The sequence below is a fragment of the Archocentrus centrarchus genome, chromosome 9, assembly GCF_007364275.1.
Source record: "Archocentrus centrarchus isolate MPI-CPG fArcCen1 chromosome 9, fArcCen1, whole genome shotgun sequence".
Classification (NCBI taxonomy): Eukaryota; Metazoa; Chordata; class Actinopteri; order Cichliformes; family Cichlidae; genus Archocentrus; species Archocentrus centrarchus.
In genome coordinates this window covers 5,875,212-5,944,246 of record NC_044354.1, presented here as the reverse complement: position 1 = coordinate 5,944,246, position 69,035 = coordinate 5,875,212, and the positions used below count along the sequence as shown (strand labels likewise).

Here is a 69,035-nt window from a genome sequence, read left to right as displayed (position 1 = left end):
GTCCTCACACATGGCAGAGGCAGAAAGAAAGGAGCCTATTATTCCGGCCCAAGCCTGTTCTCCTCATTTATCGTTTAAAGAGGGGGAAGAGAGGGGGAATATTCTGATGGAAAGCAGGGCCTCTGTGGCAGCCTAGCAGTTGTGTGCCAGCTGAAAAGACTCCGCGGGCTGAAGCTGCGGCGGTGCCCACCACCTGCCGAGTTCTTTCTCCTTCATCTCTCCCTGGCTCTCTGCTGTCTTTCTCTGCCTTTCACCGTCAAGCGCTTGGTGACTCAGCAGTCCAGGTTCAATTCAGGCAGAGGCTTCACAAGAGAAGAAAAAAAAAAAGAAGGGTACAAAAAGAGAGAGAGAAGATTAATTTCTTGAGTGGGAGAATGAAAGCGAGAGAAAAGAGGTAGGCAGATACATAGGTACTGTTTTTCTTTAATGCATTAAAAGGGAGACAAGCTGCACCTGGCTCAGGATTTTTTAAGTGATTTTTACAGCTGTTAGAAGTGGATATGGTTTATCTAACTATGCTGTAAAAATCTACACTTTCAACACTGTACTAACTCAACATGCTACTTTAAGTTAGACTATCTCATACAGTTCATTTCTTTTGCCCCTGTTTTGGCCTTGTGCTCCTGCCACAGCTACAACACAGGCCTTGGATATACTCCCAATGCTCCATAAACAGACCCACTGAATTTAAGATCAGGTATTGATGCTCAGAGTGTGCTCAGCTCCCATCAATACTGATGGGTTATTGATGAGGGAGTTAGTGAATCCTTGCACCACAACATCATGAGATCTGGACTGCCAGGGAGACATCTGTGTGTGTGTGTGTGTGTGTGTGTGTGTGTGTGTGTGTGTGTGTGTGTGTGTGTGTGTGTGTGTGTGTGTGTGTGTGTGTGTGTGTGTGATGAAATAATGAGACAGAGCTACAGCAAGGTGTTGTCATAAATACATGTGCAACCTTATGAAGCAAAAATCAATGAAATCCCACACAAATGGAGATATAGTATACATTGCCGGCAGCCTTGCACTTTTGTGCCAAGACCCCTGTCTTCCCAGAGGGACAGGATCCTCTACCCTCTTCTCTGAGGAAGAAGGAGGGCATAGTTAACTGCAAGGATAGAGGGAACAGCCCCACAGGCACAGGCTGGGAGATGAAAAGATGCAACTATGAAAAAGAGAAGAAGCAGTGCAAGCAGGGAATAAACAGGACAGGGCTTTGTATCAGAAAGGAAAGCAGTAGTGGATCACCATTTCCCCGGACCCCCCCCCCCCCCCCCCCCCCCCCCCCCCAAGCTCTACCAGAAGCATCTTATGAGGGCTCTTCAAACAACCTGGGGCTCTGAAGCATTAATTCAACATATTGTTAATATTTGATGTACATCAAAACATTGAAGACATATGCACACGTGATCAGAATTAAGCAATTCTACTTGGGGCTGATTCACTCTCTGTCAAGGGTGGGTTTTATTGGTCTAGTTTGTACATAGCTGGTGTATTTATTCATTCATTACAGCAACTTTATAGAAAACTCTTTGCATTCAGTTTCATAATTCTTAGTGCAAACACCAACTTTGCTTTTGCTTCAGATTATACTGCAGAAGTTCACAACACTGCATGTATCTCGAATCGTAAATGTTTTTCTTTTTAAAAAATTCTCTTTTTTTCAAGCATTTCTTCAACCCACAAAAGACTAAAATTCATTTCAGTACAATTATAGAGCTTTAATCAAATTCTGCAACAAGGCGATAACATTCGAAAGAGTGGACATCTCTTAGATAAATACTGAGCTAAAATCAGCAGCCTGTAGTTAGTCAGGCACAGAGATGCAGCAGTTCAGCCCGGTACGATTGATGCAATCATGTTAAAAACAATGATAAGTGTGTTGTCAGTACACAGTCAAGATATGATCTCACTTCCTGTGTACAGGATTCAAACTGTTTGCACTCAAAATCTATTTGATGACTTTTGTGAAACTTTGTCTGAAGATCATCTGTACCAATTTTGTTAAAATTTGGAAGAATTGTGACCTATGAAAAATGTTTGAACCTGAAATACAATGAGTGGAAATTGGTGTCATGGAAGACTGACTTCAGTTTGACCCCCCCAAAAAATATCGAACTTCACCGCAAGAAAAATGGAAACAAAAAGAGGCACATTTGAAGATATATGCATGAAGATATATGCAAGAAAGCACCTAAAACCACTGGCAAGAGAGTGGTGAAGGTGCAGACATGAAAGTTGATGAGAAGAATAGGGGGTGTGTGAAATTTCAAAATCTTTTACTACTAGGTTTTAGGGATTCCCAGTCGGCGAGAATGAAGATGATGATGGAGGACTTAGAGAAATGTTTTTACTGCTTTTCCCCCCAATAGCAAGTCTGGTTCTCTAAAGGTAACGCTGGGTGGAGGGAGTAGCAACACCTACAATACACCTCTTTTGATGTTCCATAAAGAAATTAAGAGCAAAAACAACAGCTCTGTGGGGGTTATAGCTTGACTTTTTCTAAGCTAACAGGCTTCTCACTGTTACCTTATACTAACTCGGCAGACATGTTGGTGATAAAAGTGTTTTCCAAGTAACATCCTCTGGGCCTGAAAAAAGCCGACAAGGAAAAAAGTGCCAAAAACAAACAAACAAACAAACAAAAAAAAAACCACCCTGCAGTTCCTGACTTGTTGAGGCTGGCTCCAAATGTGAATCAACTGCACAGACTACTATGCCAACTTGCCCAATATTAGCTATGAAAACAAAACATATATAATCTGGTAGAAGAAAAATGAAGTTTTGGTCTCAGTAGCAAAATTTGCAAATTACCTGGTTCATAAAATCTGCAAGGGAGGGTTGGGGGATTTTCTTTTTTTTAAATATGTGGTTGTATGAGGTACAGGCACTCTAAGATGTCTGCTTTGGTGAGTCAAAGTTTTTAGTCTGTTACTTAGCACTAGTTAGCAAGTTTTGCCTATCTATGTGTCACACCCACACAGTTTATGGATGCAGCTTGCTAACCAAGCTCACCAGCCTTAGCTGATAACTGAGGACTACACCCTCTCATCTAGTTATGGCCACTTCTGGCTCCAGAAAACAAACCTGGCAGCAGGCAAAATGCTAACCTTGAGGTAACGTAACAGTGGCTATGTCCTTTATATACAGATGGTGTTCTCATATGACTCTCAGCAAGAACACCGATATATGTTCAAATAAGTTCTTAAAAATGCTAATCTATTCTGGACATTGAGGTGATCGAGACAGGATTATAGTCCATCCATCTGCTTAGTATCAGCATTCAGACCAGAAGGTCATCTGGCAGTGGAGATAGAGGTAGGCGTGGGTTTTGTGTGTGTGCACGCTTGTGTGTGTGTGTGTTAGCGTGTATACAATTTATAACAGACATTGTCCATCTCCCTCGCCCAACATGGGCAAGCCAGGCAACTCTCATCCACATTCCTCAGATTATAGAAAGCCATCCCAGACGAGCAGAGGCAAGTCTGGACCTACCTGGGCAGACCCTGGTAAATTCCACTCATGTTCACAGACCCACTCGGATAAGAAAAGAAGTGGGGGGGCTTTTTTTTTTTTGGAATGTCTCTTTCTTCAGTGTTCCCCAGATTAAACTAAAAGAAAGATAATCAAAAAAGTGTTTTAATCAGCAGAGCTCCCAAACTGTAAGAAGCCAAAACTGCACTTGGAGTAAATGACCCCTGGCTAGCAGACAAGCCCTCCATCCAATCTTTGCTATGGGTAAGGTCCACTCTGTACCCATAAAACCCCCTCTGATCTCACTATCTTACTATTGTGTAGGCTTAGCGTTGATGTTAGTGGTGAGAGGGGCTCGGGTGGGGGAGGACTGGGTAGGGCTATCGACACCAGAGCCATTGTTTCTCAGCGACCCCCATTCAGGGTCATTTAGCATGTGACACCTCGAGGGGCACAGTGCAATACTAATGGCACAGAGGATAAATAAATGTGCCAGCTTCCTACACTCTGGCCTGAGCCCAAATCATGAGAAACACTAACGGGAGGGAAAGGGAAAGTGAGATTTTGGACTTACTATTTGGAACAGAGGAAACATAATACAAGGAAGTCAGCAGGAGAAAGCACATATACAAGACAATTTAAGGGGCTCATCTGCATACCTGAAGAGGGTGGGTCAGTGAGTATGTGTGAGCTATCACAGATTCAGTGTAAGTGATTGGCAGGTCAGTAGACCTTTGATGCCCTGGCAGGAATGTCCATGGCATCAAAGTAATATGAGACAGAGACATCGTTAAAGTTCCTGGAAACAGGCTGAACAGGCTCAGTGTTTATCATGGCTGGGTGTGGCCTAAATGCAGGAGTTGGACATGATAGTAAAGCACCCCCAAAAGAATGATGGGGCGGGGTGCCTACAGGGTGATGGTCACAATGAGGTCATGGCAAGAAATAGTCTGGCATAAAACCTCAACTCCTCAAAGCCTAATTTTCATATTTTTGTGTTTATTGATATTAATATTGTATCGACATCACTGTCAGCAGTCTCACATTAAGTACTGGCAAGAAAGCAAATGCTGAACTATTGCTTTAGTGGGTACATGTTAAGTCTGCACTGTTGTTAACAGCCGTCTTCGAGTTGGTGATCAGGAGAGTCTGCTTGTGACCACATGCTGAAACTAGAGTCTTCCTGTGGTTGGCATTTCTCCTCAAGAGACATTTCCTGTTACCACATAACACTCTTTCATCAGTGCTTGACCAGAAACAACTGAGGTGACGCAAAACTGCAAAGGCAGGTAGCAATATATCAGCCATAACAAAGGAGTGATAATCACCGTCAGGCAACTTGGTTTATAGAGGGAAGAAAAGTAGTGTGTGAGAACTGCTTGTGCATCAGTAGCAAAATATAGAAGTGTGTGAGAATCATGTAAAATTTAGGAAAACAGAATTCACAAGAGTAAATTAAAACGTCCAATACTAAATGTTGATAATTATGTTTTTTCACTCCCATATTCTTCAGACTTCATTGGTCTGAATTGCTGGGCTTCTAACTAGTTTGTGAGGGAGGCTGCCAACGAGTTTTCATTTCACAGGAATAAGTTAGACCTCACATATTATTCAGTGACTTAGGCATGTCTGCAGAATGTACATAATTTATCTAAGGTAAACCGAACAGGGTAGGAATACCTGAAAGGAGATGTAACCCCCTTGAGATATCATCTATGAGCAGGATCACTTACACCAACGCAACAGGAACTTCTCAAGAGAGGAAGAAAGAATTAAGAACAGTTCAACACGGTCTTGGTTTTGAATCAAGCTTTTAATGAAAAGATCATAAAATAACAGTTTATTTTTTTTCCTCACTGCTGTACATTAAGACTGCAAGGTTGTGAGTGCTGAGGTCAGCTGTATTACACTTTATGACACTTTGAGTTTGCGAGCCACACCGCTGCACACGGTGGTGGCTCTGACCTGAATACAAGCTCTCTGACGAGTGGAGATAAAGACAGAGAGAGAGAGAGAGAGAGAGAGCCCAGCCTGGGTGCTGCCAAAAGCCACAAAACGGTCAGAATCTCACCTTAAATACTGGTGTGCACGCGTGGTAGGTGCTGTTAGAAGTCTAGATCTGTGTTTGCACTGGTGAAGGTTTACACACATGCCAACTAAAGCGTACTCGGGCGTACACACTTTTGCATGTGAAGTGTGTTTGCCAAGGGGGGAGGCCTTCTTGGACTTTAATTATTCATCAGCAAAGTCCCTACATGTCTATTCCAGAGCCTCTCAGGCCATAGATCCTGATACATTATTGAGAGGCTGTTCCTGAAGAAAACCAGAGAAAAGGTCATTATGCCCACTTCATGGGCAACTCCACTAATCAACTCTTCAAGTACTATTTTTTTTTTTTTTTTTTTTTTTTTTTAGCAGCTAATCATGTCTTTCCATTAATGTAGTGCACATCAAGGTGACAACGTGCCTTTATAAATTCAAAAACATAAATGAACAGTCATGGATGAAAATACGTTAGAAACTTTAATTCCAAAATTTAAAAAAAAAAAAAAAAAAAAAAAAGGATATTCTTGTTACAGGACGGCAGAAAAAAAAATGTATAAAAGGTAATGGCAAGATAGCACATTTCTGTAAACACTGAAATTTTGAGGTAATTTGGTGCGGTCTATTTATTAGTCTGTCACAGAAGGTACAGTAAACACTGAAGAATTCAGCAAAGCGAGAGATAAAGTCAACTGTGCTGTAACCAAAATTACACGGGGTCAACAGGCTAAAGCTGGGGTCTGGTGTGCGTGTGAGATAAAGCAAGGACAATAAAGCTAAAAAACAGGGTTTAATGGCACCGGAGGCCATTTTAAAACTGGCTTTGGTTTAGTCTGTCGAGGTAAGGAGGAGTATCTCCATAATAACAAGACAGACCAGCCCCTCTACTAGAAATGCCTGGAGAGGATGGTAGACGTAAACAACGAGAAATGCGATGGAAACTTGAATGTTTAAAGCCAAGTACAGTCTCTCAGGTGAGCTTCCTGCTTTGTATATGTAATTTTAAAGCTTTTTTAACACTGCATAATGATATGGTATTTCAACAAACGCAGCAACATAGATGAGGTAAGAAGAGAAAGACAAAGAATAAACCGTCAGTTAAATCGGAACTGATATGAGAGCGTCTGGGTTTTCCCAGAGGCCTTGAAAAACATACAAAGTGCACTTAGTAAAGCTATCTCATCCAACGTTTCTAAAATCCTCCGATGTGGAACTTACAGATACTACAAACATTATGTAAAATAAGAAGAAAGGGAAAAAAAAAAAAAAAAAAGGGAGTAGTGACAAGTGGTTTAATATAAGAAATAACAGTTGAGAGGAAAACAGCAGTTCAGAAGAGAGAAGTGTGCGTTACATGCATGTTTCTGTTGTGTAATCGTTTAGTTTTTTTCTTCTTTTTTAAATATATATAATGTCAGCAGCATGGCAACACCCAGGGTGAGCAAGCGTGAAAAGATACAGTAGCCTCCGCGCTGCACAGGCAGGGACGGTGGCCTGTCTGTGCCCACAGAAACACACACTCACACACGAGGGGTTCACCTCCCCTGGTGTGCAGTCATTCAGTGAGACCTCAAGAACGCATGGGAAAAAAAAGAAAAAAAAAAAAAAATATAAACCCATAGTGACTTACATGAAATAAAATCCCTACAGACTGTCAGGTATTACTGAGAAGATAATTAATGCCATAGACCATTTTTCTTTTGAGTTGAAAAAATAAAATAAAATTAGTTCTCCCCAAAATAAAGTCAACTTCACAGATTGTGGTTAATGGCTGTCTTGTGTCTTAGTTTCGATTCTCAGCTTGAAATCCTCAAAACAAAAACAAAAAACAAAAAAAAAAAAAGGGGGGTCCTGCCTCCACCCCAGTCTCACACACTGAGCAAATTCTTTGAAAAAGGTGAGGGCAGGCCCAGAAATAAATACATTCATCAATGACAATAGACATTTGATAAAAAAAAGAACACTGTCAATAAGTGTTTGCACCAACTTTGTTTGAGGCTCAGCCAGCCAGAGTTTTGTGCTGCTTTTATCCACAGAACACAGGCAGCTAAAAAAAAAAAAAAAAAAAAGTTTCAAAACATCATAAAAAGCAGAAAACGGACAATAACATTCACAGTTAAGACTACCAGATAGGCCTGTTTACATGCAGCAAATAAATCAAAGCTACATTCTCCAGATAGGTTTCAAGAACCACCAGCATAAGAGATGCACCATGTTGGACTACGAAAACAACCCAAACCATTCAAGCGTCACCCACCCACTCCTACATATCAAGAGACCCAAGCAGCAGAGGCAGTCCTCAAGTGCATTTGGGTAAACAGAGACAAACATTGAGCTAAAGACCCTGACTAACAATGCCTTTTGATTAATACGTCAAGGATGTACAGCCCACCCCCCCGTTTCTGTGGTCCCATCTGATGACAGGCCAGAGGGCAGGAGGACTGGGGCGCAGGGTCACCCCAAAGCCAGCTGGCAGGGAGGGGTGGGGAATGCCCCTAAACCACACACCCTCCCCTTAATTGAATATGCAGTAGTTCAGTCCATGTTTAACGCTATGCTTTTGTTTTGGCAGCAACCTCCGTGGAAAAGAATCTTTATATAAAAGAAAAGAAAAAAAGAAAATGCACACAAAATCATCTCCCTAACTGGCCGAGCCTCGACTGAGGTCTGTAAAACTGTAAAAGTTTATGTAAACAATGAGATAAATACATATGTTTCTTTTTTAGAGCCACACATGGTTCCATAATCATTCAAATGTGCTTTGGTTTAAAAAATAGTTTGTGAATTTGGGTATGAGCTTTTTTTATCTTCTTCTTCTTCGTCTTCTTCTTAGTTCTTTGTACAACTTTGCAACTATTTCTGAACATAGTGTGTTACTAACTAAAATGTAGACTTGTTTTGAGCTGCCTGGCCTTCGTCAAGGCTTTTTGTGTTAGTTGAAAAAAGTAGCCCCCTGTTCGTCTTAAATATGAAACTAGTGTTTTGCTTTTCCCATGATTAAAATACAGAGAAATTGATACAATGCTATATCTTACAAATGCAGCTGAGAGTCTGCATTCACAGATGCAGAACAATCCCTGAAGTATTTGAATAGTAGTAGTAATAGTAGTACTAATAGTAGTAGTATGGTCACAGTTTGGAGTTCGTAGTTTTTTTTTTGTTTTTTTTCTCTTTTCTTCGTTACGTCAAACAAGCAAGCATTCAAATGCAGCTGGAAAAACTTTTGCAGAGATGGCTAGAGATCTTGTACAAAACACCTTTTACATTACAGACATTACGCTGCACTGCAAAGTGCCGACAAGTACGACAACGTTTGAAGGCAATGCATTGTGGACTCCCTCTTAGGCTAGAAGAGGTCACAAGCAACAATGTATCAGGTGATAAACGTGTTCGTGGATTTGGGGGTGGGGGTGGGGGTGAGGAGTGTGAAAAAAAATTCAGATGTACCATGCAATCACTAAACAGCAACTGCCTAACAACAAGACACTGACATCCAACATAACCAAGTAACAACTCTGGGAGTCCAGGACGCAGGTACCTTAAAACGGTAGTGATGTTTGTGTAACTGTAGCTGCATCCTTATAATATCAAACATTTCACAGACCATAACATGAGGACGAAAAGAAATGAAAAAAAATAAAAATAACAATAATAATCAAGAGGACAGGTAAACCAACATAACAGAGGAATGCCTATTTAAAAACTTGTAGTGAAGGTTCATGCGCCATAGTGTAACTGTTCAAAGGAGATACACTGGACAAGGCTTCAGTGAAACCAGCAGACAAAAAGAGGGGCCACTCTCAACTTGTCATCGTTTATGATGAGGTAAAGCTTAAAGTAGTTTAAAAATAATTTAAAACAAATTGCGTGATAATAATGGGATACAATCAGGAACAAAAGGATGCTGCAAGAGACCGACGAGTTGTTCAGCTGTCCAGTGCATCTCTGCTTCTCCCTTCTTATTACAAGTTTTCACAAATCTGGCTCAAAAAAACAAAACAAAACAAAAACCTAACAAGCAAGTTGAACTTCACATTAAAATTCTGATTATAATTTCTATCTTCTTTTTTTTTTTTTGTCCTTTTTCTTTTTTGGTCTGAACAGAACACAAAACGTCATCAAGTCCTGTTTTTAAAGTCAGAGAATATAAAGTGATAAGGACTCTGGATACAAATGAAAAGAAACAGAATACATGTCCAGGTAACATGTTTGTTTTTTTTGTTTTTTTTTAAACTTTACCAGTTTTGTTAGGCAGTAAAGTTTACATCACACCAGCCCACCAATCAGCACAAGCTTTCCTTGCAAACCACAAGAACCTTTGTCAGTCTCAGAGTCATTGGCCAAAACTCCATGAAAAGAGTGGATTTCTTTGTCTGGACTGGAATATAATTCATAATTTGTTTTATACAGCAAAAAGAAATCAAAAGTGAAATAATTTAGTATGCTATATATCTTAAGTACATCTTTTTTTTAAAAAAACTTTGGTTATGAACTTGTCTAGCAAAGTTTGTTAGTTAGCTCTGTTCTCCTCAACATTCATAAGATCTTTGGAACACTATACATCTAAACTAACCAACTAACTACTATTTGCTCCAGGCAGAAAGCTACAGTACACTTTGAAGTGGGGCCACAGTGAGCAGGGCCCCCAAAAGCTATATTTGACAAGTACAAACAATAGCTAAAAACAATATTAAATGTGTAAAACCTATGAGCATTAAAAACCTGTGTTGAGAGATGGGCAGGTTAAAGCATTAGATAAAAACTTACCATAATCTACACACTTTTTACAATTAATTACATAGGAACTTTCAACTAATCAACATAGAGTTTGTAAGAGTAATCAGAGGTAGAGAGGTCACAAGCCTACATAAATAGACTTCTTTTTTTCTGAGGGGAGGAAAGCTATACAGACAGAAAAATAAACGTACCCACTGAACATAACGCTCAGTCTAAACACCCTCTTCACCTTATCCCCATAAAACCACCCGTCCCACCCCGACCCAGATCCCTTCCCTCCACAAGAACCCCCCGCTCCCCCTCCCCCTCCCAAAGACCTTCCAGTTTAAACATTCACTGAAACATGACAAGTTCTTTAAGCAAAACGAGTACCTCAAGGGTTCATCTGTCCAACCAGGATTCGTTCCTGGGAGCACTAGCAGGCAAAACTGAAAATAATGAAAATCTTCTCTGTATTAATGCAAACAGCTGTAGAGAAGACTGAGCATTTGTCGTCTGTTAAACAAAAACTTAATTCAGTGTCCTCCAACACGAACCTTCTTTCAAGAACTTTCAGTTAAAGCATGGAGATGGTCCCAAACCCAGTTACCCCTCCTCTTAAGCCCCTTTCAGACATGCATTCTGTTCTATTGATCTGATGGCATCTTAACACATGTGCCTGAATGGTTCATTTTCTGTAAAAGAAGTGACGGAATTCTTATAGGTAGCATTTACATGAAGCTTTCAACACAGCAGAAGTCTGAACGCATGTAGTTCACCTTAACAAATAGGCACGCACAAGATTGTGACTCCACACGTGCATCGTGCATTTTATCCCACCAACTCTGCTTCTTTGTAGCAGTAAGATCTGTGGTACATTTGGCTATTCCAGGTTCTGAGGACAGAAAGTGGTGGTGCACAGCCAACTCAGCAGCACCATTTAGCAGACACACAAACAGAAAGCCTACTCTTAGTGACAGTGTCAAAGAGAACTAAATAAACTTTTCCTCATGATCATGAAAACTAAATTATCAAAGTAAAGCAACTGCTTTTTTTGCATTCTCTTCAGCTACCAAGCTCTCATGTTATGTTATAAACCAAGAGCACCTCCTTTTTAATCATATTTTATTTTTTTAATTTCAATTATAGTTGAAGTTCAATGAAATCCTCTGGAAAAACTCCTCTGTAGCCTTGATTTATGTAAAAACATAAACTGAGGCTACAATATTGGCCAAAATAATTATGATTGGGATTTTTTCCATAATCAGTCACTGTCACATTTACGACTGTATAACTGTGAGGAACGTTAATGTAGAAGCCACCTATGTCAAATGCCAGAATGCCGTCGCTTTAACAGATTGGGGTAGCCAGCAATGTTACGTATCCCATGTCTGAAAAGGGCTTTACATACAGATACCCATCACCAACCAACATAACGAAGCATATAAAGCTGTCAGGGTTAAAATAATCTTTTTGCTGAATTATTGCCAGTATTGTTTGCACGTTTTCTTTTTTCTTTTTGGTCAAAGTAGCACTGGAGTACACAGGGGACTCTTGAGTCATTTGAAAAACTCAAAGGCTGAAGAGAGAGAAAGCTGCTGAAGGGTATGCAGTGAGAGGCTTGACATTTTATCAGTACCCACATTCACATTTAACAGACCAGACGTTATGCAACTCCACCATTGCTTTGTGACTTTGGAGAGAGACAGGAGTTAACTGTCCCTCTAGAACTCCTGAGAGGTGAGCAGACATTGTTTGATATAAACGACGACTTGATCCTTGCATCAACAAGATCCCACCATCACCAAGAGCGCATTGTGGCAAACCGCTACATCATTCACTTAGCCAGGGCATCATAAACTGGAATTAATATGTTAAACAATGTGTATGTGTGCATTTCTTTGCTTTTGAGATGGAGAAAAAGTAGAGAAAAGGTTCTTTTTTTTTCTATTCCCAGAGTTCTTTGGCTTGATGCATTTCTAAGAGGGTGAGGTGTGCATTCTCAGGTGACTGATGAGGTTGCGCTGCTGGGTAAACTTCCCCCCACATAGCTGGCATTCATACGGCTTCTCTCCAGAGTGGACACGCATGTGCTCTGTCAGACGGTACTGGCGTGTAAAGCGCATGCCACACTCTTCACATGCAAATGGCTTCAGGCCGAGGTGGCTGCGCATGTGGCGTGTCATGGTTCCCCTCTGGGTGAACATTTTCCCACAGATGTTGCAGGGGAAGGGCCTGGTCAGCCAGTGGCTCTTTTCGTGTTGTCTCAGGGTTGCCGGGTCTTTGTAGCTCTTACTGCACACTGTACACTTGAATGGGCGCGTTTCAGAACCAAAAGTAGAGGGACCTACAGTGGCAGAAAGATCCTCTGCCTCCTCTTCATCTTCCTCTTTCACAAAGGTTCCTCCCTCCTCTTTGATGTAGAGCTCATCCTCAGTATGTGTCTCAACATGAGCATTGAGCTGTTCAGAACTGGGGAAACCCTTACCACAGGGAATACAGACATAGAGGTTGTCTCCAAATGCTGGCTCAAAACCTTCCTGCCTGTACACGTAGTTGGCGCTGTGGTGCCCCCCTGCTGTTCCTCCTCCACCTCCTGCACTCTCTCCATCGCTTTGACCACTTTCATCACTGTGGTCCTGGCCATTCTCTCCTCCTTCTTCCTCATCCTTGCACTGGAAGGATTGGTCAGATGCAAAGCTGTTACCAATCCCAGATGAGCGGCTATCTTTAGGACCAACGATTACCCCATTAGCCAGGGGCCTGTCATGATCTTCAGACTTCAACCCTGACGCCTCTCTCTTAGGCCATTCATTCTTGCGAGCACCCTGTCTGGATTTTTTCTGTGGCGGAGGACCCTCTGGCTGGTTTTGGATCTCCTCTGAGGTTTTAGAGGAGGAGTTGAGGTCCATGGTCTCTGAGATGCAGGTGTCTGCACCTGGTAGCGTGGTAGACGAGTCATCCAGTGAGGCACTGTTGGTTGTGGATACTGAGGCAGATTGAGGGGATCCTTGGGAGTTGCTATTAGGGCTAAGGGCATCAGTGGCTGTGCCCGCAGAGGGTGGACTCTTTTTGGAGAGGTCTAGTCCAAGGTCTGGTTCCCCAGCACTTCCTCCACTGCTGAGGTTACCATTACTGCTTCCATTCCCCCCATTCCCATTCTTCCCAGAGGTGCCGACAAACATCTCATCATCTGAGAGCTTGTCCCGAAGGCCTTCATCTGGCTGTGGCTGGTCGGCATCGGAAGGGGTCGGAGGATAGTGGTTGTTGTGGCCAGTAGGGGTAGAAGAGGAAAGGCGCTGGTTGTTGAGGCGTAAGCGGCTAAGGGGGCCTGGAGTGGAGGGTTTACCTGGCAGGGGTTTCCCACCATTGCGCTTAAGCTTCTTTCTGCACAGAGCAGCAAGGTCGTGGAGCTGGAGGTAGCTGGCTGCAGTTAAGAGGGCACTGAAGTTCTGCTCACTGCTCTGCTCTGATGAGGACAGTAGCTTTCCAGTGTAGATGAAATCAAGAACCTGTCTGAATACAGAGGGGTTAACCATCTCTGTGTCGAGGTTAATGAGGTTGTCGTGGAGGACCAAAGATTTGAAATAGATGCTGCTTGCTGCCAGGATGTTCTTGTGGGCACGGAAGAGTGCATTCTCCACCACGATGATGACATCACACAGGAAGCCCTTGGCTCTCTGCTGGTTGAGTTGCAGCAGCAGTTGTTTGGCATGATTTGGCAGTTCCATTTCCTCCTTCTTTCCCTCTCTCTCTCTCTCTCTTCCTACACGAGCACCACCTCAAGCTGAAAGAAATAAAACAAAGAGGTGATCAGTTTTATATTATAAGAATTAAAGTAGTATTAGACTGATACCACAGAAAATGACAGGTTATTGAGTAAAGAAATAAGGGTGGTGTTCCTTAACAGATGCTAACGCTCAGCTGTTTTGGATTAGCGGCAGGGAGGTGGTTAAAGTGTTGCTATCATAAAGTCAGTGAACAAGTGTGTGAAGTCTGATGGGTCTAGCTTGAACAGTATCCATCTATGGTGTGAATTTGAACATCCTAGGTCACATCGTTCAAGCTATCGCATTCACAGGATCTCAGAAACTTGACCTCTGATCTTTACCTTGAGGTCAAGGTTGCTGAGATTCGAACTTGTCCGAGATTTTTAGTAGATGCATCTGTCATTGTTCTCGAGTTGTGGACAACATTAAAAGGTTTTTTGGAACAGACGCTGCTGCCGCCGCCAAGGATATGACAACAGCTTAAAATTTTCTTTAGAGTTGGCAGTAGCGTTATTACAGTTTTGTATTTTAACTTCCTTTTTTTAAATTCAGTATAGTTTCAGTTTCCAGAGTAGGTTTGCTTAATTTGGTTTTGTTTTTATTGCTTTAAACTATTTAGTTTGAGTTTAGGTTTTATTAGTTTTCATCTTTTATTGTATGAAGGATATATGCTTGAGGCAAGACTGAGGAAATCAGCATAGGTATTACAATATAAACACAGAACATTTTTAAAAACAGCCGACTCAGTCTTGTAGGCATCCGAAATCTCAAATACGTCCTTCAAAACCTCATCAGGTAAATTATGATAACAAATTTTACCAGATTAACAAATACTAAAACTAAGAATATAACCTCTAGGTTTTTATTTTGTTAGTTTTTTTAATGTTTTTGTTAGTGTAATATTTTTTCACATCTAGTTTTAGTTGTTAGTTTAGTTTTAGTTAACTATAATAATCTTGGTGCATGAGGGGGGGGAAACAGACTAAGCAATATGTTGTAAATGCTTGGCTAATGCTGCTTTAGTAACAAAACTGAGATCACTAGAATATTAGCAAACGGTTAGCACTGCGAGCTAAATAAACACACAGCTGCTTAGAAACTGGAACCTTCCCTTTGTCTGATTTTTCTTTTTAGACAAACTGCAACCCTACATGGATCAAGTTCTCACTGTACACATTACCACTTATCTGGCACAAAAGTCATGAAGGTGGAGGACAAGAATGGGTAAAGTAACTTCTTTCTTAAGGTTGCCTAATTTCACCATCTCACCAGAGTAACTCTAGTTTTGGCGGGAGGCCCTCTCTGGAAACCCAGCTCGCTCTAGTCTCCATTAGATCACGGTAATGTCAGCTCTACCCTATTGTCTGGGGGTGGGGATCCGTGGCACAGCAGGGCCGGGGGGGGGGGGGGGGGGGGGGGGGGGGGGGGGGGGATTAGGTGACACCTGAGCAGGAAAAACTACACAGGAGCTTGGGCAAGAGAGCAGGGGGAGGGTGTGGCCCCAAGGCAAGGACAACACCACTCGATCCTCGAGAGGGGCCCTCATTTATGGAAATAGGACGCGTGAATCTCAATCGCTGATACTGATGCTACTAATGACCTACTATATACCACAGTACTCTAATTTTAGTCCAACACTGAAAATGCAAATTTTGTTTTAAGGAAATAGAGGTAAAAATTCTGCAGGTGACAACAGTAGTGTGATTTGGTTGAGGCAGCGGTCTGTCTGTGTTTAACGTTCCCTCAAGGCCACAGGCAAGCTTAAACAACACACATTTTCAATGACCACAGTAGGGTATGCCATATTAGAAGAGATTACAATCGAAGGCAAAGAAATCCTCAACTGAAGTCATAAGTGGACAGTGACCGGGAAAATACTTCTTTGTACACAGTTCAACATGAATATCAAAAAAACTGAAATAAATAAACTAAAATGATCTAATCTGTACTCAAATCCTATGTGCTAAATGTAGCAGTGGGCAAAAATACCAGCTGATGTCAATAAAACATTTTTTTAAGTGCAGAGAGCAACATCACATAAAGAAATGACAGTATCAGAAAACCGCTTAAAGGAGAGAGAATATTAACAACAGTTCATTAATATGAATGGACATGTCTTTTCATTCTCAAATACAGCAATATTAATGATGCTATAGCTTGGAAATATCAACCAAGGCTACATGAAGGCTACAGTTTAACTCTAACTTACACTAGCTTAATGTATCATAATGTATCATAAACAGGGCTAGATGCTGTTAAATAGCATTTAGTAAAAACTGGCATTACCACACATTATTACAGCAAATCAGAGCAGTTTTTATTCACTTATGTCTCTATGTCAGTTCTGATTTTTCTCCTTGCCTACGCCATCTGCCCAGTCCAACATCAACAATCAAACAGTTCCTGCATGATGCTATAGGTATGTAACAAACTAGCAAGAAAGACTCCAACAAACAGCTGGAAGCAACAAACTAAACTTTGGTCTTAAATAACAGTAAAGCTGGATTTTTAAAGGACATTTCAATTTGTAATAGATCTAAATTATGCTCAATTATTCTCCAGGCTCCGTCAGGGAAAAAACAGAAGTTGAAATTCAAGTAAGTGTATCAGTTTAAAATACTTTAAAACTGCATAGTAAGCAAGCACAACTAAGCAGTCGATTCAGTTTGTACAGATTAGGTTTCAACACACACTGGATCGTTACATTTCAACAAGGAAATCTGAAATTTCAAATCACAATTGTGACTTTCTCAAACACAAACGCCTTAAACAAAGACCTAAATATACTGGCCTAGGCCCTTCACAATCACTTCAAATACCACAGAGAACATAATAAAAATGTAAAGTACCACTTGAAAAAGGTGACGCACTACAAGAAGGCCACTTGTTAAAGATGGTAATGACCACCCATGTTATAGACAATATTAAAAACCATACAAGAACAAGAAGGTTAAAATTGTAACCTGGTTAAGACTGCTGAGTGTATCCAGTATGTAGCCAAGCTGACTGTCACAGAGTAGCTGATACAATCAGCTGAAGTGATCATTAGCCCCGGGTCCAGGCCTGGGCTTGCCTCCTCTGCTTTGACACTTCTAGTCATGGTCTTCTTCCCCTCCCCCGTTTCTCCTCTGCACCTCTCCTTTCTCTTTTTCTTCCAGCTCACACCAGCCCCTCACCGGGCATGCAGACACATCCCAGGAACAGCTCATTGTCCCCAATGTAAATCATAATGAGCTATTCTGAAATGCATAACCCAGATGTGCTAATCGTAGAACAAGCTACGGCAGTTTACGGCACTCAACCCTGCAGGCGGTAATGGAGAAGAGGGCTACTAGAGAAAGAAGGGCCTCTACTATGATGCCAGCCAGGAAGCCATATATCAAGTCTCTCTCTTAACATACACACACCTCTGCAGGCTTTATGGGGGGATTCAAGAGGCTTTTCCAGCGGACCGACATAAAAGGGGGCTGGGCTCACAGTAGAGAAGTCAGCTCAGTAGAGAAAAAAAGATCCCTCCCCCAACAACCTCCATTTCTCATCCCTCGTTCTCTCCCTTTCCTCCCCTCCATCACCCACACAGCCACCCTCTCCCCCTGGCCCCTCCACTGCTGTGCTGTGCCGGCTGGATTCCAGGGAGCCGCTAATGGATTATGGCTGATCTATATGCAGCTAGGGTAGGACACGTGTAGGCCCAGCTCACCTTCCAACGATGCTGCCCAGGAAAACAGGCATGATACCACAGGGGAGAGATAGGCTTGCACTATCGTTGTAGCTCCATGTGTGAGTGCACGGCACCCTTCCCACCTAGCAACATTTCAATACCACAGACAAGACTGTTGCTCCTGTCCTACAGCACCCCAGTCCCACAATTAAAGCCAGGGATGATGTATCAACTGACAAGAACCGCAAAAAGAATGACTAGTTTTTATGGATAATATTAGAAAGTCAGAAAGCAACATTTTCTGCAGGATTTGAGTTCCAGACTTTTAAGCCCTATGCAAAGGCTGGCAAATCAGCAAAGAGAGAGCATTATAGCTGCTTTGGGAGGGCTGTGCGAAACAAGACTTTCTCTGACCAAACATAATACCACATACCAACCAAATTCACCCTGGGCTTGACTCTAAGTAAGGGTGGTCACTGCCTTCAAGCACACACCAAGGATCAGCTTACCTTGCCTGCAGTGTAACCTCTTCAAGAGCTATGAGATAATGATAGGGGGCAAGCTCATCTGAAAAGAAAAGAAAAAAAAAAAAAATGCAGCTCCCTGCTGCTTATCCTCAACCTTGACTTGTATCAGGAGCCTGCTGATGAGATGAAGAGATAACTGACAAACATGGTCAGGCCAATGTAACCATGTGCTGATTTGGGAGTGTAAACCAGAAAGAATCAAAGTGCCCCAGGCACTGAATAAATGTCAAGCCTCTGAATTAAACTGGTTACACCTGAAATTTGGATGATCGGGTTTGACTTCATTTACCACCCCTTCTGGTTGCCTCCATTTTCCCCAATGCACTTACAGATTAAAAACACCAAGTTGGTTTTCATGCAGCGAAGGTGACAGAGAGCAGTGGGCTGTGGCACTAATCTCCTGAACAGAGGGTAAAAAAGCCAAGAGAGAAGGCAGAGGTGAGCCAAAGTCCTGTGGTGCAATAACAAAACACACCCTACTGCTGTGAAAGGTCATCTGCTAACAACCAACAGAAAACAGGACTGAGTAAGATTTTAAAAACATATCCAACTTAAGCTTAATTGGGGTTTCTTTCAACAGACTTCTTTAGACAACACATGGGTTTGTAGAACTGCCATCATAAACTGCAGAGAAGGATTGTAGTAGAGACAGATAGGTAGGAATGACTGAGGTAGACAGAGAACGAGAGGCAATCAAGGGCAGGAGCAAAAGGCCTCTGTGTCTGTGTCTGTGTGTGTATGCGTGCACGCAAACACACACACACACACAGAGTATGCTGGTGGGCAGAGAGGGTGGGGGAGGGGTTGGGGGGATGGTACAAAGCCAGTTTGAAATACAAACACCGAGCAGCCACCTCTGAGCCATTTCAACATGGCTGACACTGCTGCATAGGTAAGGCTGGTCCATGCAGGACTCATGGGTACTACAAGTGCCAGCTATGAAAGGGCAGCTCACATTCTTTGTATGCTCCTTTGTGGCAATTAAATGTGAGCTACATAAAAAAATACAAGCAGCACATCTTTACAGATTTATCATGATTTCTGAAACTGAACCACAGCGATTGGTTAAATGAAATTAATAGGCTACTGATTGAAATAATTTGAAGGGACCTGGTTACTGCAGTTACATTCTGGTGAGATGTAATTTCCACTGTATGGTGTTTTTTTGACTCTAGGTAGTGAACAGCAGTGGAGATTTTTTTTTTTTTTTTTGTCATACAGCATCTGGCTTAGGCAAGTTGTGCAGCATGAGAGCTGGCACCATTTTATTACTGGTGACATACTACAGTTTAGTTATGGAAAATGACATAGTAATTTCTATTTTAGTCCTAATTTGATTGGTTACAAAGATGCACGTTTCCTTTAAACCTGCTACATTCCTGTCACAGAATTACTCTGTCTCGTTCTCTCTCTCTCTCTCTCACTCACACTCACACACACACACACACACACACACACACACACACACACAGACACACACACACGCACACACACACACACACACACACACACTTAGAAAGTCTGTTAGGCATATACAGTAACAGTCAAAAGTTTAGACTCACTGTATCCAAACTTTTGACTGGTACTTCTGTTTCCATGAAATTTAAGAAACCAGGTTACCACAGTTACAGAAAATGTTGCAGTGTTACAGAAAGAGTGATGCCGCTAAACTTTTTTTTTTTTTTTTCAATCTAATTTTTCAAAAATACATCTAGTTAGATTGAGATCAGGGCTTTTAAGCAAGGTGGCAGCGCCAGCATAAGAGAAGACAGAAGGTAAAAGTGACACATGAAATCATCAGCTGTAGTCAATTCTTGAAATAATCTTTAAAAACTGCCTATAGTTGTGTCTAGAATGCAAATTGTTGAGCGGGTCTGGTGCTGGGAGGATGGATAAAGATCCAATGTTTCTAACTAGAACAGGTGCATGATCACAGTGAGTATGTGAGCCCAGTCTGGGAGAAAATATCCAATGGAGACTTCAGCAGTCCTGCCCAGGATGCAGTGGAATGATAAGAACCTCATTCTGTTTGTAACAGATATAACAACCAGTGGTTTGCCATGTAAGCCAGATGTGCCACTGCTGTAAGACCTTCCTTTTGCATATGTACGCACTCAAATCCTGTGCACAGCTACACCAGCAGTCAGACCCATGGATTTGTTCTCAGCATTTCAGGATCTACCTGCAGTAGGGCACCACCAGGGAAAAGGAGAGAAGTTTTCAGAACATTCCTTCAGTGTGATAAAGCAGTCGTGTGAAACTAAACCTTTTTCCTTACATCATAACTTTACAGCAGGAAATGAGTCAGTTTATTTTGTGGCATGCATGTCATCCATGTGTAATCTTAGACGCTAAAACCATAGCAAATTCTTTAAGGGGATGAGCGTTCTGCAACATTACTCTTCAGTGTTTGCCCCTCCTTCATATCTATTATTGTGAAGGTGCCGGATGTAGTTGCCTAAACTGGGCCACAAACCCCAGCAACCAATGACATATATAGAAAATGCCACTATATTTTATAGACTGTGATAAAATGTGTAAAGCTCAAAAATACAGCACTAGAAGACAAACGTCATGTCAAATGGTTGTGCATTTTCCTCATATTTACAGAGACTGTTAATAAACTTCATGGTTTTCATGTTTTTTTAAATATACAATTATAAGGGACTGATTTTTATTTTATTTTTTTTAAATAGTGTGATACTTTCTTAAAAATCTCAAACTAGCTGATGAATGTATTGGTCGTACCTACGTTTCTTTAAATGTAGTATTGATTCATTTCTTCACCGGGAGGCAAAGCTTACTGTCTGCTAATCGGAAGGTCGGTGGTTCGATCCCCAGCTTTGAGTGTGTGTGTGTCTTTATGCGTTGAATCATGCGCTGTATGAATGTGTGTGAATGAGTGGAAACAGTGGGAAAAATGTATTGAGAGGTTAGTAAGACTAGAAAAGTACTAGTCCATTTACTATCTGGCAGTTAAAGGGAATGAAATGTACGATTAGGCCATATGTGACTGATTTTATTATAGAAAAAGAACTTTGTCAAACCCTGAATTTTACTTTTTCCACAGGAAATAGTTCCGACTACTTTATTTTCTCTTGCTGCCGTGGATTTACGAATAAATGTGCATCACTGCTGTGTCTTGAGTGTTGTGGTCAGTGTGTCCCCATGACATAAACACGGAGACCTTCACTGATGGTACCACCAATCCTGTTTATCACTCTGTGTGATACATGTGGGTGCATTAATCAACCACTTCACTGAACATATGATTGGTGTGATAAAGTGACCTCTGTCTTGAGAGACTTCCCCACAGACCCCCAACCCACGTGACCTGGTATCTAATGCTTGGAGGACATCGTGTTGGGTGAGTAAAAGATCTTGTATGGTCCAAGGCTTTACAGAGCTGCCAGGCCCCCCTCCTCCTCCTCATCCTCCTCCTTCAGCCATTAAACACTGCGCAACCTTCTGGCTATCAGCACCACATTCCACATTCTTCGTCTTAAAGAACAATAACAACCCTGCCCCTAGGCGCTTTATCCACTGAACAAACCAAACAGCCCCAAACAGACAACCACCAAAGAGAACAGAGAGATACATAGGTAGAACAGCCCAACACAATCTATAAGTCCCTGTTCAACATGTCAGCACATATAGCCTAAGTAGCCTTCTTACTGTATTGCACTGCCCGCATACGCTACTATAAGCCTGTACACAAGACACTACGTGTGTTCTGAGAAGGGACAAGGCCAACTGGCCGATCATGAGGCACACACGGACCTCAAATTACCCTCTAGGCCAGACTCTGTAGTCCACAGTAATCAATGAAACTAGTCACACTGATCACTTGACTTGGCTTGATCATTTTTAAAATTGTTTGACCCTTGGTACTTGATCTCTGATCTATAATACTTGTTTGCCAACAACTGCGATAAGCAACAAAAAGTTCATTGGTTACTGTACAATGTTTTACTGTTTTCTGACCAGCTTGTCTGCATAATTTATTTTCAGCATAACACTTAATCAACTATATAAAAGAAGAGCGGTCAACAGCCTCACTCAGTTTCCTCAAAGTTTATGAGAAGTACTCTTTTAAATATAATGGATTAAGTAGTTATCTCTTCAAAGCTCTGTGTTCTTACTGCTTTTGCAGTGCTCATATCATTAAGCGCTTCAGGCATAACAGCCAGGAGTCCTACTTCTCCTTTAGTGGCCTCGCCAAATTGGATTATAAAGTGCAATATGCATTTGGATGCATCTTGTTCAAGCTTTCGTCTGTATTGTTGAAAAAACACACTTCAGGTACTCATCAAGCCAAATTCTGAGGTCAGCAGGCAGAAGAGCCTGCTGACCTCAGAATGCTCCACCTATAAGCTGGGCTGGGTGTAGCCGGCCAAAGTAACATCTTGTAATCTTTATATTGCAAGCTGCAGCACCCTGTAACTCTGACTCCTAAAAACATCTTAAAATTGTCCTGATGTCAAACTTTCCCAAAACAAGAGTCTGAAAAAAAAAAAAAAAAAAAACACAAGAATGCCTACTTGAAACAACTTTACAACAACTGCAGAAAGAAATGGTTAATGTGCAACTGAACTACTGAGAAATCTGTGCAAAATTATTTTATCATGCATGAACCTGTTTCTTTAACAACTGGCAAAATAACCTTGAGACAGTTGACCATGTTTCTTCTGCCATTTTACAAGAGGGTGAATTAAAGTGTTTGTTTTAAACAGAATGAAACTGGTTAACGGCAGCCAGTCAAGGGAAACATTACTGGCATTCCTGTGCCTTCTTATAGCCATGCCCCTTGATACTTTAACATCACTAATCACCTGCCTTCACACCTGAGCACATGCATTCTTTTATTGGCTTATTATGAGTAAATAATGAAGTAGTTAATGTGCTGGTGTGACTTTTTTTTTTTTTTTTTTTAAATGACGCTCATTTACAGACGGAAATCTACGACAGTGCAACAGTGTTTCTATCAAACACTGCAGTTATAGGTCACAGTGTAACGTGACACCCACACTGTAGCCGATTACAAAGATGGTAGCGCTATAGCACTAGCGCACCTATAGGCGTTTAAAACAGCTACAACCCACTGCATCGGTAGAGTCCACGTTTAGAAAGCAACGCTTCAAACCAGACCGTGCACGCGTCCAACATTGTACTGAGCATATTTACAAGACAATCCTGTTAAATGATTTTTAATAAGCCTCACCTAAGACCAAAGTGGCTTAACCTACATATAAACAATGCAGGTTACAGCACTTGTATCGACAGCAACTGCGAACATCTCTAATAGTATCAGCTGATTGCGCAAAATACCGTGCGTAAAATCTACAGAATCTGCCCCGCTTCATTTAACACACAAAGTGCAATTCAATACCAGCTGAAGTGATCTGCTGTGCTTACGTGATAGCGATCGATTTTAAAAGAAACATACAGCTCATCAGCTTTTCAATTTTGTAAACAATTCACTGAACATGTTTGATTGGGAAACCGAGAAAGCGAGGTTAACAGTGGAAACCTTTCAGCGTTCATAAAAAGCGTAGCGACGTGCCGTTCGTGGTTCCTCTCTGTCCCCTGATGTGCTTTGCCAACCTGGTAATTCTTTGGTACATACTCGTCATGTGGGGCATCTCTCATAAGCTTACGACGCCAAAATAAAAAAAAGGAACACCATTTGCAAACAATGCATTTTTTTGCGGGTTTGCGCAGAAACCGCGATAAGCTCGAACAAATATTGTGGGAATCTTCGGTTTGCCAAGCAGGCTGGTAGAGCCAGAATAGGCACTAGCAGAGCCCCCTTTTTGTTGGCACGCCGTGGAAAAAAACACCAGCGCAACACCGAAAACCTCTGCGATTCTTGCAGTGGCTGCCGGGAATCTTTCCGATCAAAAAAACACACAAAAGCAGCTCCGCCACACATTTCTAAGCCTCCGTAAAAACAAATCATTCATTTTAAATACCTTCTTACATCGGTATGGTCGTTCTCAAGCGGTCTTTACCATCCTCTTGCTCATCTCACAGCCTTCGGGACGCCATGTTGCAAGCTTATGACGTTAGCCTTCCTCACCCCTGACCCACATTTGAATAGGAACCAGCCCCAGAGTGCAGCAGAGAAAACATCCTAATGTGGGAGGGTTTCTCTCACTTTCTCAAAACAGGAATCCTGGCAAGTTTACCTGCGGGATGGCAGAGAGAGACAAAGAGTGTTGTTTTCTTTTATTGTGTTCAAACAGCTTAAGGCCTTCTTCTTTGAGCAAAACGACCCAGTTATATCCACCATCCTGCTGTACGCAGGTAAACGCTGTGAAAGATGTTAAAACTAATTTGTGTAATACGCAGGCCTCACCTATGAGGGGGGAGGACAGATTAAAAGAAATGTCACTAGGTCACTAAGTGATACGCACGTTGATTTATGAAGGATTGTGGAATTATTTTGTGTAAGGTATCAGGGTTTTTTTTCTTGCAAATTTGAGTGTATTTTATTTATCTGCACGTGTCTTCACTTGTAAAATATGCCATTTCAATGTGCAATGCATTGGTAGTTATACATACCACAGCCACCACAGAAAACAGCTTGATAAATCAATTTATCAGCTGGATTTAAAAACCTCAAATCTCAGCATCTAGAAAATTATCATGAAAATCCATTAACTTTGTGTGTTTTTAATTGGATTTCTACAGGGTTAATAAAGACAACGTGGCTTTAATTGGTGTAAAGGGCTTTGGCTGTGATTTCAGTGCATTTATTTATTGTTTTGTTTAATAGGACTATGATAGCTGGTGACAGAGCTGGCCTGATGTTTGAAAAAAAAAAATGAAAGCAACCGAGAGGGAGAAAGAGAGGTTCCGAAACTGTGGAGCAGATGTGCGGAAGTGTTGCGAGACGCAGGCTCCTCCTCTTAGCACAGAGAACCAGAATCCTCGGCCAATGGAAAAATGTGTATTGCATCACTGGTAGGTTTCACCAATTATCCAGAGTCCGTTAAAGAGTATATGATTTTTAAAATGCATCCAGATGAATAATTAAAATCTTAAAGCTCACTGACGACAAGGCACTGGATCCACTCGGATTCATTCATCGTTTCCCAAGTGAAATCTCCCGTGGATGGATGGGTCGCATTCCGTGGATGTCGACGTTATGGCGGCGTGCCAAAGGGCTCTTCTGACACTGTGTGGTTGCCGCAGAAACTGCATCCTCCGCACGCGGGGTTACATAATCAAGCTGCTCACAGGCGCTCAATGTAAACACAGCCAGAAGATTTTCAAGAAAAGCAGCAATGACCGAAGTTTGCATGTGAAAACTCTTTTAAGTCTGCTATAAATGTTCTCATAGCTTATGTCCTATGGAAATGTATATAAGCACCCATTTACCAGGCTGATTGTGGTATTATAGCCTGCTGGCCCAACTAGACCTACAGCAAAAAAAACTTTGTAATGAAAGAGATATAGAAGCCAATTTAAATCACCTTCAATGTGTCTGACAGATATGACAATATTCTGGCACATTTTCCTTTTTTAAATTATTGTTTATTGAATTAGGTTATTAAATAAATAAATGAAAATAGAGACAAAACACGTCACAACATTTCTCATTGCAAGTCCGTTTTCACTGTGAAATAATCAGGTGTAAAACAGTCCTTAGACGTGCAAAGTCCACGATGAAACAACATCTTCAAAGAACGTCTGACCTTCTCGCCTTTTACAGCTTATTTCCATTCATAGTGGAGAAAATCATCAGTCTTTTAATAGTTTTCCTATGTTGACACGTTGACATCCAGTCACTTAGAAATGATCCAACTCTTAGTTAAGCTGCAGGGACTCGGTTTGCAGAAGGGCCAACTGGTCGAGGTTTTACTCTTTATTAAGAGAAGGAAAGAAGGAGGAAAGGTCACATGGAGGAAGAAATGATTGTTGTCACTAACCACAACGAGGTAAGGACTTAAAATCATGGGCCAACAAGAAGAGAAACACACTGCTAAAACACAAAAATGTCACAATTCATGCTTATATCAATAAATCATGACGTGGTAGATAATTAGAGGAGCATTCAGACTAATGGCTTACATGTTAACAAAGACAAGCAAAACACTCCAAATAAAACTGTTTTCTGTGCATTATCTCTGGCCCCAGGCGCGATATTACGAAAAGCATCTTTAGCTGACTCATGAAACACAACCAGCCTCTCACCTTTTCCCGCGGCAGGGTCTCCACACGATGGCGAGCAGCGTTGCCCTGAGCGCGGAGCACCCTCTAATGTACAGAATAGGGGTGAGGGCAGCATTAACACGGGGCAAAATGCGAATGGGGTCAGTGCCCTCATTTTTAAAGGTATAACAGGTCGTGCCAATGAAATTACAAATTATAACATGACAAAATATGGGAAGCCAAGTCCCCAAGAAGAACACTACCACCACCAGTATGAGATACACCGAAGAGCGCTTGCTGTCTCTCTCCTCAGAGGGCTGCTCCCTCTCCAGCTGAAACCTGGCTATGATGAACAGTCGGACATTCAGCACTATCATTATAATCACTACGAATATGTTCGCGATAAAAGTACCAAAGCTTGTGATCTGTTTGGCAACACCGACAGTGACCAGGTTTTGTACAGCCACGATTAAGAAAGCGTAGACCCAGTAGGCAAAGATGACCGTCACGGTCCTGTTTCGGGTCATGCGCTGGGAGTATTTAAAAGGTGACACGATGGCGTGGTACCTGTCCGCTTGAGCGGCCAGGATAGCCATAAAAGACAGCCCTAGAAATGTGGGAGCAATGTAAAAGGTTCTCGTAGGGGAGTCATAGACATCCCTCACGTCGAGAACACCGACATAATAATAAGACACTCCTGTGCAGATGTCACTGAAGCAAGTGCTCAGCATGTACATGAAGCGGTTCTCACTGCGCAAAGCTTTGTTCAGTAGGATGGAGAGAAACACAGACACGTTGAGGAAAATGATGGTTGCAGCGAGGAAAATGCTGAAAAGAAACATCAATACGTTGCCAAAGCTCGTGAGGGGCAGCGCAAGAGGCAGAGGGTGGCTGCTGTTTCTCATCAGTGCAATAAAGTATTCAGGCCTTCATCTCATGACAAATAGTGGCAGCAGTGCAGCTGTAACTGAACAGCTGAATGGGGCTACTTCTAGCCTGATTTATGTAAGAGTGACTTCAACTCCCAAGGCGAACAAGTCCACGAGGCCTTCATAAATACACATGGATCTCAACAACTTATTTAACAATTACAGTTAATAAGTTCAAATATTTTATCATTATCACAATGCATATTCATTTTATGTTCATCATAGCATCACATCTTATAGATCTGACTTTAACACTTTAACACAGCACAGCTGCAATGAGGCCTTTTTGCATAATTTTTTGTGCTACCTGCATCTCTGAGTGCAACTTTAAGATCAAAACAGGCATGGCAGTTTTTCAAACTTCCGTTTAAGTGGTATCCCCACTAAATATTTAGTGATATAATTATTTTTCTAATATCATTTTCATTTACTGTAACTTCATCTGCGGTAGTAAATTTGTCTGTAAACATAAGTCTGTTTCTTTAAGCATGTTTATATTCCAGGGCGCAGGACAGGAAGTAGCAAAAGCAACGCAGTGAACTCTTATAATCTTAAATCTGGTGCTTTCCAACCTTGGAGGCCACGAAAAAAGAAAAATATTAACAAAGGGCTAACAAAGGGCTTTTAAAGCACATATTCCTATTAACTAATCAGCACTTCTGAAACAAAGACACTGATAAGAGCACAGACAAACTGAGTTTTGTAAAGGTGTTATCAGCTAAAGGTTTCAGTTTTGTCATGATTGTACAGTCTAGACAGGACTGGAAGTTCTCTGGTCTGGCTCAAGAAGAGTATTTTATTCAAATCTGTGTGTTCAAAACAAATGCATAACTATCATTGTTTTTTATTAATGATACTGCCTTTTATAGAGAAGAAACATGAGTGGGTGAAGCAGTAAACCAAATAATTTTCTGCATCATGATGCCCACTGTGAGGGCCAATTTATTACAGGATCAAACTGTAACAACTCCTGCAGATTTACTCAGTTTATACAAAAATCTACACAGTTTCTTTGGTACAAGATTATTGATGCCAACACAAAGAAAAGTACAGTAGCTTGGTTCAAAACTGAAAACATGTTTATAGCTCCCCCTTGAGGGCAAAAGTTTAATATTACAGGAGGATGATTCTTGAGCGGATGACGCAGCCGCAGACCATAGAGGTCATATACTTCTAAAAGACTAAAAGCTAAATTTGTTTGGAAACTCACAGTTTTTTACCGTCTGGATTAAAATCAATTGCAGCGTCTATCCCAGTGTTTTCGTCTATGTTGCTACTCTGTAAACCACGTATATGGCTTACTTTTTTCTTTTTAAATCAATGAAAAGTACGTAACAAAACTAGAGAAGCCCCCTACAGGTGACCCTCATTAGGCCCTTTCTGCCACCCCAGAGTGGGCAAATAAAAGTCTAACATATTTATAAGAAATCAACAAAATTCAACAGATTATTACTGAACAGCAAGTTGCGCATACTGCCGGAGCTATTTAACAGTACAGACTATAAATAATGAAGCTTCACAATCCCTGTCACTACTTTATCAAGACAGCGATAACTGAGGGAGCTATCCAGGGTACTATCGCCTGCATGATTTCATTACCGTTGAAAGCACCGGAGTTTTACTTGTTTCTTTCACACAGGCTCTTCCTAACCTGAGACTGAAGCTGTGGGGCTCAGAGTTTTATCTGAAGCTGACACTATACTGTGGCGTCTCTTTCGCCATCTAAATCTATGCCTTATTTTATTTTATTTTTTACACCAACCATGACTGTGCAAATACAAACATTATAAATATATACTCCCTATGCTAACTATTTTATAGAAAGAAATGTTTAAAACAATTTTAGCTATTGACAAGTGGGAATGGGCCCAGTTTGGACTGTGGCAGTGGGTTCCGGTGACGTGCTGAAAAGTGACATCTAATGTGTTCTTTTCAGTCAACACGATTTACGGAGGGATTGAAGACATGATCTCTCTTTTAGTGACTAAACATAAAATACTTCTTGTGATTAGGCCTAACTTATTTTCTTTTTTTCTTTTTTTTCCATAACGTGTGTCAGTTCTAATGTCACTCAACCTATGTCAGAGCCGTCAAGCCTCCGGAGATCAGGTTTGGCCGACCTATAAATATAACGAATGCTCGTCTTCTTGTAGGGCTCCAGGATGCTCTATAACACCACCGTCATCCTCTCGGTGAATTTCAGCAGTCCGGAGGACTTCCTCATCTTCACCTTCCACATTGTATTCGCCACGTGTGCCGTGCTTGTCGCCGGCTCGGTGATCATCGGGATATCCTCCACTCGGTCTCTTCGAGGCCAGAACCGTTTCATGTTCATGCTGAACACGAGCATCAGCGACACTCTGACCGGCTTCTCCGTCTACTATCTGGGCCTCTTTGACGTCCAAGAGGGCTATCCCTCCAGGAATGGGACATACTACATTTTGCCGTCATTTTTAGGCGTTAATGTGTTAACCTTCCTCTTCGCTCAGTTTGACCGCTACTTTGCCGTTTGCCACCCGTTCTTTTACAGTCGCTACATAACAAGAAATGTTGTCATTGGAACTTGTGCTTGTTGCTGGATTTACACGTACTTTATTCTCACTGTGCAGAACTTGGTGCCAATCTCAAAGGCAGCTCAAATTAACGCGTTTGGTGTGATGACTCTACAGGTTATAGTGCTCATTAAAGTGCTCATGACAATTAAACTATACATCATAGCCAGGAAGCACCTAGTGAGAGAGGCGCCCAGTGTGGAGAGAGACAACAAAAAGGAATCACTGCGCATCATTGTGTTTGTGGTTATCTGTTTCTTGGCGCTGTGGTGTCCCTCGTTTGCCAACATTATTGTCAGACAGTTGACTACAAAAGGTCTAAAGTTTAGGAATGAAGCCACTAACGTGTTTGCCACGATGGCACGCTTAAACGCGCTGGTCACCCCGGCGGTATACATTTGGGGCAGCCCGGCCCTTCGGAGGGCCGTATGGAGAACAGTGTGGTGGAGGGTCTGCCCCAGGCGCAGAGCAAGGTAAGACACGGTCTGAATAGTCAGTTTAATGTTTATGTCAAATAATATCTTGTGTATAAATAATGAAAACAATTTCTTCCCGTACCCCACCCCACCCCTCTCTTCTGTAGGATTGACTTTAACTCTGGATAGCGAGCAAAATAAGGCAGCCATCAGTATCATCATAAGGTAATACCAAGAAACGACCGATATCTACGTTTTTTCAAGGAGCACAGGCTGGTTAATACACTAAGTGTCCATCTGATAGGCCACCTACATGTTTCAGTCACTTTTGCGTTGATGTGTTTTCTCAGGTGTGTTTTTAAAAGCAAAATATTACGCATCTTGAGACTGCACCCTTTATTCTTTTTGTACTCTGATTCAAATATGCCAGAAAAAAACTGCTGTGACTCAGAGAGAATGCTGGCCGAAGATTCGTCCTGCATGACCCTCTGCTATACAGAACACTTCATTCTAGTTTAGGATTAAGGGGTTAAACCCTTTAATTTCTTGAAAAGTGTTTTGTTTTTGTTTTAACATATATGAATTAAATATTAATATTGTTTTGTAACGTCTTGTGTTGCTTCTTAACATTAGAATATGAGCTGTGTGATTTTATTTTATGAGAAACTCGCCGGGATACATGTTAATCCTGATTGTTTACTTTTCTTTTATTACCGTTTGGACGGCTCCGATCTGGCTGAACACGATCCCAATGGAGACCAAATCAAAGTCTTAGGCTTGTTTCAGATTTCCAACCACCAAACCTACAAATTCTTTCCGCTGTTCAACAGCCTTGAGCAGCGTTTGAAACCCGGGTCACATAACAGCGCAATAGAGAGCAATGTCACTGCTATTCAACACACTGTGAAGTTTGTTTAACATTTGGAAACAAACCTTTACCCTCGTGAAAATTTGTAGTGTACCCACTGCGTCTCTTCAGGGGCTGAGGTGCTCAGGTTTAGGTGGCTATCTTTGTGGAATGTAAATGTTGAATGTTCACAAATATTGTAGCTGTGATGAAGGATCAATACTATCAATAAGCATGCTTAAAAAATGTTTTTGTATGTGTTTTATGACCGACGGATCCCGGGACCGCAACGTGACAGACAACTATGTGGTCCTTGTTTTCCAATTCATCGCATTGTTGTAACTGCAGTGAGTGTTATATTTAGAAATTTATCAAGCATTTTATCAAGCCTGTGCGTCTTTGCGCGCACTAGCAAGTATTTTATTTCCACCACACCACAGTGAGCCAGAGAAATATTACAGAAACACCCTTAAACATCCATTGCAAAGAAGACCAATCTCTATGGGAAAACGGTTAGACCGACTGTACTTCATCAGCGAGATTCCCCCAGACAATCCATGTCTTTATGTGCAAACATTTTATTACAGAAACTTGCCGGCCTTCATGTCGGTGAAAATACCCCCCCCCCCCCCCCCACACACACACACACACACACACAAATATAAAATTATATATATAAATAAAATTCATGATTAACACAAACAGACCAGGTTGAGTAATGACAATTTCAGGAAATGCTATAAAAAATTACTGTGCAGGTTAAAAATACTTAAACAAGACAAGGTTTGAAAGATTACTTAATGATGGCTAGCCTGCTCTCCTTCATTGCTATCCTTTAATCTCATTTTATCTTTATCAGGCTGTAAAGCTGATTCCGCAGTTGAGCCGCCCCCCCCCACACACACACACACGCACGCACACACACACACACACACACACACACACACACACACACACACACACACACACACACACACACACACACACACACACACACACAAAGCGGATTAGTCGAACACATAAAAGAAAAACAAAACAAAAAGAAAAAAAGTAGAATATCCAGCCTTCTATTGACTTATTGACTTCTATTTGATACCAAATAAAATCACATTCTAGCACTCTGAACCATGAAATTTCAGCCTGTAAAAACACAAAATGTAAAACGAGGGCCAAATTATCTTAAGTTTTAGACTTTTAGGTTTAGTTCATTCGTAATTGGATGGAATTTGCCGTTCTCAACAGGATACACCGTAATGATCACTGCTGCAGCCAGGGCAGGTGTTCGACATATAAGTGACATATGCGGCTGCATATCAAATCAATGGGCCAGCCTACAGCACATTCAGCACCACCTTCAGTGTCATCTGTAGTTTCAGGACCAGGGATAGTCCCATAGCTTACTGTTGCTTCATTCCAACAAGAGGAGCCGTGGTCCTGAGGCTGAACTTTAACTATATTTGGACACAATAAATGTTTACTGTTTGCCAATTGACCAAGAAGGGAAATTATCTATAATAATAAGTTTCATTCGACACAATTTTTCGGGTTATCAGCATAAGACCAGTTCTATATGGCTGCATGTGTACCGTTATGTGTAAGTACAGGAAATTTTTACCACAGTTGAAATCCAGACAGATCATACTGTTCAGAAGAATTCATTTCATTATGGTTATTTTCACACACAGAGCCATGACAATCAAGCTATCCGTTGTGGCGAGGCACCAGCTGAAGGCCCGGAGAGAGCATGAAAGTAACTGCTGATCATAATACTGACAGTAATGTTTGTTTTTCCTCCTTCTTTCTGCTGCAAAGGATCCAAAAGGTGTTTAGGACAAATTCCTTATAAGTGAATCAAAATGAATAATTTTATCGGGCTGGTTTAAAAACTATACACATAAATACATTTAAGCTTCAACAGTAGCGTCTGCATTTCAATGAAATATAAAAATATGCACTTAATATGAATTTAATAAACTCTAAAGAGTTTTAGAGAAATCATGGCAGGTATTTTAAGTGTCCTGATATTTTCATTTTAATATTAAACATTTTCTCCAAAACCCCAAAATGTTCATTCTGAATATATTTTTTGCTACAGTGTAATGTGAAAACAACCACATTTTAGAAGCCATTGTTGGCACAACTCTGAAAAAAAGTCTAAGTGACTGCCGTGAAAAAAAGCGCCCCCCCCCCAAGTCAACCCTGAAATATTTTATTATCATGGCAGACAACCATGAAAACAAATTTCTCTTTAAAGGCAAAATTATTCCCAAACCTAAAAAATGTGTTTTATTCTACCGCTATTTATTTTTATTAACTCTAAACTGACTGATTAATTTTGAAAAAGCCAGTTTTCCTTAAATTAAATACATTTCACTGTGCATTGTACTGTGTATAACCGCGCATGTGACAAATAAACACTACCTTATCTTAAATTACATTTAACTGTTGCACAGTATCTCACCCACATTCCGATGCCCAATATACTTGTCTGATATTTGCAGTAATATTCTTAGGAGTAAACATCAACAACAAATTTGACAGTGAAATTGATACAATTTATTACACAACCGTGGACATTTTCATTTTACAGTTGTTCTGTTTTATTGGTTTATCGTATATAGAAGGGACAAGTCACCTGTCAGACTTTCATAACAAAAATGTATTTTACCAACAATTTCTTCTTGTTAAAGGTGATTTCAATGTGAAGGAGACCTCAGGTTAAATAGAAAGAAGTGAAGCACCAATAGACTGTGGATAATTCAAATTCACTAAGCCCCTCTCAAAAATAGAAAAAAATAGAACAAGAAATGTATCCATGGATTTGAAAAGTGAGATTAGGTCATGCCTCATGGGAAAAAACAGTTGGCAGGGCAGTGTCTTATTGAGCAGTTACATAAAAATGTTGTTCTGAATATGCACCAGTGGCACAATGCTTCTCTCCAACATCACTGACTCCCTGACTTCAGGAGTGCCTCTGTCGGTGGACTTCAGCAGTCCTGTGGATTTTCTCATTTTTATATTTCAGATTTTATTTGCCACAACTGCTGTTTTCGTGGCCGGGCCTATAGTCATTACTATCTTTGCCAGCAGAGAGCTCCGCCGACAGAACAGGTTTATTTTCATGCTGAACACCAGCATCTGTGACACACTCATCGGGCTTTCAGTGTATTACGTCGGTTTGTTTGATGTCCAAGAGGGATATCCGTCCAGAAATGGAACTTATAACATGTTAAACTACCTTCTTGGGGTAAATTTAGTGACATTTTTAGTTGCGCAGTTTGACCGCTATTTTGCCGTTTGTCATCCTTTCGTGTACACTCGCTTCATCACGAGGCGCGTGGTTATTTCTGCCAATTTCTGTTGCTGGTTATATGTCTATTCTCAGGCGATTATTTCGATTTTCTTGCCACTGTCCAAAGCAACACAGATGTATGTGTTCGGTATTATCACATTTCAATTGATAGTGTTCACCAAAGTGGTCATGACTATTAAACTGTATGTTGTTGCCAAGTACCAGCTGGAAAGAGAGCCCCCCAGTGCAGAGAAAGAAAACAACAAGGAGTCATTAAAAATAATAATTTTTGTTGTCATAAGCTTCTTGCTGTTGTGGTGTCCCTCCTTCGTTAATATCATCCTCAGACTAGTAGCAGGGAGGGGGCTGACATTTCGGAATGATGCTACCAATCTTTTCGCCATTATGGCTCGTTTTAATGCCGTGTGCACACCGGCGGTTTACCTGTGGGGGAGTCCGACTTTAAGGAAAGCCACGGTGAGGACAGTTTGGGGCAGACTGTGCCCAAGATGCAACAGTAAGTAGAGAACTGCATTCTCTGTTGCAATGTGCAATACCCCCGGTCAGCTCGCCTCATTCTCAGTTTCCTCCTGTTCTGTAAAGGACAGCCGATGAAGACTGACTGCAACATATCCCAGTTTAGACGATTCCTGCCTCAATCAGATTGAAAAGTGAAACATGTGTGTGTAGGTTCATCCAGGTCACGGGAGTGTCTGGAACTTGAAAAAGGCGGCTCGTCCTTTGTTTTGCAGGTGTTAATTAAACACACTCGATCTCATTGAGAACGCTTGAGTCGGAGGTTATTGACTAAAAGCAGAAGGGATAAACAATTGACTCCTAAAATGAAGAATATTTTATGTTTTTTTTTTTAAGCACATTAAATCATATCTACTGGCACAAGCTAAATTAAGAAACACTTTAATTGTAGAATCAGTATTGTTGTTAACATTCCCCTTGTCCCCTTCTCTATCATTAATAATTTTCTATAACGATATTTTCCAAACATGTTTGTATGTGTATAATACCTTTTCATGTTTTATATTCTTTGATATTTTTGGAATGTAATAGCTCTACTATTTGTTTTTTTTGGAAGCACAGCGACCCCATAACTGCCGTTTGAAATGTATAAATGAACTTATTTGAGCTAACTTATTATTTTCTGTAGCAGGGGATGTTTCGCTTGTTACTAATCTTTAGTTTGATTTGTCCCAGGGATGGATGGATGAACACTGAATTAATGAGTAATGAATGATGACATTATTGTGACGTCTGTGGCCATGGCCAAGAAATGCATTTCTTTCTTTCTTTCTTTCTTTCTTTCTTTCTTTCTTTCTTTCTTTCTTTCTTTCTTTCTTTCTTTCTTTCTTTCTTTCTTTCTTTCTTTCTTTCGGAGATAAGAACTGAAATAAAGATGTGCGTCATTTACGCTGCTGTTTGCTCCTGTCCTGTGAAGGAAAATGCCAAAGAAAGGCCGAAGAAGATTAAATCTATTAACCAATGTCTTTGTCACGAACGGCTACTGTAACTGAAAGATAAAGAATGTGGGATCAGAGAAATCGTCATTAAATGCCGATTAACTATTTTTGACGATTTCTGTGATTTAAAAAAATGACTAAAAAAACAAAACAAAAAACAAACTTTGGAGGCTGGAAGACTTTGAGAACCCAGATATCATTTTAAATTTAGCATTGGCAATACGGCTGTGCGCGTGTATGTATTTCTGGACTGACAAAGAAGGTGTACTTACTGAAAAACATGTCAGTTTTATTTAACTTTATTCCACTCGCTCCCAGTAAAACAAATACACATAAATAATGAATGTATATAATGAAGGCGTGAGACAAGCATCATTTTTCAGGAGTGAAAGACAAAGCAAAAAATCTCAAATGAGACATGAGCTGATGCCTCCAGTGAAGTCACCGGGCCAAAGAACAGCTTATAGCTACATATATCCTGTCAGTGTCAGTGATGCCTGATGATTTAACCGCCGTGATGTCACCAGCTGGTTAGCGAAGTCCTATTTTTGAAACATAACCGAACTGTGACTCCAGGCTCGTTCATTATTTGACTCGTGATTGACAAGTCATTAGCCAATGAGCATACTCTTAATCCTCCTTTCTGACTCTAATTTATAAAATGAAGTTTATATGGTATTCAGTTTAGAGATTTAGCAGATAAAAGCAGGACGCAAAAGGTTCCAATTAACTTCTATACAAAATTAAGTGGTTTTGCAACCAGTGGATTTGCCCCCTGCTGGCAATTAAAAAGAATACAAGTTTAAGGCTCTTTAAGGCATCTTTTAATACTCAATGCGGGAACAGAGTGCATCTCTACGGCCTCTGTAATCATTTGGTTTTTCCAGTCCTCTTCCAGCATGACAATGTATTTTTTTTTTCTGACTAGTACACCATCATTTTTTAAGTAGACACCAAAGGCACATTAAGCGCCATTAGAAATGGTCAGGGCGCAGTGATCACGAGCAACGACGAAGAAGTCATGATATTGCATTTAAATCCATCTGCCTAGGTCTTTGGCTACACACAGTTAAGGATGTTGTATATGCAATCAACGTGCGTGACATATATATATATATATATATATATATATATATATATATATATATATATATATATATATATATATATATATATATATATATATATATATATATATATATATATATGTCTGCAAAGCTCTGCATGTTGTACCTGTGTGCTGTTACCGGGGTACAGTGTTAAAAAGCAGCCAGCACATCTTGTTTGTGCTGTTGTTAGACTTTTAACTGCAGAACACAGAACTTTTTTTTTTCTTTTTTTTTAGTAAAGCGAACCCACAGATTGCATACCCATAATCCTGTGACGAATGCGCACAAACACAAATCCATAAATTCTAATATAAGCTTAATTCATGCTGTGATTCCTTCCAAGTCTGATTGAAAAAACAAACAAACAAAAGAAAACTACAATACCAAAGGGCCAGTCACAGCCACTGCAGGCTGCTCTGACACAACATGTAGTCACATAGGTCACAGCGTAGGGTTTCAAACGAATTTGCAGTTACTCATACCTATACTGTAGATTTAAGGAGGATGTATAAATCCCACATAACAGACCTCGAAATTGTTACGGCTGACGTCACAGTTCGAACCAGCAACGACCAACGCGTTAACAGAAGTCTAACACTTTCCACTCTCAAAGAGATGAAGTTCATAAAGTTCATGCATAGCTGACTGATAGAATTCCTTAAAGGGACACAGAGCATGATTGCAGCGATTTCCAACATTTTATTCAGTTACGTTTGAGAGGTTTCTGGGTAAATGCAAAGGCTGTCTCTTTTAGGTCTACTTTAGATCGACATATATTCCAAAATTAATGGCTGTTCTTGCATTTAGGCTACTCAGGGAAACCGGCCTGCATTATCTTATAATATTCTTATAAGATTGCTGCATTAGGTTGAGGACAGGCCAAAATCTGAATAAAACCCTGAAATGCTGCATTTTATGAAAAAAAGATTTATGGCATTCAAAATGATATCTGCAAGTTTTCTACCCCAGGCGGTGGTTGTTGTTGTTGGAGGTTTGGGGGGGTGGGGTGGGGGTGAGTGGGCTTCCTCTATCATCTCAAGACATTAATTCTGGTGACTTCACGGTGCATATAAGGCTGTGCTCAAGAGCCATTTGTTCATAAACAATGCTCCTCTCCAACATGACAGACTCTTTGAGCAGAAGTGTCTCTCTCTCGGTTGACTTCGATAAACCCGAGGATTACTTTATCTTTATTTTCCAGATTTTATTTGCCACGACCACTGTGATGATAGCCGGAACAGTAGTCATTGGCATCTTGGCTACCAGAGCGCTGCGCCTTCAAAACAGATTTATTTTCATGCTAAACACTAGTATTGCTGACACCCTGGTTGGGCTTTCAGTGTATTATCTCGGTCTGTTTGATGTCCAGGAGGGATATATGCCTAAAAACGGAACCTACGGTGTTTTGCCTTCCCTTTTAGGCGTTAATGTATTGACGTTTATGTTCGCACAATTTGACCGCTATTTTGCTGTGTGCCATCCATTTATCTACAGCCGCTTCATCACGAGACCCTGTGTGATATGCGTTAACGTTTACTCCTGGGTTTACTCTTATGGCCACTTGATCCTCAGGAATATGCTGCCCCTTTACAAAGCTATACAGATGTACTTAGTCACCATCGTCTTGTTTCAAATAATTGTGGCTGTCAACGTGATCATGACATTGAAACTGTATCTAATTGCCAGGTACCAGCTTGAAAGAGACCCTCCCAGCGCCGAGAAAGAAAGCAAGAAGGAATCATTGAGAATAATCATTTTTGTTGTCATTAGTTTCTTGGCGCTGTGGTCTCCCTCTTTTCTCAATATTACTATCAAATTAATGGCAGCAGGAGGGCTGACTTTTAGAAACGAGGCCACCAATCTTTTCGCTATCATGGCTCGCTTCAATGCCCTGTGCACACCATCCGTGTACATCTGGGGGAGTCCGGCTCTGAGAGAAGCCGCAAAGAAGACTGTGTGGGGCAAAGTGTGCCTTAAATGCAGGAGGAGGTAACTGAAACATGGTGAGCTGCGCAATTTATGTATTGTTGTGCTTCTTTTTATCCACTGATGCACCCGATGCTCTTTTAAATTGTCTAAAAACCTTTCCTTTAGAGTTGTGTCTTTAATTGTGAAGGGGAAATAAAATATGCACAATTAGCCAAATCGCTCAAAATTAATTTGTTACTTTAAGAGCATTTTACGCAATAAAGTTAATACATGCAAAATGAATGGTGAGAGCTGTTTTCTTAATATGGAGCCAGATGCTTACATGCCATGAGCAGCGCAAATTAGCAGCACAGAAATGAGCACACGACAGGAAGGAGTGTGAGGGAGCGATTAATATCCTAACAAAAATAATACAGTTTAAGCGCAGATTTTACGCCTGTTTCTCTCTGCAGTGTGGCCGCTGAGAGGAGGCTGACGAAGAATCAAGATGGTTTTCTAGAAGGGTGAATTCGTCTGGTAGATATTGGTGGGGACTGTGTGAGGTCGTCAGGACTGAGACCCGGGATTTATCCATACCAGTGCTGCATTATCACAAACCATTCCGCCGCATGAACCTGAAATCTGTGTACCGTGGCAGGTGCGTAAATATGCATATTGCTCCTGGTTTTTCTGCAGGGTGCATATTTATTAAAGCCATTTTTTAAGATTCAGGCAGTAATCTGACACAGTAACAGTCACATTAACAGCTGCATTTTAACAGCATGTCAATACAGGATGTACGGCTCCGACAGCGAGAAATTAGAAAACAAAATAAAACACTACTCGAAAACCGCTGTGCACGCAGTGCTGAGAAAAGACATGCAGAGAGGTTTGACTGTGTACCGATCTCTATGCATGCGACCAAAAACCTGAAACACAGCTCAGTTCAATTCAGTTCTGCTGTTGGTTTCAATAAAACAGTGGCCTTATTACATGCTATATTTCTTTTTACATGCCAGTGTCCTAAAAGAAAGAAGAGACTATTTAAACACTGCAGAATTGTACAATTGTAACAATACTAATTTAATGAGTTGGCTACTTGTTGACTGACTTCGTGAGTCAGCGTGCATTCAGGTAGTGTGGCCAGTTAACCAACTCCAAACAGTTGTGTAGTTAGCTATCGCTACCTGGCTATATGATCTTTATCATATCGCTTGGTCTCTATCAAAAAACACAACCTGTCAGCCTGTGTCACCGTCCTCAGTGTGTTTATAATTAATATACAGTTTGCTTGGATCTTACTGTCATGGTCCTGGGTTTATGACCCAGCGTTTTTAGTTAAAGATTTTCATTTTTCTATTGTTTAAGGTTACTGTTTGATTCCTTGTTTATAGTTTATTGAGTTTTCCCAGTTTCCTTGTACCTGATGTGCAATCAGCAATAAAGTTGTGTATTTCTGAGTTCACACTTTGCCTCCTGAGTCCTGTGTTTGGGTCCTTATCCTGCCTGCCACACTGCAGAATTGTGACACTTACGTGTCAGGATTGCTGAATATTTACAAGGTTCAGTGGACGGGACATCTTGGCTTTATTCATGCATGTTCACACATAGCTGTGCATTTGTGAGCTGTGGTGGTTTAATCTGACTGGTTTATAATAATAGCAACAATAATAATAATAATAATAATAGTGATAATAACTTAGATTTATATAGCGCCTTTCACGAAACCGAAGGATGCTGAACAATGAATAAAAAACAAACAAAAACTTATTCACCGTTCCTGTGGTTACAGCATTTTGTTGTTTTCACACTTTGGTCAGGTTGCATGGATAGACTAGTGGACTTTTATACCTCCGTTATAGTCTTGCGGTGCCAACATGTCATTTTGTGGTAAAGCAGCGTAATAACATATTTACTGCACTTCTTTTGGCGCTGGGTCCAATTGCTGACCACTTGTATTGGATGTTATTCCATTGATACTCAGCAATTTTGTATGCTAAGTAATTATTGTTTACATATTACAAATGGCTTATTTGCTAGACTGTAATTAGGTACATTTGCAGAGTTATGCAAAAAATATACATCTTTTGGATGTAAAAAGCCTAAAAAGCCTATGCTGTCCTGATTGGATATGGCATGCATTGATATGTGTTCCACCCTCCTCAATGTCATGGACATGACATAGATTTACAATGTATATCATACTGAAATACATTGTTTTTCAGTGGGCTTATGTACATAGGGCTGAAACAGCAATGCATCCCAAAAAAATAATATCCAGCTTCAACCCTCCAGCACTCCAGCATTAATAACGGTTTGGCTCAGGTGACAATGAAGTGGTATGAGGGGGGCCCCCAAATCAATGGGCCAGCCCTGGGGTCCCTCCGGATGAGCTGGAGGAGGTGGCTGGGGAGAGGGAAGCCTGGGCTTCTCTGCTTAGGCTTCTGCCCCCGCGACCCGGCCCCGGATAAGCGGAAGAAAATGGATGGATGGATGGATGGAGGTATTTTAAGTGTCCTGATATTTTCATTTTAATATTAAACATTTTCTCCAAAACTCCAAAATGTTCATTCTGGATATGTTTTTTGCTACAGTGTAACTTAAAAACAACTGTAATATAAACCACATTTTAGCAGTCAGCTTTGGCACAACTCTAAAAAAAAGTTCCCTAAACCTCTACAATGAAGTCTAATTGAGTGCCGTGAACCCCCCCCCCCCCCTTTTCCCAAGTAAGCCCTGAAATATTTTATTATCATGGCAGACAATCATGAAAACAAATGTCCCTTAAGGCAAAATTATTCTCAAACCTAAAAATGAGTTTTATTCTACCACTATTTATTTTTATTAACTCTAAATTGACTTATTCATTTTGAAAAAGCCAGTTTTCCTTAAATTACATTTAACTTTTGCACAGTATCTCACCCACATTCTGATGCCCAAGTATATATTTGTCTGATATTTGCATACTATTGCAGTAATATTCTTAGGAATAAACATCAACAACAAATTTGACAGTGAAATTGATACAATTTATTACACAACCGTGGACGTTTTCATTTTACAGTTGTTCTATTTTATTGGTTTATCATATATAGAAGGGACAAGTCACCTGTCAGACTTCCATAACAAAAATGTATTTTATCAACATTTTCTTCTTGTTAAAGGTGATTTCAATGTGAAGGAGACCTCAGGTTAAATAGAAAGAAGTGAAGTACCAATAGGCTGTGGATAATTCAAATTCACTAAGCCCCTCTCACACATACAGTATATTTACCAGCTTTACTTGGACACCCACACTATCTAAAAGCAAAATATGAACTGAGATAAGGCCCTTATTGCCTTGATTTACGCATCGTAAATCAAGGCAATTCATTATGGATAATGAATGAATATGGTCAGGTTGAGGGCTGAAATGGTAATGCCCATAACTCAGTATATTCATAATTACATGAATCACACATTTCTCTGTTCTCTACTTGCAGTAAAATTTATTTGTATTTGCCAAACAGCTCGGCCACCCTAGTTCATCATAGTTCATAGTTCATCTTTTCCTTCCTTCCTTAAATCATTTCTGGTGTATGTACCACCCACTGCAGATAAAAGGACTTCATTTCATTTTGCCTAATATATTTTATCCTTATAGAGGTGTCAAGATCATCAGTTATTCTTCCACAATGGTGGGTATTTGTATTTGTGTTGAATGTTGTTAAAATCACGTATAGGGTACAGAACCAGGACAGTTAATAAGCGTGTGTCCTCTATATTTACAGTTTCTTACGTCGATGTTTCCTGTCAACTCAAACAATATGGGAAAAGCTATTTAGTGTAATTGGGGGGAAATGGGAAAAAAATGAACAAAAAATGTTTATTGAGTCAGTAAAAATAAGCAAAAACTTACAAAAATTATATCCTTGAATTTGAAAAGTGAGATTAGGTCATGCCTCATGGGAAAAAACAGTTGGCAGGGCAGTGTCTTATTGAGCAGTTATATAAAAATGTTGTTCTGAATATGCACCAGTGGCACAATGCTTCTCTCCAACATCACTGACTCCCTGACTTCAGGAGTGCCTCTGTCGGTGGACTTCAGCAGTCCTGTGGATTTTCTCATTTTCATATTTCATATTTTATTTGCCACAACTGCTGTTTTCGTGGCCGGGCCTATAGTCATTACTATCTTTGCCAGCAGAGAGCTCCGCCGACAGAACAGGTTTATTTTCATGCTGAACACCAGCATCTGTGACACACTCATCGGGCTTTCAGTGTATTACGTCGGTTTGTTTGATGTCCAAGAGGGATATCCGTCCAGAAATGGAACTTATAACATGTTAAACTACCTTCTTGGGGTAAACTTAATGACATTTTTAGTTGCGCAGTTTGACCGCTATTTTGCCGTTTGTCATCCTTTCGTGTACACTCGCTTCATCACGAGGCGCGTGGTTATTTCTGCCAATTTCTGTTGCTGGTTATATGTCTATTCTCAGGCGATTATTTCGATTTTCTTGCCACTGTCCAAAGCAACACAGATGTATGTGTTCGGTATTATCACATTTCAATTGATAGTGTTCACCAAAGTGGTCATGACTATTAAACTGTATGTTGTTGCCAGGTACCAGCTGGAAAGAGAGCCCCCCAGTGCAGAGAAAGAAAACAAAAAGGAGTCATTAAAAATAATCATTTTCGTTGTCATAAGCTTCTTGCTGTTGTGGTGTCCCTCCTTCGTTAATATCATCCTCAGACTAGTAGCAGGGAGGGGGCTGACATTTCGGAATGATGCTACCAATCTTTTCGCCATTATGGCTCGTTTTAATGCCGTGTGCACACCGGCGGTTTACCTGTGGGGGAGTCCGACTTTAAGGAAAGCCACGGTGAGGACAGTTTGGGGCAGACTGTGCCCAGGATGCAACAGTAAGTAGAGAACTGCATTCTCTGTTGCAATGTGCAATACCCCCGGTCAGCTCGCCTCATTCTCAGTTTCCTCCTGTTCTGTAAAGGACAGCCGATGAAGACTGACTGCAACATATCCCAGTTTATCCCTTTTTTGCAGGAGGTGTTAATTAAATACACTCGATCTCACTCAGAACGCTTGAGTTGGAGGTTATTGACTAAAACCAGAAGGGATAAATACTTGACACCTAAAATAAATTTTTTTTTAAACGCACATTAAAATCATATCTATTTGCACCAGCTAAATTAAGAAACACTTTAATCAGTATTGTTGGGAACATTCCCCTTGTCCCCTTCTCCATCATTAATAATTTTCTATAATACTATTTTCCAAACATGTTTCTATATGTGTAATACTCATGTTTTATGTTCTTTGATATTTTGGAATGTAGCTCTATTATTTTTATTTATTTATTTATTTATTGGAAGCACAGCGACCCCATAACTCGTTTGAAATGTATAAATGAACTTATTTGAGCTAACTTATTATTTTCTGTAGCAGTGGATGGTTCGGTTGTTACTAATCTTTAGTTTGATTTGTCCCAGGGATGGATGGATGAACACTTAATTAATGAGTAATGAATAATGACATCATTGTGACGACTGTGGCCATGGCCAAGAAATGCATTTCTTTCTTTCTTTCTTTCTTTCTTTCAGCAGGACATAAGAACTGAAATAAAGATGTGCGTCATTTACGCTGCTGTTTGCTCCTGTCCTGTGAAGGAAAATGCCAAAGAAAGGCCGAAGAAGATTAAATCTATTAACCAATGTCTTTGTCACGAACGGCTACTGTAACTGAAAGATAAAGAATGTGGGATCAGAGAAATCGTCATTAAATGCCGATTAACTATTTTTGACGATTTCCGTGACAAAAAAAAAAAACCCAAAAAGATAAAAAAAACAAACAAACAAACCTTTGGAGGCCGGAAGACTTTGAGAACCCAGATATCATTTTAAATGTAACATTTCAAATTTAGCATTGGTAATATGGCTGTACTCGTGGATGTGACTTCCAGAAGCTATCCTTTTATCATCTTACATTTCTAAAAAAAAATCCCAAATGAGACCAAATGAGACATGAGCTGATGCCTCCAGTGAAGTCACCGGGCCAAAGAACAGCTTATAGCTACACATATCCTGTCAGTGTCAGTGATGCCTGATGATTTAACCGCCGTGATGTCACCAGCTGGTTAGCGAAGTCTCATTTTTGAAACAAAAAAGAACTGTGACTCCAGGCTCGTACATTATTTGGCTTGTGATTGACAAGTCATTAACCAATGAGCATACTCTTAATCCTCCTTTCTGACTTTAATTTCTAAAATGAAGTTTATATTGTATTCATTATGACTTGAGTTTAGAGATTTAGCAGATAAAAGCAGGACGCAAAAGGTTCCCATTAACTTCTATACAAAATTAAGTGGTTTTGCAACCAGAGGATTTGCCCCCTGCTGGCAATTAAAAAGAATACAAGTTTAAGGCTCTTTAAGGCATCTTTTTATACTCAATGCGGGAACAGAGGGATTCTCTACGGCCTCTGAAGCCATTTGGTTTCTTGTTTCGAGGACTTCTTTATTCCTCTTCAGCACGGCAGTGTATTTTTTTTTTCTGATTAGTTCACCATCATTTTTAAGTAGACACCAACATGTCAAGGGCATAACCCCCCCCCCCCCCCCCCCCCCCCCCCCCCCCCCCCCACCCCCCCCCCCCCCCCCCCCCCCCCCCCCCCACACACACACACACACAAAACGCACTCTCTCAAGGTTTACTCTGTTCATGTGTGCAGATCTCACATATTCATGGACTTATAAATTACAAGACTTCTATTACAGGCCTAGGGAGGCCCTGCTTAGGTTTTTTTATTTTCCATCCATCCATCCATTCTCTTCTGCTTATCCTGTTCAGGGTCGCGGGGGGTATCCCAGCTGACATGGGGCGAGAGGCAGGGTACACCCTGTACAGGTCGCCAGCCTGTCGCAGGGCCAACACAGAGAGACAGACAACCATCCACACTCACACTCACACCTATGGGCAATTTAGCCCAGTAACTGCATGTCTTTAGACCGTGGGAGGAAACCGGAGTACTTGAATATTTACAGTGGATTTTTTTGGATAAACATACAAGTTTCCAAAAAACATGTTCAATAATACAATAAAAGTACTTCATCCTGCGGCCTCTGAGCGAAACTCAGGTAAGTCAGCTGCTGCTGCTTTTCATATAATGCATAAAGCTTCATATGGAGCCTTTGATATAGATATGAGTAATTTCAAAAACACAACGTAAAAATCTGCCAGTGATTTGAAGTATTTTCTACAATTAGGATCATTTTCCCTGGTTTTAGTCCCATAAGCAGCATTCCTCTTTTTTGTATTAAGATACACCTTCTGAATGTTATTGGAAACAGTTCGAATAGAATAGAATAGAATAGAATGCCTTTTATTGTCATTATACAGGATGTACAATGAGATAGGAGGAATGTATTGCCATGGGTAGATTCTTCACGTTTTAATGAAATACAATTTTAGGATTGAGTGACAGACTTGTGTCACTTTATCAGATGGGCTTTATTTGCTGTATGATGGTGCTGTGATTTCACAGCTCGGCTGTGAGAGTCAGTAACCTGTTTAAAGTGTCGTTACCAGGGCCCGTATTCACATTTCAACTCAAGTTAAACAATGAAAACACTTGTGTGCACTTCTCAAAAGTCAAAGTCAGCTTTATTGTTGAATCTGCAATACATACACAGGATCGAGATTCTGTTACTCTCCGATCCATGGTGCAACAATAAACAATAACTATAAACAGTATACTATAGGATGGACAGGACCTCCTGCCATGCAGAGGACGCTCTGCATGGTACCCCTGTAGAAGGTGCACATGATGGGGGTTGGAGCTCCAGCTCTTCTCAGCTTGCGGAGAAAGTAGAGGTGCTGGTGAGCCCTTTTGCCCAGTGATATTATGTTCTTGCTCCAGGACAGGTCCTCTGAGATGTGCACTCTGGGTGTTTAATATTACAAATGTTATTTTATTCAACAAAAAATACACAGATTTTATTTTACAATTACATCAAAGCAACACCTTAGTGTCTCTGTTGAGGTTATTTCCTCTTAAAGTAGCTTCTACAATGCTAAATGCTACATGTGATGGTGTAGTAGAAGGTGGACAAAGTAGAAATACTTGAGTAAAAACCTGGAATAATTGTACTTTTTGCATAAATGTATTTAGTTTAGATTTTTAAAATGCTGAAAATTAAAACTAAATGACACTGAACATCACCCAGATTTTTGGTCATAGTTTGATGATAGAACTAAGGAATCGCTGGAGTACATGCAGCTTGATAATAATTGGGTTTATCTCATTTGTAGAGAGCTGTGGCACCACCGCCCAACTCAAAAAGAGCTTGGGACAAAATTGCAGCATATCTGGAAGGAAGAGGAAGGACAGCACAACATCAGAGTCTCCCAGAAAAAGGCAGAGGTGTGCCAGTGGAGCCGTTCAGTTGGCATTCGAGGCTGTGCCAGCAAAGGGTGGCAAAAGGAAGGCCAGCACCGAACGAGGGACACTTGCAAAAAAGCAGAAATGTGCACCCAGCAGCGCAAACTGCAATGAAGACATCGAGGGGGCTAACCTGAAGGAGCAGGACGGAGCTGAGAAGCTGCCTGCATCACAGGCCCCCGAGACCACAAACAGGGACCCGCACACGCACCCATGACTCGCAGGGACACGCACCCATGACTCCTCCCCAGGTCCATCAGCCTCCATACAAAACAGTGGGAGAGCATCCCTCCGATTCACACGTAATAGAGGTAAACTGAAAGTGTGACAGGCACGTGAGCTTAAGCTTGTATTGTTTAATCAGGTTTGCAAATTCCTTCTTAGCTTGCAGGTTTTAAGCCTTTTCCCATCAACCACATTTACCCTTCCTGAATTTCTTTCACTAAGAGCAATCATAGTAATTTGATGCAAAGAGCCGTCAGTTTAAGGGCTCACAGTGTTACGGTCAGATGGTCAGTAAGCAGTATAAATATGCAAACATTTCAGTAGTCAAACAGTCATTTCTGAGTTGGAGCACAGCATCGGTCTCCTCCACAACAGGTCTTACCAACAGTGTGTTGGAGCTGTGTTTAGCTTCCAGGTGCTTTTTCTAAATGTGAACCATTTACAACAGTAAAACTTGTATCTGTGTTTGTGTAGATTGTTTTAAGGAGAAGTACGTGGAGGATGGTACGCTTGGTCGAGGAGGCTTTGGTTCAGTTTATGCTGGGAGGAGAAAGATAGATAACTTACCAGTGAGTATAATACGTATATTCTTACATCTCGTGCATGTTACCACCATTTCCCACACTAACCAAAGTACTCCTGTCTTATCTGTAGGTGGCGATCAAACACATCCGCAAGAAAAAGATGCACTGTCATCAAGTGGTGAGTGATTCAAACATTTAAAAAATGTTTCCTCTTCCTGTACCTTTGCTGTTTATGAGGAATCCAGACAGAAAAATCTTATGCACTCATTCACGTTTCTTTTTTTAGGACTTCAATGGCAAGACACGCATAATACCACTGGAAGCTTTCCTCATGCTGAAAGTGGGAGCCGGACCAGCAACAGTAGGCACTTGTGCAGCCGCCGCAATGCTAGACTGGTACGAGCTAGAGCGGGAGGTTCTTCTGGTCATGGAAAAACCAGTCCCAGGTGTGAGCCTGCTGAACTATATGGAGAACAATGGTGGATGCCTGGAAGAGGATGCTGCTAAGGTACTAAAATCCGGCCCAGAGAAGCTCCACGGAGCTTGTTTGATAGTTGCCACACTGTCGGGAATCAGTCCCTTCTTCAACTCTGTGACTGTCCTCTTTGTGTTTCAGAATATCACGAAGCAGATGGTGGATGCAGCCTTAATGATGCACACCAAAAGCATCATGCACCGAGACATCAAGACCGAAAACCTGCTCCTTGAAACCGGCTCCAATGACCTTCGAGTGCGGGTCATAGACTTTGGATGTGGCTGCCTGGTACAGGAAGAACCATATTCCACGTTCTCTGGTATGACATCAGGCTTCTGCTCTTCATTCAGCCGTTGCTCTGCAGAGTGATGATTTTGATTTCAGTCTGAACCTGTTCCTCATCCTTCCTTTCTGTCTGTGAATTGCAGGAACCGCATCATACGCCCCTCCAGAGTTTTTCAAAGCCAGGATGTATGAGGCTGGCCCCACCACAGTCTGGCAGCTGGGCGTGCTGCTTTATGAAATGCTGCATAGAGCACAACATTTTAACACCTTGAAGTTCCTCTGTGGGGAACTTTCTTTTAACACTAGCATGTCCCAAGGTGAGACAATGGTAGAATAGCTGTGTTTTGGTGCTGACACTGTTTAAACATTTTGCTTAGAAGTTCCAAAAGATTGCTGCGGTTTACTGATCTTTGCTTTGTTTTCTGTCCTCTCTCTAATCAGACTGCTCAAATTTTCTGAGGCACTGTTTAATTCTAGACCCACAGCAGCGGGCCACCTTGGAGCAGCTTCAGCTGGACCCCTGGCTGCAGAGTCACACTGTAGCCACAACTGAAACACCTGGCGAGATGCCTGGCTTCTAATCTCTTTTCTTTCTTTCTTTGGATTTTGTTAATTTACTTTTGTTTAATTAATTAATTAATTGATAGTTACCAGTCGCGGCAGATGACTGCCCCTCCCTGAGCCTGGTTCTGCTGGAGGTTTCTTCCTGTTAAAAGGGAGTTTTTTCCTTCCCACTGTCGCCAAGTGCTGCTCATAGGGGGTTTCTTGTTATCCTTATTATTATTGTTGCTTTTCTTAGTAGTAGTATTGTTCTTATTATTATTATTATTATTAACCTGGGCCAAATATTACATAACTCTGCCCAAATTTGAACTGTAAAAAAATAAAAATTAAAAACAAATCAACTCAAACTTTCTTGATATAAGTTTTGTCTTGTTATGTAGTTTGTTGCTGTAATTCTGTTGTTTTGTCAAATTGCTTCCACCTGTTAGTGGCTTTGACAGCTTTTATTTAAAAACAGTAAAAATGTAAATGAATGAATGACTCTTAGCACAGAATGACCACAGCCCACAGTGAGGTTGGACTTTGGTGTAGCAGTAACATGTGTTGGCAAGACATGGGTAGAAATGCTAAACGTAAACTGAGGCCTCAACAGTCACCAGTTACTTGCAGCTATGTAGGTAACTGGTGACCGGAGAGATTCATCTCAAAGGTAAGCATTACTCAGCCAGTGATTTTGGATAAACCTGGATTTAAAGCTTGTGTGTAATGTCCTAATGCATGTTAAGTACAGTGGATCTGTAGCTCATTGTGACTCTGAGCGTGGCTGGTCTGAGTATTTCAGAAACTTCTGATCTACTTGGATGTTCCTGCACAACCATCTTTATGTTTTACAGAGAATGGTGTGAAAAAGAGAGAGTATCCAGTGAGCAGCAGTTCTCTGGGTGAAAACATCTTGCTGATGTCAGAGATCAGACAAGGATGGGCAGACTGCTTAGAGCTGAAATTAAGTCAACAGTGACTCAAATATCAACTTGTTATAACCAAGAGGTGCAGGAGAGCATCTCTGCGTCAAACCTTAAATATGAGCTACACCAGCAGAAGACCACATTTGGTACTGCTCCACTCAACTAAACTGGAAACTGAGGCTACAGTTCACACAGACAAATTGGAAAAATCTGAGAGAGTAAGAATTTGGCATAAAAAATATGAAAGCATGGCTCCATCCTACCTTGCATCAGTGATTCAGGCTGCTGGTGGTGCAATGGTGTAGGGAAAACTTTGTTGGCACATTTTGGGTCCCTAAGTACCAGCTGACTATGGTTTAAATGATATATTGTTGCTGACCATACCCATTCTTTTATGAGCATGGGTGTACCCATCTGATGGCAAAGGAGGGGGGCAACCCAGTATTAACAAGGTGTAACTAATGAAGTGGCTGGTAATTCATGTGTATGTAAAAAGAAAAAAAAAGAAAAACAAAAGAAAGAAAAACATGAAAAAGATGGTAAAACTATGGGTCTAAATTAAAGATTATAGTTAAAAGACTATGGATGACATTAAAGAGCACTGTGACGAGTAAAAAATGTTTAAGTTTTCATAACAGGTGTCCCTAATAATAGCTATGTTTAGCTCAGACCCCAAAACAGCAGGCCTCCTTGGAGCAGATTCAGAATCTGGCTACAGCATCAAGCTCAAGTCGGTCTTCAAGCACTTGTCGAGATGCCTTAAAACTTTCTTTTTTGATCAAGCTTATAGTTAGGGCTGGAGCAGGTGACCCAGGCTGCTGGGGGGTTCCCGTGATGCACTGAGTGTTTCTTTTCATTCACCTTATTTACTATGTTTATACTTCACTCTGTATTTAATTATTAATTATTATTAATCTCTGGCTCTCTTCCACAGCATGTCTTTTGTCCTGTCTCTCTCCCCTCAGCCCCAACTCCTCACAGCAGATGGCTGCCCCTCCCTGAGCCTGGTTCTGTTTGAAGTTTCTTCCTCTTAAATTGGAATTTTTCGTCCCCACTGTCACCAAGTGCTTGCTCATAGGGGGTGCTGTTGACTGTTGGGTTTTCTGTGTAATTGTTGCAGGGTCTTTACCTTACAATATAAAGTGCCTTGAGGCAACTGTTTGTTGTGATTTGACGCTATATAAATAAAATTGAAATGAACTGAATTAAATGCTCAGTTGCTTCAACTGCTTCAGGATCAGCTCCAAACTACTGGATGGCCTAAACACAAACAAAGTGGGAGTGTTGTGTGCAGTAGGATTAAAATAATAAAATGCATTGAGCAATAAGAGACATTAATTATGACATTCAAAATGATTTAACTACATTATCTGCAGGTTTTCTACATGAAAACATGGTTGTTGTTACCGGAGGTGATGGGGGGTGGGGGTGAGTGGGCTTCCTCTATCATCTCAAGACATTAATTCTGGTGACTTCACGGTGCATATAAGGCTGTGCTCAAGAGCCATTTGTTCATAAACAATGCTCCTCTCCAACATGACAGACTCTTTGAGCAGAAGTGTCTCTCTCTCGGTTGACTTCGATAAACCCGAGGATTACTTTATCTTTATTTTCCAGATTTTATTTGCCACGACCACTGTGATGATAGCAGGAACAGTAGTCATTGGCATCTTGGCTACCAGAGCGCTGCGCCTTCAAAACAGATTTATTTTCATGCTAAACACTAGTATTGCTGACACCCTGGTTGGGCTTTCAGTGTATTATCTCGGTCTGTTTGATGTCCAGGAGGGATATATGCCTAAAAACGGAACCTACGGTGTTTTGCCTTCCCTTTTAGGCGTTAATGTATTGACGTTTATGTTCGCACAATTTGACCGCTATTTTGCTGTGTGCCATCCATTTATCTACAGCCGCTTCATCACGAGACCCTGTGTGATATGCGTTAACGTTTACTCCTGGGTTTACTCTTATGGCCACTTGATCCTCAGGAATATGCTGCCCCTTTACAAAGCTATACAGATGTACTTAGTCACCATCGTCTTGTTTCAAATAATTGTGCTTGTCAAAGTGGTCATGACATTGAAACTGTATCTAATTGCCAGGTACCAGCTTGAAAGAGACCCTCCCAGCGCCGAGAAAGAAAGCAAGAAGGAATCATTGAGAATAATCATTTTTGTTGTCATTAGTTTCTTGGCGCTGTGGTCTCCCTCTTTTCTCAATATTACTATCAAATTAATGGCAGCAGGAGGGCTGACTTTTAGAAACGAGGCCACCAATCTTTTCGCTATCATGGCTCGCTTCAATGCCCTGTGCACACCATCCGTGTACATCTGGGGGAGTCCGGCTCTGAGAGAAGCCGCAAAGAAGACTGTGTGGGGCAAAGTGTGCCTTAAATGCAGGAGGAGGTAACTGAAACACCGCGATTACTTTTGCTTTTTTTTATCCACTGATGCAGTCACAGTTCTATCCACAGCAGGGACCCCAGAGAAATGACAATTTTAATAACAATTTGTAAAAAAAAATTAACTAAATGAATGAATGAAATAGAAAATGATATGGATAAGCAGAAGAAAACGAATAGATGGAAGGATGAGAACATTCAAGTGAATGTGTGTCTGGTCTGTGTAGGTTCTCAGTCATCCACCCTTTTATTCGAGCTCCAGAGACTCAAGTGAACGTGATTTACGTCTTTTTGCGCGTGCATTTTACTTCAAATTGAGCTAAATGTAACACCAAAAAACACACTTTTAGCGGCATCTATTACACTCATATCAGGCGCAAAGAGTGTTCATTTATTTGTAAGGAGAGGGAGAGAAATTATCAGAAGAAAACTTTGGCTCTCTCCTGGAACACTTCAGAGTCTTGATCACATTTACATATTTCTGAATTGAACCGAAGTGGATCGTCGGGAGGAGGGAGGAGGAGAATCCCGACACAAGAACCGCACAAGGACGCCTGGTTTTACAGGCAGGCAAGTTGCTTTTCACGGTGAGCAGAGTCGTTTGCAGTGTTTGAGCTTTAAGTCGCACTACGTTGAGATCGGCACACAGTTGGTAAACGTCTCTGCACATCTTTACTCAGCAATGCGCACAGACAGCGACTTGTTGGTGTTTTTTTTTTTCTTCTATTTCCTTCAGTGATGCTGTTTTATATACCATATGTGGGTAAAAATGCAGCTGTTATTGGGACTGAGTTAGTATTTAGATAGTCTGAATGCTACAATATATAATATTGACCTTAAGCACATAAAGTTTCACACAGCCTTAATAGCGCTGCGGGCACGCGCGCGGCACATCATCTTCATTAACGCAGACGTATCAGGATGTGACAGCAAATTGTTTTAATTTTGTTCTTCTACACATCGTGCAGGTATGTGGTGGAACAGTTTATAATAAGTGCTCTATTGGAGTGATACTGTAGTATAAGGTCTTTGAGATAAGATTGGGCCTGATTTATTCAAGACCTTGTATGTGAGGAGAACAATTTTAAATTCTATTCTGAATTTAATGAAGAGAAGCCAATATGGGAGAAATCTGCTCTCTCTTTCTAGTCCCTGTCAGTACTCTAGCTGCAGCATTTTGGATCAGCTGAAGGCTTTTCAGGGAGCTTTTAGGACAGCCTGATAATAATGAATTACAATAGTTTAACCTAGAAGTAATAAATGCATGAATAAGCTTTTCAGCATCAGTCTGAGAAAGGATGTTTCTAATTTTAGAAATATTGTGCAAATGCAAAAAAGTAGTCCTATATATTTGTTTAATATGAGCATTGAAGGACATATCCTGGTCAAAAATGACTCCAAGATTTCACACTATATCACTTTTACTGGGTTTTTAAGTGATTATGAAAGTTACTTACTTTTGCCAATAAAAAATTATGACCAGGGGATCTGAAACTCACCCAGCTCACTTTTTTAGGCCTAGTAAAATAACAGTACTCATTTCTTTATTGGGTTGGAAGCACATATTTTTATGTTCCTGCATGCACTAATAAACATGTCAGTTACAATCAACAGTATAAGTAAAATCTTTAACATCTGGTGAAAGATACAAAAGAAATGGTAACAACAATAAATGGCCATTTAAAGTCCACAAAGCACTGTGGTGTCAGTTATTGCACATAGACTGATCATATACATCTGAGAACCTTCAAAATTTTTCAACCTGAAAACATTTCTTCAGTATTCTTTTGTGATGAAGACAACAACGCTGCATGATGGAGGCAAAATATCACACAGCTAATTTACTAGCAATTTATCTTTTCTTTTAAAAATAGCATCAAAGAGGCATTCGATTACAATCAACCAGGCCTTTTGATATGGATAAAATGGGTCTAAGAATTTGATGGATGTGTATGTGATACCTCATCTGATTAGTAACTCACCTTTCAATGTTACTGGCATATATAACATAAAAGCTAACATGTGATTGAGTAGAATATTAGCCAGAAACCCCTATGGTCATAAATGAATTTCCAACTATAGTTCTTGCCATAATAATGCCATAATAATTATCATAATTTTTGCATTTCTTATTTCTGGTTCTTACTTAGCCATTTGATTTCCGAATTAATGCTGTGAATAAAATCACTAAGGCTCATATGCAACCCATTAAGATCTACTGAGACCTGGTAATTATGTGTCCTAGAACTTGTACTTCCAGGGGATTTGTGCCACCTAATGACTGTACTGGCAGAAGGCTGAGGGGTAGCACTGGCAGCCGACAGTAATTTTGTTAGTTTTACTCGTTTCCTCCCACTCCCTCACTGGGCCTGCTCGTTTATGAGCTGCAAATTTGCATTGCTTTTAGAACACTGACCATTATTGAAATTAACTGTCTTTTTTTATATATATAAAGTAACATATTTTTAGTAGATCATCCACAAAACTTTTGCTAATTTGCCCCATTTAGTAAATATGGCCCAGTCGGTTGCTGAGAGTTGCACCTGATAAACTCATCAAGTTGACTGCTCACGGCAGGCCAAAATGCCCCTCAGGCCACCAGGAAATAGTGGTGCTCCAAACTGGCCAGTCTGCCTCTGTTGATGAGTTTATCTTATAATCATAATGCTGTAAGCTGTAATCCTCTATATTCCTAATAGTTTCTGTGGGTAAGAAAACTCACCTATGCATTTAAAAAAAAAAAAATTGACTAAAATTGATTAATTAAAGCTTTTTCTAGTTTAGTCTGCCCTTCATTTGAAATGTTTGATGCTCTCCAGGACACAGACATCAAAGGAACATAATATATATATCACCACAAGGATGTAGCAGGCCGAAGGAACAGAAAAAAAAAAAAAAAAAATGCTCAATTGCTTCAACCGCTTCAGGACCAGGATCAGTTCCAACCTGTAAAGTTACATCAGTGCAAACTGTGCATTGCACTCTTACTGGAATGGGCTGGAGCCTATCCCAGCTGTCATAGGGCGAGAGGCAGGGTACACCCTGGACAGGTCATCAGCCTATTGCAGGGCTGCAAGAATATTCAATCAATAAAATAAATTTCACTTTGATCTGTAGACAAACTAAAGCGATTTCCATTTCTTCTTTATTAGGCTAGGGGACACTATCCTTTAATGTTTAAACACATGCAGTGTAAATTTTCAGAGCTCTATTGTGCACCCATCACCTCAGAAATAAAACAGCAGCTAAGAGCACACCCATCCATCCATCCATTTTCTTCCGCTTATCCGGGGCCGGGTCGCGGGGGCAGAAGCCTAAGCAGAGAAGCCCAAGCTTCCCTCTCCCCAGCCACCTCCTCCAGCCCATCCGGAGGGACCCCAAGGCGTTCCCAGGCCAGCCGAGATACACAATCTCTCCAGCGTGTCCTGGGTCTACCACGGGGCCTCCTCCCGGTGGGACATGCCCGGAACACCTCACCCAGGAGGCGGCCAGGAGGCATCCTAATCAGATGCCCGAGCCACCTCAACTGGCTCCTTTCGATGTGGAGGAGCAGCGGCTAAGAGCACACCCAGTATTAAAATTAAATTAAAATGTTTACTGCTCTGTGTGCTGAATCACCAGATACAATATTTTATACATTAATCTCATCTTATTTGCAACAGTGTTGTAATTTACTGTTGAACGATGGACAGATGGATGTCATTATCATCAGTTTTCAGTCTGTGTGTCATTGTCTCCTCATCCACACAATCCATTCCCAAGACTTGATGGGTCTCACTTTCATACCTTACCACGATCTCTGGTTTAACTGAATGTCCTTTCCTCTGAGTGCTGAATTTGATGGTCCAGGCATTTTTTTCCCACCTTGGCCGTTGCCACTTTGGTTGAATGCAGTATTGTAATTTTATCCGGTATACTAAAATGGAACATTATTTGTTCCATTGTCTGCAGTGCTATTACTATTTGCTTGACTAGTGCATCTTTACTTTTAGCTTACTAGACCCAACCTTTGAGCCCACATTATTTTTATCACTACTGATGTTGTTTAGCTTATGGCCAACAAAAGCAATCTTTTCAACCTCAAACATACAACTTTATTTACAAAGAATATTCAAATCAGGACATTCTTAATAGTAATAAACAGGATAATTTAGTGGTGAATTAGGGGTGAATTCTGACATAATGTTTCCACAACAGTCAAAGCTCTGCGTAGAGCTTCACAATAGCTGCCTTCCAGTAAACGCTCATGACACATCATGCTTTTTATTTAACCATTTCAGCAGTCCTGTTTGCCCAAACTACAAACAAGTGTCAGTGAAATTCGTAAATGCCGACAAGAAGGCACTAAAATGTCAAGGAAGTCAATTAAAAAACATTTTTTATGTTAAAGTTTCTAATTATCCATCACAAGAAAAACAATTTCCATTTAAACAAGAGACCAACCCTATTACAAGTTCATGCATATAAATAGGAAAGCCACGGCCTGTTTTTTTCCCTTATGGTTTCGACCATTTGATGAAGCAGAAGGAAGGTCATTCTCTCAGTCTGCACAACACTTACTCAATAGTTTCGCCCAGTTTCGTAACTAAAAATGACTGACAAATCATTTGAACACATGTTCCTGGAGGCTGCTCTCCTGGAAGATATACGCACAAAACAAAGACATTCAGCCCGAGCACTGAGAATGAGCATGCAGGTTTCTCTTTTTTTTTTTTGTCAGTTCAGTGGCTGAAGAAGTTTCCCCCATATGCCAGAAGCTCAGAGTGCAATCATACTATATGTTAGATTTAGTGCTTTACCACAGGTACCTGTGAATTTATCTAACCATAATCAAAAATTTCCTTGTGAGGCTTCAGGCTTAGTCACAGTTCACATTATATGATCTAATGAAAGACGGTTTACTGGTGGGTGAGTCATTTCTACCAAAGTGTCCATGGAGGCTGCTTGAATGGGAAGGAGGCCAAAGCAGAAACGTTGACAGGAATTGAAATGACAGCCCAAGACAGTGCTTGCCTCTGAAGAGATCTTCTTATCATCATCCTAAAAATACATAAAAAGGAAAATTGGTCCCTGAAATTCATAGAATAAATGATCTCAAATATTTTTGTGTGTTTGTATCTGCATCTGTCTCACCCATCACGTCCTAGCAAGAAAAGAGCAGGTATGCTTGGTTTAGAAGTGCTTCCATCAGTGACCATATCAAGATACTGACTGTCGTTATCCTCTGCGTTGTCAGCAATAAGAACAGCTTTTCCACCTGCTTCCTCCACGTGTCGGGCTTTTTGTACAAAGGAGCAACCTCTGGAGTGCACACAAAAGCAAGAAATGGTCAAAACCATGTCAAAGACTACTCGTTATTGTCCCATAAGCTTACTTTGATTATTTTGCAGTTAAAACAACAAAAAAAAACTTTCATCATAACTTATAAAGTTAGGTCTGCAACTTTTTAGACAATAAGAGTTTTTGCAGTTTTGCCACTGCACACCACAACAGTGGATTTTAAAGATCAGACAATCAAGATGTCTCAAGTTGTTTGTTTTTATTTATACACAACCCCCATTTTCAGAGGCTTCCATTTAATTGATTGACAAGCAGTTTCATGTCCAGATGAGAAATGCTCCTTCGCTATTCCACAACAAATTAATAAAATAAGAGCTCTGGAGTTGATTCCAAGTGTTTTACATTTAAGCTTTTTACTGGATCTCTCAATATGAGGTCCAAAGGGATGTTAACACAAATGAAAGGCAATTGTTAGGCTGAAAAACCAAAATAGGAATAGTAAAAACTTTAGCAGTGGCCAAATCTGCAATGTGGTCCTAAAAAGAAAGGATGTAGTGCAGAAAAAAACTACATTCAATGATCACGGATTCTTTTCTTGGTTAAGAAGAAGAAACACTTTACAACATCTAACCAAGAACAACAGCACTCATTGTCAATGTCTACAATCAAGAGACATTTTCATGAATGGAAACAAAGAAGTTACTGAAGAAACTGGGGGCAGTTTCTTCAGTAACTTAGCAATCAAGCAACTGAAGGTGGTTGTTGGCCTGGCAGAGCATCACAACGAAATAAACATATGGTGATATCCATGGGTTCTGGACCTCGCACAGTCACTAACTGCAGTCCTTGTATTTAATATTATGTTATTTTGTGCCACTAAAAATGGGGGGTATGTATAAAAATGGCTTGATTTGATTTAAAATCCACTGTAGCGATGTAAAGATTATAATTAACATCTCACTGTCCAAAAACTTTCAGACAACATTTAACCTGCAAATGATCTTCACACACAATCCTCAGGGCTAGCACTAGTTAGCCTTTTTTTTTTTTTTTTTTTTTTAACTCTGCTAACCATATGATTGTTATTGATCATGGGTAATTAACTTTTAGGCACTGTTCACACAAGACCCACACCAGCAAATCTGTGCTTTACTCTTAAAGTACATAAGTAAAAACAAGATCAGGCTTTTTATCTTATATTTTAAATAATTGTTAGGTGGCTCCTAAATATAGTTTTTTGACCAACAATTCAACGTGACAGAGCCAGACTGACAGCTCACTGCAGTTACAGTTGGTATCACGGACTGAATTAAAAGGCTAACACGTTTGAAATTCAATGTCTTGTGTTTGCTAAGTATTGCCCAAACCACATATATCCCTCACATGAACACATGATTATACTGAGAATAATCTTTCTTAAACTCTTTTTATTTCACCTACTACACAGCAGCTCAAATGACCTCTGCGATTTATAACAGGACAGCCAGGAGCAGCATATATTTATCCTCCATTTACTATCTCCCTGCACCTTTCTGTGGAGTCCTCTGCCTCTGAAGCTGTAGTTACTGTCACCATAAACCTGCTGAAGGTTCATTGTTATATTGACTGTTTTTCTATTCTGTTCTTTTCTCCATTCACTTTCTTTGCTACGTTTGACCATGAATATCTCAAAAAGTATTAAAGATAAAAGCCTTAAATGTTCATTTACATGAATCAGCTTCTGTAATTTGGGACAGACAAAGAATATTGACAAAAAAATACAAGCAGTCCTGTGAAGTCCCATATTTGAGCACACACTCAAATTTCACACTGCAAAGGACAAATAGTGACAATTTCTGGGGGGAAAAAATAGCAAAATAAAACATGTAGAATACTTTTTACCATGAAATTCTTAGTCACAAAAATGAAGAAAATGTTATTTTCATTCAACTTTCACGCTGGATTGACCAAATATGACAAGTTGTACCATCAAAACAAAAATATCAGCAGATAGTCTTGTCCGAATAGAATACAACTCGGGAGTTTCCAGACAGTACTGTAATTATAAGGGAGAAAATAATTTTGTTAAATATGTGCATATTTTTAATTTGAGACCCACTTTGCATGCACATTATCCTGGAGGAGACTGATAATTCAGGTTAAGTTTAAAATATACTAAGAGGCACTAAAATATCAGACCCTAACTGCCTCTCAATGGCATGACTGCTACAGGCAAGTGAGGATCAGGTGATTTTATATATATATTTTTTTAACCATAAAATTTTCATGGAAACCAGAGGTAGCTGAGCAAAAGATGCGCTAAAACTCTGATGATTTGAGAAGTATAATTTAATTCAACTGACCGCCTTGAGAACAATCTGCCTCCTTCCCTAAACCTTTTGCTGCTGAATGTCAAAGGTTACAGCCTTAGTTCCCATTCACATAGTTTACGGCTCACAGAAGTACAGAGGCGTGTGTGCGTACCCCCTTTCCACCAGGATTACTTGTCCCTGAAGGATATCCCTGTTCTTCATATCTGAGCAGCCATCTGCAGGGTCTGCTGGCACGAGAAAAATCTCATCATAAAATGATGTCTGAGGGCCAAAGGACAGGAGGGAGAAAAAAAACAAAACAAAAAGAGTACGATTAGAAGGAGAGTGCACATGTGCTTCTGAGACCAACAAATTATTGAAAAGAAGGCAGAGTCCTCACAAAAGTGCCTCCAAAGTCTTTAGCAGGTGCAGCACTGAAGAGGTAGCCTATCTCCTCTGGACTGATGACCCGGAAATACAGCAGTTCATTGACCCCAAGACCTAAAGGAAGCCGGAAAAGAAACACTTATCACGACTTGTTTGTGTCAGAGATGATAAATCTAGCATCAGCGTGAAATCAGTGTCAGTAAACCACAAAGACACCACGGAGATGCGAGATAGAAACCCTCGGTGAATGCCACAATACGCCTCTTAACCTAAGTCGCTGCTGTGCTAAAAGCAACGCTTTGTAGCCTGTTAACTCCTTCAGCTAATATGAACCGTTAGCTGTTAATTTCAAATGTACCATTTCTCTTTTTACTCTCACCTGACAGGCGACTAAACTGCATGAAGACACTCCAAACACACAAAGCTATCGCTGCTGTTCGACCAGCCTTTCCCATGTTCAAGGCATTTGTAAAGTTCCTTCACGCTGCCGAGATGACACTGTAGTGTGTTTCTTTCTGTCTTAAGGCAGTGCAGAGTCCATTCGTCCCCGAGCTTCTGTCAGATCAGGATCCATTTCCGCCTTTCTCTATTGCGCATGCGTTTGTTCAAGTGCTAGATTATTCTGCATGGGGAGGCCACCGGGAAAAGTTAGCGTGCCGTACCAGTTCTACAACTGCTGGTAAAAGTGTTTATGAGTTTCTTGATAATAATAATAATAACAATCATAATAATAATAATAAATAATAATAATAATAAACTGATACGAGAATGAAAACCACACTCATGCCTGCAAGATAAATATGAAGCTTGAGCTGGCAGTCACGTACACTGTATTGCCAAAAGTATTCACTCACCCATCCAACTAATTGAATTCAGGTGTTCCAATCACTTCCATGGCCACAGGTGTATAAACCAAGCACCTAGATATGCAGACTGCTTCTGCAAACAACTGTGAAATAATGGGTCGCTCTCAGGAGCTCAGTAAATTCCAGAGTGGTATTGGGATAGGATGCCACCTTGTGCAACAAATCCAGTCCTGAAATTTCCTCACCACTAAATATTCCACAGCCAGCTGCCAGTGGGATTATAACAAAGTTGAAGTGATTGGGAGCAACAGCAATTCAGCCACAAAAGTGGTAGGCAACCTAAAATTACAGAGCAGGGTCAGCAGATACTGAGACATATAGTATGCAGAGGTCACCAACTTTATGCAGAGTCAGTCAGTACAGACCTCCAAACTTCATGTGGCCTTCAGATTAGCTCAAGAACAGTGTGTAGAGAGAGCTTCATGGAATGGATTTCCATGGCCCAGCAGCTGCATCCAAGCCTTACATCACCAAGCACAATGCAAAGTGTCAGATGCAGTGGTGTAAAGCACACCACCGCTGGACTCTAGAGCAGTGGAGATGTGTTATCTGGAGTGACGCTTCTCTGTCCAATGTGTAGAACAAGGACCATAAAGACATGGATGAGCAGGTTTGGTGTGGAAGAACTTCACTGACCGTCATAGAATCCTGACCTCAATCTGACAGAACACCTTTGGGATGAAATAGAGCAGAGACTGCGAGTCAGGCCTCCTCATCCAACATCACTGTCTGACCTCAAATATGCTTCTGGAAGAATGGTCAAAAATTCCCATAAACACACTCCTAAACCTTGTGGAAAGCCTTTCCAGAAGAGTTGAAGCTGTTATAGCTGCAAAGGGTGGCCGACATCATATTAAACCCTATGGAAATATATTGCTGCCTTGCCACTCAATGCAGCAATATATTTTAGCAATATATTTAGTTTATCACAATGACCTAAAAAGTCACTAGTTGTTTCTTATCACGTACACTGATCTGCCACTTTGTTAGGTACACTTTGCTCGTGCCAGTTTGGTCCACCTTTAGCCTTCAGAATTGCCTTAATTCTTCATGCCATTGATTCAGTAAGTGTTGGAAACATTTCTCAGAGATTTTGGTTTATATTGACATAATAGATGTTTTGATTTGTTTATTTGTCATCACATGAGCCAGGGGTTTTGCAAGACTTTATCATGAGATGCCTGGTGGTAAAGACCCATGCCTTTTTCACACCTTGGCTCATGTAATGATGCACATGATTAATAGTGGGTCAATGACATGAAATACCTGGGACTCTCCCCATTTTGGTTTTCAAACTGAAGAAGCCCCTTGGATAAGAAGTGAAACATCTTCAAAAAATTTGAAGTATTCCAGTCACTTTTTTTTTCATGTTCTTGACACTTCTGCCACTGTAGCTCATCTGTTTCAAGGTTAGACATACATTCAGTTATCCTCTTCTGCATTTCTTGGTTTTAATGAGTGGTTATTTGAGTTACTATCCCCTTACTATCAGCTCAAAGCAGTCTGGCCATTCTCCCCAGACCTCCGGCATCAATAAGGCATTTTTACCCTTGCTTTTTTTTGGGCTATTCTCTGTAAACTGTAAAGATGGTTGTGCAGGAAAATCCCTCTAGAACAGTAGTTTTACTCAGACCAGCCTGTCTGGCACTAAAAATCATGCCACATTCAAAATCAATTAAATCACCTTTCTTATGCATTCTGATCCTCTGATTCTGACTATACGCATATTAGAATTGTGGCATACTATGTAATGTCACTGTCCCAGATTAACACATTAACATACTGGATTAATGACAATAAAAATGAGCAAAATCCTTTAATAAGATAGACATTAAATCCCAGTAACATTAAAAAGAAAACAATGTCCTTAATGAATGTTAATATTTAGTCTTAAAAACGTGAACTGTCCACTAGCCTGCAGGACGAATCGCAAACACTATATAGTATAATAGTCAATCAAATACCTGGGAATTCACCTTATTAAAGTAAAGTTCTTAAAATAATGTAGAAAACAGAAAAATACAAACCAACCAAAACTCTTGATTACAAATGATCTGCTCGTATCAGGCTGCACTGATCTAACAAAGATGGAAAGTTTCCCTTTGAAGCACACGTCCAAATAAACTGATCAAATATTTGAATCAAATTCATCCAAATTTTATTTCACAAATTAAAAAGATGAATATAAATGAAAAATTTCAGTTGAAGATATAGAAGAGGCTTAAAAGTTAATTGACTGACTGAGTTATGGTAGCATTAATGGGCAATAAAAATAGCTAAAAGCCTGATTTAAAGTTTCTTATCACAGATTTTAGTGTGAAAAAATTTGCATATCATTCATTATCCACCAATTCATAATCAGAGAAAAATATTACACAAACATTTGTACATACTGTCATTCATAAATTTGTATAGTATTATAAATGTTACAAAATTACATATACACTTTTATAAATACATAAAATACGTTTAAAAAAATAATATTTATCAAACCCTAATGAATACAATATTTCTGGTCTTCATTCAGCAGTGTGTCAAATAACTGGCAAATGAAGCATTTGGTTTGTGAAAAATCCACAATAAAATCTTGAACAGTCTCAATCCGAATGTTTTATTGTAGATGATATTGCCCTCCCAATTTAGCTCCTTTCATCTTGTTTTTCTTCCTTTTCTTCTTGCATTTGTCCGAATGCCCAGATACCAACTCTGGAGTGCAATGTTTTTCTTTGTTTTTGATTCGGCATTCATTTTTTCCTGTTTTCACCTGCAACGAATGAAAGACACGTTCAAATTTCTGTTTGCCTTTAGCAATGACACCTATTCAAATAATGCTGCATTCACACTTCAGCATACTATTTGTCTACATGCTGGTATCATTTATCGTGTGAGCTTCAAGTTACGTAAGTCCCTGTTAATAAACTGTATTAAATGCGTTCATTTGTTTTTATTTTTTAGGGTTTGAAGTATATAAGCTACTGTATGAAAACAGTGTGATCTGGAACGTTTGATAACATTTGCTGGATTTTGCTGTTGACTGTTCATGTGGGAAGAAGTCAGAAAAATATTTACATTTTTTGGGTGTTGTATGTATTATAAGATTTGTACGTCTTTTACTTATGAAAGGCGTCCTTTCTCCAAGCAGTTTAATTGCAAAAGTTAAGAATGATCTTGTAAACATTATGTGGTATGAGAAAAATGCAAAACTATTTCCTATTGCTGGCAATAGTAATACATGGGCATCTATATCACCATAAGGTCTGTGTTCAATCTTATCACTGGAAATGTGCATGAAAAATAAAAATATCAATAGTAAACAATTCTAAATTAAAAAGCATCTTAATTTTAATTTGTTCTTCTGTTTAAAAAGTATCAGTTCTAAGAACTTATTGTATGTAACTCATCAATGCAATACAATTTCTGTACTTATCAATAGGCTACATGTATGTAGCTATATACTATATATGTGTATGCATATCTATAGATATTTATAGTTCATTCATTAATGATTGAATATTAAAAAATGCATTCAGTCCTAAATGAAGAGCAAGTTGTTTACTAGTAATAATTTACATTTAAAAAAAGGGTAGTGTAAATTAAAACTGACTAATTGTGATCAGTTGTGATTGGTAATGAATTATTGTAACCCACATGGTAATTAAATTAATTAACTAAAAATACTTCTAATTTTGTCACTCTACACTCTACTTTTTAAATAAAAGCTACACGATTGCTTTCAGAACAAATGACTCATGACACAGCTGACCAAGAAAGGAACATTCAGCAGGCTTAACCCAGTGACTAAAGTCTCATGATAAAACACATAAATGTGGGTTCAAACAGCATTGCACCAAATTCTAATTGTTTTGTAACTGCATGCGCAACACAAATGAAGAAGGAACATATAAAAGGAAGGAAGCACAAAGATCTTTTAATAGCATGCTGATTTGTACTTTGCCAAACCACCAAAATACACAGAAACACCAACTCACTTACACAGAAATAACACGGACAAAAAAAAAATAAGGTGTGAAAGTCTGCCTCAAGTTCAGCCAGTTCAAATGTTAGTTTAACTTCTTATTCATGTCGAGATTGTGTATTATGCAGTTTCCCAGATCTTGATGTCCTTTAATGGACAAAACTAAAGAATACCATAAAAATGTCAGCTGGCATTTTTTTTTTTTTTGGCTACAGCAGCTTTTATTGGCAGTATATAGAAACAGGAAATGTGGCAAAGATACGGGGGAAGACATGCAGGCCAATCGGTGACAAGCCAGGACTCGAACTTGCGCCACCTGCACCGCAAAGCAGCATATGCATGTGGTCACTGGCATTTTTTTTAGCTGGCATTTTTGCTGGTAAATATTTCATAATGAATCACAAACCTGCCTGTGTTTTGAGCTGTGGATGGAAGATTACCAGTAGCCACATACGTGTTTAGTGTCTGCATATGTATATATATATATATATATATATATATATATATATATATATATATATATATATATATAGCCTATAATGGTGTAGAATGTCAAATAAATATATATAACTATATAAATAAATAAAATTGTGATAAATTAATTAATTAATTAATTAATATAATTGATAACAAGTGTGTTCAATAGATCTGTTAATAAAGACAAAACAAAACCAAGTAGAGACAGCAGGAAAACACGGCAAAAAACAAGTAAGAGGACATGAGAGGACACTGCAGACTTGTGGGAACAGATAAAGAGCAAAAGCTGACAGTGTTGGACTCAGACAATATCAGTAGGTTACATTTTTCCAGGGAGTCCACTGACTCCAGTTGGAGAGCACCACTGAGTCTCTGGAGCGAACCCTGAGCTTGCTGATCTCCTTCGGTATCAGAGTAGATAGCGAACGTCTGGTCTAAAGTCAGACAGAACACACATTAAGAGATCAGTGCAGTGACTGTAATGGCAAACATTTAGACTTTGTTTCAGTGTAAGTGTGCACATACTTTGCCGTCATTTCTAAGCACGTATTCAATTTCGTGCTCCAGACTGAAGAAGCTGTGAGGGACTGACCAGCTGCTGGGTGGATCAATGGTCACGGTCAGGTCCTGCTCCACCAACTGACACCGGACAATGTGGGGACTGTCAGGCTCAACTGACAAGAAGAAGAAAAAAGTAGTAAATAATATGAACATGGTCCATATGTATCTATAAGAACTGATTAAAACACACACACACACACACACACATCAATTATTGCATTAATGTTAGTGCTGCACTTAAATGGCTCATTCTGAAAAGATCCTAACATACACGGACTGCTTACATGGACTTTCGTTTTCATCATAACACACTTTGCAAAAGGTGCTTTTTAGGTGATAATCTTCTACTGAATGCCATTGATGTGGCTCAGTTTTGCTCAGCTTACCAATGTCTCTGAGATAAAATCTCTTGGTTGTCCTAAAAATGGAGCGATCACTTATTGCCTCAGCAGTGAGTTCAAGCATGGTGCTTTCCTCAGCGTAGGGTGAGAGGTTGTGAGACAGCTCAAACTGCAGTCTCCCATCCGGGAATTGGCCACTGCTGCTAACCCACTGACACGACTTCAAGCTTTCATTGCTACAGAAGCAAACAGTAAAAAGACAGTAAATGAAATCTAGAAATCAGTAATACACACTCATGTCTGTTAGTTGATCTAGTTTGGACATCTTAACTCTAAGCTGTCTAAATCAAGTTTTCTTTTTTTTTTAATTTACCAGTCCTGGCCCAGTCCAAGACGCACTGCTGTGAATTCATTGCTGGTCCAGGTGCAGCTGAAGTTACAGTCATAAGACTTTGCCCGACACGTGATCAGAGAATCTGTCATGATAAACGATATCAGTTAGTTCTAAAGTAAATGTTTCTTTTTCTTTTTCTTTTTTTGGGGTGGGGGTGGAGGGGTCGGAGGTAAGGGAAAACCACTTTGTAAGATGATAGTTTGCTTTAAGTCTCAGTCTCATTTTACCCAAAATGTCAACCAGTATAAGAATATCTTTGTTAATGCCATACATCGGCTGTATATTAGCAATATAGATTCCCCTAGCTGAGAAATTCCCATCATTTACACCATGTGAATATGAGGATGAATGAAAAATGAAAGAGAAACTCACTCAAATCATGTTCCTCGTCATCTTCCAGCAGCAGATAGGTTGAGGATAACATCTCTTCTCCTTTCCAGCAGCTGTATTTACCCAGACTTGGCATATCTACCTCTAACACGGTTAGATTTGGACCATTTAGCTCTACATTATCTTCATCTTCCAAGCTGTTATCACCCAGCTTCCACGTGACAGCTTCACCAGCTTTTGAATTGCAGGTCAGAGTGTACTGTTCAGACTTTTTTGCCACCACAACTATGCAAACACAGCGGAGGTGAGTAAACACACAAGTTAGTAGGTTAAGATTTGAAACATATGGGATATACCAGAATAAATGTTTGGATTGTGAAAAAAGACATACAGTTCTGAGGAAACTCTCTGTGAGCTGCTGTGAGGCTGATCATTAGACACATCCAAACTGAAAAGTTCATCTGAGGGATTGTGTGACAGCAACAAGTATTTATTAAAAAATAATCCATTACTTGCATTAAAATAATTATCCCTTAGTTGCTAGTCATCTTTGCCCATTTCTTTAATTGAGAAACAACACATAAATCTGCTCAAAGAACATTTCAATTATATTTCAATAAAGAAAATACATCGAATAACACTTTTTACCATCATTTTTTTTAAAAAAAGGTAAAGCATCTAATTCCCTGCTCTAACTAGCAGTTATATCTTATCATCTGGAAGAACTCACCCTGAAGTGATGCCAAAAGCACAAATGCAGAAGTTCCGTCACAGTGATCTTGATGATTGTATGCTTCAACGACTGGCTGCTGATCTTTATATTGCAGTGTGCAGTATACATCATCAACACCTCCACCACCAATGTAACACGCAGAGAAACTGACCGATCTAGTAAAGAGATAAAAGCACACTTCCTGTTTACTTGTTTGCCTAACAAATTGTTTTAACAAATTAAGTTTCAAATAGGGAATTGTGATAAAAAAAAAATGTGTGGGTTTTGTTGGGGTGGGGGGTTGCCCTCGGCCTTGAAAAATGCAGCAGCATAATGAAACGTTTGATATGTGTTGCATCTGATAAAAATAAACAACTGGAGTCACACAAACAGGACGCACGACATGTGCATTTTCTTTTTTGGCAATCCTACATCTGCAAACACACACATGCACGTGCACATACGTGCGCACGCACACACACAAACAAATCAACACTGGGACCTGCTTCTCGACTTTCAATATTTCTGCTTTAGGGTTATAAAAGCGGGACATGGGCGATCCTTGGTAACATTTTATGTAGCCTGTGAATCCAGCAAAGAAAGACCAGATCTTTCATTCATCATGACAGAATAAAAGATATCTGAAGTATTTTCCTTCAATTCAAACTCTTTTGATGAAGCCGTGAGAGCAGACACAGCCTGCTTAACATTAATAAACACAGCTGGTACCA

The 69,035-nt window shown here is 40.2% G+C and overlaps 5 protein-coding genes across 6 annotated transcripts; 2 read left to right on the top strand and 3 right to left on the bottom strand.

Annotated features, from left to right (window-relative positions):
• Window positions 1–10,570: 10,570 nt before the first annotated feature.
• On the bottom strand, window positions 10,571–24,270 carry hic2 (hypermethylated in cancer 2). 2 transcript variants are annotated; one of them, XM_030738196.1, is made up of 2 exons: window positions 24,161–24,270; window positions 10,571–14,017 (listed from the first exon to the last, which is right to left on the bottom strand). In XM_030738196.1, exon 2 carries the CDS (start codon window positions 13,959–13,961, stop codon window positions 12,210–12,212), a length of 1,752 nt encoding a protein of 583 aa, XP_030594056.1. In that variant the 5' UTR covers window positions 13,962–14,017; window positions 24,161–24,270; the 3' UTR covers window positions 10,571–12,209. The 2 variants fall into 2 exon arrangements, with proteins under 2 accessions (XP_030594056.1, XP_030594057.1); XM_030738197.1 differs by having other exon boundaries at window positions 24,169–24,270.
• Window positions 24,271–29,436: 5,166 nt separating this feature from the next.
• Window positions 29,437–30,431, top strand: LOC115786135 (G-protein coupled receptor 15). Its single transcript, XM_030738177.1, has 2 exons — window positions 29,437–30,299; window positions 30,410–30,431. Exons 1-2 carry the CDS (start codon window positions 29,437–29,439, stop codon window positions 30,429–30,431), a joined length of 885 nt encoding a protein of 294 aa, XP_030594037.1.
• A 17,115-nt stretch (window positions 30,432–47,546) lies between these two features.
• On the top strand, window positions 47,547–49,400 carry LOC115786134 (serine/threonine-protein kinase pim-3-like). The gene is made up of 7 exons (XM_030738176.1): window positions 47,547–47,621; window positions 48,021–48,104; window positions 48,190–48,237; window positions 48,346–48,567; window positions 48,676–48,853; window positions 48,963–49,136; window positions 49,261–49,400. Exons 1-7 carry the CDS (start codon window positions 47,547–47,549, stop codon window positions 49,398–49,400), a joined length of 921 nt encoding a protein of 306 aa, XP_030594036.1.
• A 7,992-nt stretch (window positions 49,401–57,392) lies between these two features.
• Window positions 57,393–61,221, bottom strand: LOC115785897 (protease-associated domain-containing protein 1). The gene is made up of 5 exons (XM_030737818.1): window positions 61,027–61,221; window positions 60,661–60,761; window positions 60,433–60,542; window positions 57,823–57,990; window positions 57,393–57,729 (listed from the first exon to the last, which is right to left on the bottom strand). The coding sequence occupies exons 1-5, from the start codon at window positions 61,100–61,102 to the stop codon at window positions 57,609–57,611; spliced, it is 576 nt and encodes a 191-aa protein (XP_030593678.1). The 5' UTR covers window positions 61,103–61,221; the 3' UTR covers window positions 57,393–57,608.
• Window positions 61,222–66,124: 4,903 nt separating this feature from the next.
• Window positions 66,125–68,053, bottom strand: il12b2 (interleukin 12B 2). The gene is made up of 6 exons (XM_030738291.1): window positions 67,984–68,053; window positions 67,635–67,877; window positions 67,242–67,344; window positions 66,914–67,104; window positions 66,492–66,640; window positions 66,125–66,400 (listed from the first exon to the last, which is right to left on the bottom strand). The coding sequence occupies exons 1-6, from the start codon at window positions 68,051–68,053 to the stop codon at window positions 66,278–66,280; spliced, it is 879 nt and encodes a 292-aa protein (XP_030594151.1). The 3' UTR covers window positions 66,125–66,277.
• Window positions 68,054–69,035: the final 982 nt, after the last annotated feature.

Bases quoted from the DNA above. Each gene is read 5' to 3' on its own strand.
- hic2 (XM_030738196.1), bottom strand. From the start codon at position 13,961: ATGGAACTGCCAAATCATGCCAAACAACTGCTGCTGCAACTCAACCAG.
- LOC115786135 (XM_030738177.1), top strand. From the start codon at position 29,437: ATGCTCTATAACACCACCGTCATCCTCTCGGTGAATTTCAGCAGTCCG. The intron at 30,300-30,409 runs GTAAGACACGGT...TCTCTTCTGTAG, and splicing joins TGCCCCAGGCGCAGAGCAAG to GATTGACTTTAACTCTGGAT.
- LOC115786134 (XM_030738176.1), top strand. From the start codon at position 47,547: ATGACTCCTCCCCAGGTCCATCAGCCTCCATACAAAACAGTGGGAGAG. The intron at 48,238-48,345 runs GTGAGTGATTCA...TTCTTTTTTTAG, and splicing joins AGATGCACTGTCATCAAGTG to GACTTCAATGGCAAGACACG. The intron at 48,854-48,962 runs GTATGACATCAG...TGTGAATTGCAG, and splicing joins ACCATATTCCACGTTCTCTG to GAACCGCATCATACGCCCCT.
- LOC115785897 (XM_030737818.1), bottom strand. From the start codon at position 61,102: ATGGGAAAGGCTGGTCGAACAGCAGCGATAGCTTTGTGTGTTTGGAGT. The intron at 60,762-61,026 runs GTGAGAGTAAAA...GGCTTCCTTTAG, and splicing joins GCAGTTTAGTCGCCTGTCAG to GTCTTGGGGTCAATGAACTG. The intron at 57,730-57,822 runs GTGAGACAGATG...ATGTATTTTTAG, and splicing joins TTCTTGCTAGGACGTGATGG to GATGATGATAAGAAGATCTC.
- il12b2 (XM_030738291.1), bottom strand. From the start codon at position 68,053: ATGAACTTTTCAGTTTGGATGTGTCTAATGATCAGCCTCACAGCAGCT. The intron at 67,345-67,634 runs GTGAGTTTCTCT...TTATCATGACAG, and splicing joins TGACGAGGAACATGATTTGA to ATTCTCTGATCACGTGTCGG. The intron at 67,105-67,241 runs GTAAATTAAAAA...TTGCTTCTGTAG, and splicing joins CTTGGACTGGGCCAGGACTG to CAATGAAAGCTTGAAGTCGT.